Below are 62532 nucleotides of genomic sequence, written 5' to 3' on the forward strand. Positions count from 1 at the left end.
AAATACACGTACAGTTGCCGTAGCTACAATAACAATTGCTGAAACTAAACTAAAACAACAAGTGCACAGCAATAAATGAAACACGAAATTGTGGCGGAGGTATTAATTGTATAATAAAATTCCCTCTACGAACTCGAGCCGCGCGCACCGCCGCGCTGGGGGCGCTGGGGGCGCCCACGCTACGCGCAACGCGGCGCTACAACATTCTGCTACGAACGTCAGATTAAATTACGTAGACATGGGATACTCTAATTTGCTGCATCGCACCAGCGCACAGCCTGCGGAGTAACCTTCAACGAAACCTTTTTTATTTCTGACATAAACTTTAAAACCCGTTTTATAGGCAGCGTGTGAAGTTTCTTAAACTTGTTACAAGATGGCGTTGGAGATGCTATAATTTCGTTATAAAAGTTTTCATATCAAACACTGCGATCGGTTGATACACAGTGTTTTAGTCATAAGAATATTCACTAGCTTCGTCACTAAGAAGCTTTATTTATTTACAGAGCACTCCAGAAGCAGATGCTTTAAAATAATACAATTGTCATATCTATGAATCATTTGCCAGCATGTGTCTTCTTATTTAAGGTGTGTACAATATTAACAATATACACGAGTGACATTAGCAGGTAAGTGGAGAAAGCAGTTTAAGATCTAGTAATTACACATGTACATCATATATACAAAACAAAACAATCGTAATATTATTAACAATTTATCTAGCTGTTCAAATTTTATCTTAATGCGTCTTAAGGTATTTTTCATACAGTATTTAATTTTTCATTTAATATTTATTTGCTTAAGGACGTCTATCGTTGGATACAAGACATTCAATGAGCAGATATATTATTAAAATTCATATCGTGTTCCAAAATTATAGGAATCTACAACATGCAAATATTTCTGTTTTATGTTTCTTCATGTATTTAATGTATGAAATTATTTGCTTTTTATTTAATAACGTCCAAATGTTGGAATCAATGCTTTTTTTTTCATGATTTTGCGGCAATGATCACTCTTGGCCTTAAGACCACCTGTTGTGGTTATATTAAACAAAAAAGTGTCATTTTAATGTAAAATATTTTTAAAGTATAATAAACACGGCAATAAATTGCTGTAACTAATGTATTAAAAACACGGAGTTAGGAACTAATCACGCGCGATCATTGCAACGCCGTCGCCGGCAGCGGCAACTTTGTGCGAAGGCTTTGTTTTGCGTCCGCTGCGACAACTCATTTTCTATGTAATCATTATAAAAGGCTTCTCGTTTCGTTATTTCGTTAGAGATCGACGGACATAACAACCACTGTCGCGGTACTCAACCGGCACACTGTATTCCAATTTACAATAATTTCTCTAGTGTACATTCGCATTGTATAAAGTTCTCCCCGCAGACTGTACTGTCGAAAGTTATTGAACCGTCGCATCCTAATAAAAAAATAAATTAATCTCACATAATCCATACTCTCACATGATCACACTGTGTTTATTTATATTTTACTATTTTTAATTACAATACTATATCATTAAAACCTTATTATTTACAAATCAAAAGTTTAATGATTTTCAAATACTCATAAATAAAAACATTTAAAAAACTTTTAAGTTAAACGGTTTTTTGATACCCATATTGTGGTGGTTGTGGAAAAATATGTACCTAGTCCGCCATATTGGAACGGCGTCCATCTTGAATTTTAAATTTTGACATAATCATCGTGTTTTACTAGTGCAGCCCTTTCATTTCATATGACCCATATTGGAAAAATACGTTATCCGCCATTTTGTATCGGCGGCCATCTTAGCTTTATAATGTTATTGATTTTATTATATCGTATTATCATCTTAATTAAATGTGTGTATCAAATTTCAGATCAATCTGACAACGAAAAGGTGCTTAAATTTCAATTTCTAATTTTGATCCAAATAAATTCCGTACGGGTCGAACTAAATAAAACCGTTTAAAAATTATTTCATTTTGATATAACATTATAATTTTTTTGTTGCATAACTTCATATTTTATTCCAAAAAAATACCAGATTTAACAAATAAATACTATTAAAGTGGTATTAGTTAACTTGTAAATATTATATCTTAAATTTGCCCACAGAAGCCATGGACCTCCTCCAAACATATGTATGGGGGTATATACCAAACTCGCCACACTTGGGTTGACGATCGCAGTGTCGTGTTATGGTAGGCAGAGGACTCTGCTGCCAATCGTCTGGAACTTGTATGCAGTGGCAATCCTATATAATTAATGCACAGTTTGAATAACATAAGGTAATGTCCCGGGAAATGTACCTGCCGGCTTCTGTGTTTCCTGAGAGTTACAACCCAGGCCTCTTCAGGGTGAAAGTGAATACATACCTGGCATAAATGTCCAGTGTACAATTAAAAAGACCGTTTTAACTCAAGAGATTAATACATAAGAAATTATTTTTAATACGTACTTTCATAATCTTGTCCAAATTGCTGTTACGAACGGCAGCGATGGTTTCTCGATTCTTTAGGTTATGTTTCAAATATAAGTATACTTATAAGAATATAACGACAGGCTAAACCGAACTTTAAGTTGAAACTAATAAGGTTGAATACCATTTGGCGTTCAGAGTTGTTCACGAAATTAAACAGCGTATGAACCATTTTCTGTTTGCTAAACTCTTTGGCAGATAGTTCCACAAGTTCGGTATGTGTGCCGTCCGCTTACGGGTCGACTTATAGAAGTGATCAAACTTCCTGGAACTTGATTTATTGTAAAAGCGCTGCGGCAAACGCAGCTTGCAGGTATATTTGAAACGCGATACTAAACGAACGTTTTTAGTAATAGTAATAGAAAGCATACAAACAATTTGAGCGCTCCGTGAACCTCGCCTGCAGCTTCGATTCGCTGTCTGTATGTACGTAACAGCAATAAAAACTTATAATTTTAAACAATAAAATAAAAATCCAAGCGAATACGATGTAAAACAGAGATTCCCAAAGTGGTCTTCATGGAACACCAAAAGCTGTAAAGAATAAGTTAAAATGGCAATGCGTCTTATCAGCTGACGTTCAGCTTTATCTTCAGTGGCGACCGTTATGCGGCGAGCGCGCAATGTAATTAGTTCTTTTCACATTGCTGCTCCGCCGGGTAATAAGTACAGGCTCAGCGTGACGTCATCTGTCTTTATTAAAAACCACCGCCGCACTCACACATGCGTAGTGCGTCACAAGTACACACGAACGTGTGCGCCGAGACACACAGGACTCGTGTTAAAACTATCTTAAGTAAGAAAAAGACCAATATTTAGCCACTTCCGCACATGCAGTGGTAGTCGTGCAACAAAGTGCACCGCCCGCCAGCCCGCTGATAAATGTGCATGCGGCAAACAATGCGAATTACACAACTGCCACCGTCAAATCACTCAACACGTGTTTCACCCCTCCACGGGGCATCTTCAGGAGTTATGTTACACCGATTAGTGCCAAACACAGAAACTCCGTGGGCGGTGCACTTTGTTACACGACTACCACTGCATGTGCGGAAGTGGCTAAATATTAGTCCTTTTCTTTCTTAGGATGGACTTCCGCAAGGTAAACCCTGATTCCATTAAATAAAACTATCTTAGTTTTAAAATATTTAGATCTCTAATTGTTATAAACTTGTTACTTCGCTACTTCGGCGAAGGTAACAGAACAGACGCGAAATGTTTTTTCATAATACATTTAATACAAGGTTTTTATATTTACAAATAAAATTAATTATAAACCGTTCAGTAACCTTGATTGGAAAAAAAATAATAACTCGTAATTAATGAAAAAGCAATAGTTAATTTGAAAACATATATATTTAAGATATAAAATTAGAATCATTAGTCAAGTAATGATAAGTATATTAGAATCATCATAGTGATACGACAAGGGCTGAAGTTGCGTAGCAAACAGGTTGGAAAACGTTATGTAACATTACATCCTGATCATCATTGCTAAACATCAGGAGAGACCTGCTCAACACGTCAGATACAGGTATAAAATAAATTATTTTTAATATTTTTTAAAAGAACAGTCGATGGCGCCCATTTTATACAATTGTACAATTCGTAGCATATTTTGAATTTAACTTTACTGTTTATATATATGTGAAAGTGCTGACAAATACCGGTTGTGTTTTAGTGAACTACGCCTAGTTTGGGGTCTGTTAGATAATAGGGGCGTTAAAGTTAATTTTAGTCTCAGCAAAATGGAATTCTCCGGGCATTTTTTCTCCGACGCACAGCAGTGATCATTTAAACAAAACGTAAATGAACCTGAACTAAGTTTTTTTAAACAACGCGATGTCAATTTCGCCAACATCTTTAACTCGATTACGATGAACGTGAACAAACTTAAAGTGGAATCAAGAACGAGGAGATCCGTAGGCGAACGAAAGTAACCGACGTAGCTCTCCGCGCAGGCAAATTGAAATGGCACTCGGCGGCCACGTCACGCGCTGAACAAATAACCGATAAACCCTAGAGCTTGTAGCGACGTAATCACCGCTACAAAACACATCACTCCCACGCAGACATTTTGACATTTCTCGATCATACGTCATTCACACACATTAACACTTTACCTCACCTTTTCTCCGTTTTTTTTATTTTTTTTGTATTTAATATTACAACATTTTTCTCTAACATAGTCAGAGCGTATATTTCTTATTTACAATTTCTAGACGGGGGGGGGGGGGGTAATTCTCAAATGGACGCCTGGGAATGTAGGACCCAGGCAGTGTCAGACTTTAACTGACTAAAACCCTCGCCGTCGGCTCTGATACAATTAAATTTCTTAAAGTTATACATTTCCTTACTATCTAATATATCTATTGTTATTTTACGCATATATAATAGTTATTCTTATTTGCACAACACTAGTTATCTCTTATGCTATTGACAATGTATTTTGCTTAGTCTATGCTTAAATGATATTGCTTATTTCTATAGTTATGTTAATTCCTATATACATTTTCCTTACGTTTACAATGCAATGTAAATTCCTTATTCTCCGTTAGGACAACGTTCGCTTACATTCGTTATTTTATATTTTATTGACAAGGCAATCCTTTGTCCGATATTAACTAGTCAATGATGATGATCTCCAACTAAAATAATAATGATTAATAATCAAAATCTTTCATGGATTAGACTAATGCGTAACAGAGCGTTTTCAAAGACGGGTGCTTCCGGCGATACACCAGCAAGACTTGCGATAATTAGTGCACGTCACGAGAAAAGTGTTATAAAAATTAATTTCAATAGAAACGAGAATCGTTTGAATTTGTACTATGTGCCGTATGGAACAAAACACCAACTTCACACTCACCTTTGAACCACGCGAAGACCAATCACATTGGAGTCATAAAACTGTTGTTTCTCAGCAAACACAAAACTTCCCAGCGGACCAGCACATCGACGGCACGCAAAGCAAAGTTTTTAAGTGGCTCTTTGAAAGTTCAACATGACTTTAAGTATCGTACGTAAACGGTTATCAAACTTTACAACTTCGCGGGCGTCGGACTGTAGATGTCAAATAACTGATAATCAATGATGATGATTTATTTATTCATTGTGAAGCAATTTGTTACCAAAACGAATAAATTAATGGCTGTATTCTGACATTCTCTATCTAATTCTCTTTTAAATTGATATCTGTCGAGGTTGTTCCAGAATATATTGTCGTTCGGATTTATTGATTTAAAATTGTCAACTATTCAAAGGAACTCAAAATAATTGTATTCCCCAATAAATCGAGCTCTTGACACATCAATACCGTTATCATTATTACACATATAGACCTCTCCATAAATTTCTGATTGAACCTGTTATACATACCGGCTGCACCCAGCGTCTTTTGACGACTTGAACAAAGCTCTTGTCCACCTTATGGACTGAGATCCAACACTGCGCTGGCGGGCCCGAGGTCTTCACTTCAGAACTCTAAGGTCCCAGTAGCGCTTCTAGGCGCCGCGCAGCCTGCTCACCGCTACTTTAACTTATCAATCCGGTGGACCGCGCCAATTACTTCCGTTTGTCTCCTAATTCCCTCTTCTGTTTGTAATTAAAAATAACTATTATTAGTTTTTAATTAATTTCATTTTTAATTCGTGTATCTTAAAATACTTATTTAAAAAATCGAATTATATTGGAATTGTATGAGTTAATTTAGATTTCTCATTGACTTCATATTTTTTCTTGTAATTAGATTTACATTGTTATTATTAAATACGTAATTACATGATGATAATGAAGGTGGTGTGCATAGTTCTTTTATAACATTTCTGTTCCCGCCGCTGGTGGAATCAAATAAACCTTCATTATTCTCGCAGTCGTAGAACATCCACCGCCTCTCAGGCTTCCAATGCATTCGTTAAAAAATCCACACACCTTAAATAAATGAATAAAAATTATGAGTGTTATGTTCAGTGAGGAATACTCTGTTATATTTTATCACAGCTGTGTTCTTACGACCGTTCGATTTCAATTTGAGCGAAGCATCAGCGCGTGCTCAACAAGTGGAGCTTCAATAATTTCTTGTGGAATCTCGTTAGCTGATAGCGTTATTACAAAACATCTCCACTTTGAAGTTGTCCGAAGGATTGGAAGCGCGCCCCGAGCGCCGACGGAGTCATCAGTCAAGTAGAGACTGCTCAGCGGCAAACTTTCCCGCGATGCGATCCTCATTGTAATTAGTTCAGTGAACTTTACGATACTTTAGGCAGCAATTACTAACCGCGGCTCGGATAGCAACCCTTTTTCCTTTACTGGAATTTAACACAAAATGCCTGCAATATATATATATATATATATATATAATGTTTCTCCTAATTTTATTGCAACTCAAAAGAATAACTATTGCTTGTTGATATACTTGTGGGTGAATAAAACAGTCAAAAAGTTGACAGTCCGATTGTATTCAAGTTTAGCAAAGATTATGAACTGTATGCTGTATCCGTAGAAGAAAGAAAGTGATGAACATAATCCCGTTATGTGATGCATAGCGCGCACAACAGATGGCCGATAAAAACTTAAACGTGCAAAACCGACAGACGACGAAAACGTAATAGTGTAAGAATTATGGTGAAGAATGGGAGGTGATGAAATTCCCTTTTTTTGATTGGAATGTATATAAAAAATTGATCTGAAGTATGTAGGATCAAAGAGGAAAAAATTCGTTAAACATTTTATAAACAAAATACCATTAAATTATTAAAGAAATCTAATTTCCTCCTCTTAGTACGATAAGGAGAACAACATTTAATTGAACTGATACTCCTTCTTCTACTTCTTCTTTCCAGCCGATCGACGCACTGCAAGATAATAAAAAGATCATTACGATGACCGAATAGGACCTGCTCACGCCGCGTCTCGTGGTCGCCACTCGAGAACCTTTAGCCCCAAAGGCCATCGGTTGCACGAGCGATGTGCACCGCCCACTGCCTATTCAAACGAGCAATTCTTCGAGCTGTTGGTGTTATTGGTTCCTCATCAAATATCCTCATTTCTGATTCTATCTCACAGCGAAGCCCAGAGCACAGGCCCCTCCATTGTTCTCTCGTAACTAAAACTGATAACATGTTATAAATTTAAAAAAATATAACAGCGTGAAGTTACACAGAAATATATATAAGGAATAATTTTAAAAAAAGTAATTGTAATTCCGCTTCCGTACTTTCACAGGTAATGTAGAGTTCTCCGTCAACGAGCCGATTGTTTTTATGCAAATCTATTTAACGAAGTTGAAGAAAGTTTTCGCTTCGCCGTTCGTACCGCGGGTCGCGGACCAAATACATCTTATTATAATTTCATTTAATATCCCTTGTTGTGCACCGAACAAAAGGAATACTTTGGTATATAATAATTAAAAAAATGTGTTATAATCGATCTAGGTCTTATCAGTTTCTTACAAGCAACAGTTTATAGAATTAAAGCTTTGGTCATTTAGCCAATAGAAACCGACTGCAAGGGATAGCCCTCCCCAGAGATATTTATGGGGAAAACATACAATAATTACCATACGTGGACCAAAAGACCCTGCTGCCTATCTCTGGAAACTTGTTTGTGAGCAGAGGCATTTGAAATCAAATATAAGTAATGTGATAACAAAGTGTGATATATAATGTTGTATGCCAGTCGTTGCCGCTGGGCTACCACTGCTCGCTTTATTAAGTTTCATTTTCGACTATCTGATGTGATATAATTATAATTAATTTGTTAATACATTTATACGGAGGCCTATGTCTGAGCAGCGGCCGTCCTTTGGTTGAAAGGATGATGATGACATGGGAGCGCATGCTACCATCACATTTAATTAATTCATTCGGTGATAAGAACTGATTGAGTCACGGTTATACATCTTACACTAATTTCAAACAAATATCAAAGTGTAATATGTCAATCATGTTTATCCTTCAATATAATAATTAATGACCAATATAAAATACTTCGAACAGCAGTACAAAATTTGTTGATATTTATGTTAATATTTCTGTTACTTTCCTGTACCGCAATGAAATAAGATATTTTTGCATTGATGTCAATGTAAGACGTGCTAAGTTACTACCTATTTTAAAGAAAATTATTAGACCTGTTATTATTTACACTTTAATTCTCTTTTTTCCTTTCTGTTTCTTTATTCTTTTTGAGACATGTGCAATCCAAGTTAGTTTGATGTTATTATTTATTATAATATTTATAAATTGTATTATACCTTTTTCATACTATGGTCGTCAGGAATAAATTGCCTCGTATGATAAGACTGCCTATTGAATTTCTTTTTATTAATATGAAAGTTTGTATATAGTTTCTAACGTCTACAAAAAAGTATATTAAATTAAATTAACATTAAACATATCCTTGTGTGTGCAGATTTACTTCATATATATTTTTAATGTGTTTATCTTGCCAGGTTACTATTCGGACAGCTGCATCGGAGGCTATATCTATTCTTATAATTCTGGATGTAACCACAAGATGGCGACGCAGTGAAATATATTCTATTTAAATGTAATGATATTGAACCGAGTGAAGACATACGCAGGGCCGGCCGGGCGCCCGCACGCACCGCCAGACGTATTAAAAAAGTTTCGCAACTCATACAGAACAACGGGACGACACTCGCAGTGCGTATTAAGAGTTCGGCCATGAGCTTCGCCATTTGCGGCGACGACTTTAATAAGCGCGCACTCGCATAGGTTTCGTTGACTTGTTACAGTGGTTGTACTCGCACAACTTCAAGTGTACTTAGTCTGCCTATAAATGCTGTTATAATTAAATATAAAAAGAATATTACTTTTGAATTTGGAATCTATTTTCTTATTTTCGCATCAATGTATTATTTATTTTGTGATCAAAAATAGAGTAGGGTGATAAAGAGAACCGAATCGCTGCGATTGCATTATATGATAATGGAATCAGGCGTTACCTCGCGGAAGTCCATCCTAAGTAGAACCGATTAGTGCCAACTCCGTGCTTGGCACTAATCGGTGTAACATAACTCCTGAAGATGCCCCGTGGAGGGGTGAAACACGTGTTGAGTAATTTGGCGGTGGCGGTTGTGTGATTCGCATTGTTTGTCGCATACGCATTTATCAGCGGGCTGGCGGGCGGTGCACTTTATTGCACGACTACCACTGCATGTGCGGAAGTGGCTAAATATTGGTCCTTTTCTTACTTGCATTATATGAAGTAGGTATGATGCCGAATATAATTTTTATATCCTACATACGTTTGGTATTACTTTATCTGAAAAAGATCTGGCCGTCTACTAAGTGTTTGTATGAAAAAGGCGATCAAAGCAGTCAGGAAAATAATTCCAAGAAATTCTGTCCGACAGCGAAAGATTTTAGAATAGCCAGCGTTCGGGATGCTCCAAAACATCATCTCAGCCAAAAAGACCAACGCGTGTTGCCGGTGATGACATACGGATCCGAGACGCGGTCGCTTACGACGGACCTTATGAAAAGGCTCAAGGTTGCACAGAGAGCAATGGCCAAAGTTGTGCTTGGAGTTTCGCTACGAGATTGAATTACTAAAGAGAAGATCCATAGAGAAGCAAGATCGCCGATACAGACCGAAGAATAGCTAGTCTGAAGTGACTGTGGGCGAGACACATCGCTCGTGCAACCGATGCCTGATGGGGCCGAAAGGTTCTCGAGTGGCGACCACGAGCCGGTAGACGCGGCGTGTGTGGCCCCCCCACTAGGTAGACCGACGACATAGTCAAGTATTTAATGGAATCAGGCGTTACCTTGCGGAAGTCCATCCTAAGTAAGAAAAGGACCAATATTTAGCCACTTCCGCACATGCAGTAGTGGTCGTGCAACAAAGTGCACCAACCGCCAGGCCGCTGATAAATGCGTATGCGGCAAACAATGCGAATTACACAATTGCCGCCGTTAAATCACTCAACACGTGTTTCACCTCTCCACGGGGCATCTTCAGGAGTTATGTTACACAGATTAGTGCCAAACACATTTGTTAGCGGGCTTGCGAGCGGTGCACTTTGTTGCATGACTACCACTGCATGTGCAGAAGTGGCTAAATATTGGTCCTTTTCTGACATAGTCAAGATCGCGGGAAGTCGCTGCGGGCAGCGAAAGACGGCTCATCGTGGCGATCTTTAGAAGATGCCTTTGCCTTGCAGTCTATTCTTTTAAAAAAAGAAAAAAAATGCTTTATATTTATTAGATGGAAATATATACCAAGAAATTAAAGTGATTATTCTATAAATTAAAATTGTTACCCAAAAGCATGCATATCAAAAATTTATGGGAAATAAAAAGAAAAAAGTGCCATCGCCCAAAATTAGTTTCATTGAGAACTTTGCGCGGACTCAACCAGGAAATACTTTGCGAAAGTTAAAAAAACCTTTTAAAGTTATCCAGTTAAATAAACGCCGACGCGCCCGCGAGCCGGCCGCCAGCTCGCTAACGTCGCGGATCGTCCTGGAATATAGTCGATACGCTTGACTTCATCTGCGACATTACTGTGAGAAAAACGTTAAATCAACATTTATAGTCAGGTCTGATGAGATCAGGGGTTAGCAACCATTTTAATCAATAGGCTAAATTAAATATTAAAATAATTTAGCAGACCACACACAATGTAGCATTTACTTAACTATAATTTACGAAACTTAATTTTTAATAAATATTACAATAAGAAAGTATAAAATTTTTAAAGCAAAATAAAAATAAACTAGAACTGAAAAACGAACGTATCTGAAAGTTAAGATGAGAAATTTGGCAACGTTTTTTTTTATACAAGCGTATATATATGTACGCAGCTTTCTAGCCGTGCGGCAATCAGTTTTGATCGGTCGTTATTATTGATTAATCGTTTTCGGTTTATCATGTACCACTTTGTAATTATAATTAATTTTGTAACAATATATTGGCGAGAGCAAGTTGATAAAATAAATCAATTTTAGAAATAATTGGCGGCCCGCGTGAACATGTACAACAGGCCGCGTGTTTCTCGTTCCTGAATTAGACAAACAAAAAACAAAGAACGTCAACTAATAATATATTTTGATTAAAGACAATTTAAAAAACTTGTAGGATTCCTTATACAATTTAACTACATTCGAACAGTACCTGACAAGTGTAAAAGCGCCTCGTAGCTTTGAGTTGAAAGATTCTATTACAAGGAAACTTAATTTTATTTGTTTGTATCGAATTAGGGTCATCTTGCATGTTTGTCACGGCACAAATAATCTCTAAAATGTATAAGCAAGAAAAGGACCAATATTTAGCCACTTCCGCACATGTAGCTGTAGTCGTGCTAATTTAATAATAAGCGGCGACGGACTGAGCTCACTCTATGTTTGGTACTAATCGGTGTAACATAACTCCTGAAGATGACCCGTGGAGGGGTGCAATATGTGTTGAGTGATTTGACGGTGGCAGTTGTGTGATTCGCATTGTTTGCCGCATACGCATTTGTCAGCGGGCTGGCGAGCGGTGCACTTTGTTGCACGACTACCACTGCATGTGCGGAAGTGGCTAAATATTGGTCCTTTTCTTACTTAGGATGGACTTCCGCAAGGTAACGCCTGATTCCATTAAATATTTAAAATTTATCTTAAGTGTAATATGTCTTCTTATACTTCTTGCTTACCTTTTAAACGGTAAATCTTCGATCCTTAAAAATTAAACATTTTTAAAAATGGACAAACAAGAGCGGTCGTATGTTTGGCGTCTGTCAGTTAGATTGATGGTCGGCCGAGTGCTGTGCAAATCGTTGTCTCCGGGCGACGAATACCGAAATCGTTGCTCTGACATGTTTCCTATGCAATAGTCCGAATCATTGCGCTTCTTTAGGCACGACTAATAAAAAAAAATTGCATATCTGGCACGGCTAACAACAGCATTTACCTTATAGAAGTGAGCTATGTCATCTTTCTCTTACAGCCGATAACGATATAGATATTCAATAAAAATCGGAAATTTCATCATAAATTTCGTTCTCCGTGACAACGCTCCAAGTTATGCGATGCGATGCAAGCCCGCGCGCCTGCCAGACAGCTCACCTCGCAACTCGGGCCGCAAACTTGCCGCCCGTATGCCGGTCGCAACTCCGACGTTATTACAACTAACTTACCGCTTCGGTATCACGCGGTAACTTCGAACAGGCCGAGATAACTTGTCCGTCGCGCCGGCAAGTCGGCAAGTTCGCCGTCAGCTGCTCGATCAGTTCGAGAATTTGCTTATTGAAGTCATACGTTCATTTAAACTTATATACTTAAGCTTTCTTGGAAATAGTGTCTATTATAAAACCAACTCAGGATTGTGTTACAGTAATTTATTTAATAAAGTGATTACTTTTTTAATATAATGTAATAACATAGAACTCATTCATTTTACGCCTTTCCCATACATTTCCAATAAGGCCGGTTAAAAGCTATTTAAATAAATCACCTTATGGCTGGACGACCGTAAGATATACAAAGTAAGATATTGGAAGTGATCAGTAGTGTTATATACAACTGCCATATTTATCACTTATTGCACCGTGGAATATACCAAAATCAACATTCTTGGTAGGTTTGTTGGCAATCGAAATGTTATTATAGTAAGCAGAAGACGACGCTGTTTATGATCATTGGCAATCCTTTATAATCAATACACAAAGTATGAGTTATTTAAGATTGTATCTTAGAAACCGAACCCGCGACCTACCGCTCGACTACCACTGCACATTCATTAAATACCATATAATAAACACATATAGCACTAGCTACTATGTTGCAAATATACACAAGCATGTTTATATAACATAAAACATACAGAGTAATTAATAACAATATACTGCGTGTTATATATAGCAAGTGTAGTATATTTAAGTAGCATGTTATACATATACACTTATAGTACGTAAAGTTTAGTAAGTAAAATATAAGAGATAACTTAATACACGATGTAGCTGTTTATATATAGCACATGTGTTTATTTAATACATAGCATGTGATATGTAACTTATTGTCACGACTGTTAGGGTTAGGGAAACTTAGACTATCTAATGATTTTTGCAGCACCTTGAGTAGAGTCATTAAAGATTTGGTTAGGAAGAGGAGTCGAGTCGGTAAAGGTGAACGCCAACGCATTGCAATAAAGCCTACTTTAAACTAGCTACGCGGGCTTGCAGCTCCGTTCCTTACTCGGCCTCTCTATCTACAACGCGACGGATCCAGTGCTCGTACAATAAACCCAAGGAATGCTGAGAGGTTTCGTCTCTATTTGATACAGAACGTAAGAAAATTATCTCCCACAATACACAGAACGCAACTGGAGCAAGTTGTTGGAGGTAGTACATCATACTTAAAATAAAAGTCGTTAAAACCTATATCCCGCAAAAAGGATACTAGGGATATTTAAAGACTTCCGCGTAGAAAAAGTGGAAAAAGCCATCGCATAAAATTACTTACATTTATAACACTTTATGGACTTTTACTTAGGGAAAGTTTTACCCACTCGGGAATTTACAAAAAGTTTGCCGTTAAAAAACGTCGACTCGGAGTATATATCTCTGGTTGTAACTGCGGTTTTAGGAAAAACATTAAGAAATTCAATATTAATATCCGTTCTTACTAAAATTATATATATACGTAGACCATTCTATTAATAATTTACAATCAATTACTATTCTGGACGACATGAGCCTTCGTTCAGATAACATCTTAAATAATAAATGTAATCGATATATCCATTATATATGCAACACAATTTTCTTTATTGAGCCATGCTAAAAAAATGTTTTTCAAAATTGCAATTCACATTGTTTTCAATATTATTCGGCAAAAAGGCCAACAAAAACTAAATTTACTTTTTCATTACAATATATGATAAATGATCGCAGTCAAGTTTCCAGAGTATGGGCAGCAGCATCTTCTACGTACCGTAGCACCACACTGGCCAATCCGCCTGCCAAGCGTGCCGATTATTGTATATCCCACCATAGATATTTCAGAAGTAACCTTGCAGTGGGTGTCTAAGAGCAGAAACGACGACGACGACTATGCTAGATGTTCAGTAATATTGCTGGGTAGGGGAGGAAGCTGGACTGGTTGGGTTTCTACCAGAAGTTTCTACATGGGAGAACACTTTCTCTCTTTATCCACGCACTCTTTGTTAGTGAACATTTTTTTACAGAGTCACTCCAGCTGGAAGTAGTAATATTTGTATTTCTTTATAGTATATTCTTAAAGATCCTTTGTGAAAGAACTCTTTATTTACCCACCCTCCTCCTTGTGGTAGAATTCTTTGTGTATCCAACTAATAACTCCTTTTTCTATCGCGTCAGTACTACTAATTCTTACAAACATATAAAATCTACAATCTAATATCTTTATTAAGGCATCTTCTTGTCCTCGTGGGATATATTTTTTTTCTAGTTAATCATACTTTTAGAAAAATTCTTTATTTAGATACAGCTCCTCCAGGAAGCTGTGCCAATATTACACAGCCACTTAGCCTATATTAGTATTGTTCCAATATAACATAACAATACTTTAATCCCTGTACTGACAAGGCTTGAAATTTTATACGCTGTTTTATTTGTACGACTGTCTGTGTGTTACGATACAAGCAAGTTGAGCCGAGCTGATCTAAGCTGGCTGCCAATGGCAATTATTTGACAATCTCATCACAAGTTGGGTAAAGTTTCATTAGTTAAACATTAAGTAAAGTTGATAGTAAACAAAATAAGTTTGAGTGAGCCGAGTGTCGCCGAAGCCGAAAGGTTGTCGAGCCAAGCGAAACATGTCGTGGCGGCGACCTTTGCGGTCGCGTGTGACTTTCTTATGACCAAGTTTTTAGATCCTCTTGTACCTTTTCGTTCTTAGATACGCAGGAATTACTTTCAACAATAATAATTTCATCACAAACTTTACTTATTTACATTCTAGTCTTTATCCATCTTAATATCATACACTTAATTTTCTATTCGTCACAAATTCTTTCATTTCTTTTCATTCTTTATGTTTCGTCTCACTTTCATCGTTTTACTTCACCGAACAGTGCAGGTTCATTCATTCATTCCTTCTTCATTCATTCATTCATTTTAATCCTTACTCTTTTAATTTTTTTAACACTAAATCGCAATTTTGTTACAATCATATGCCTTGCAGTTGGCGTCTATTGGCGGACACGAAGATGAAGTGCGCCACACCTTTAATCACAAGCAATATTAGAACTCGAACACCAAGCCATGATAGTGAAATTTAGTCATTTTTTGCCTTTGCGGAAAATATATATTTTTTGTTAAAAACAAATGTACGTGGGTGGAGCCGGGGGAGGCAGCTAGTGGAACAGAAGCCATGAGTCGCGCGGCGCGGCACGTAGCGCGGCCTGTTGACTCAGTCGCGCCGGCAGCGCTGCGCACGCGGCGGCGTGAGCAAACACACGTCCCGCGATAACGGGCTTTGTGTTTATGGCCGCTAGAGCGAGTGTCGCGCGGGAATGCGCCCGCGCACTCGTCCGCCATGGTGTACACCATCACCAAGTCCGCGCCTCAGGCCCGGCGCCGCGGCGGCTCCGTTTGGAAGCAATATTTAATATCATTTTTGGGTACGTATTGATAATATTTTAAAGTCATTTTTAGCTACTTATTAAAATTTGTTATCATTTTTCGTTACATATTTAAATTTATTTGTATCCTCCTTACGCATTGACGTTAACTTGTCGTTACTATCAATAAACAATTGGATCTGTGATAAATTAAAATTGTCGTTTTAAAAACGCAGTGTCTGTTGTAATGGCTGTAGTGCACGGAGAAAATTATAAGCAAAAATATAATATGTAACTACATATTTTAGAAACATGTTTCATAGTTAAATGTGTTTATTATAACTTTTAATATAGCATAATTTTTATCTGTTGCGTAAATAAATAATATTTTTGCTTTTCAATTAAAGTACAATTGGATACGTGAAAAAAATGAATTTTCAAGATTAATCATGTAAAAACTAAATCACAAGCCTAGTGATTTATTTGTGGACGTTGCAAATGAAGAACTGGTTGTATATTTTCTTAAGTAAATTCTAAACTGTATAAGTAAACTTAGTCAAAAAGTTGAATGGGACGATAAAGCGATTCCCAACTTACGGCGTCGCCGAGGGGATTGGGTATTCGTTTTCGCATAATAGAATCCAGGAAACATCTTAAAATGCGAACATTAAATTTCATTTTTATTGAATAGAACATGCAAAATGACTTTTTTATATATAATAACTAACCTTATTAATTTTATTTCAATAAACAGAACGTGTGTTTTAGATAATACCCCACAACAGCATGTTTTATTCATATACGTCTCAACGTATTGAGTTAGAAAAAAAGTTCGTTCGCATTTTATATGAGAATATGTGATAAAGTTTTTCATATTTTATTCACATTTAACTATAGTAATTAGATGCATTTTTGCCACTTTGTAGCTAGATCTATCAAATAAACGCGGTAGAGACAGTACTGTCTTGGCGTTGACCTGAAACTGATTTAAAAGAAAAGAGATCGAGGTCAGGGCCATATGGCGGATCCATCATCACCTCCTCAATAAGCTCTCTTAACTCTCTTAATTTCTGCTGAGTGGCTAAAAATGTAATCAAATGGAAAGAGTAAAGATCCAATTCCATAGTTCTACCCAGCCGTACATCCTCAAATGAGCAGTTGTACACTAGGTATCTTTGAGTTGTGAATTCGTGTGCTAACAAAATATCCAGTTTTTATGTATACCCAACTTTATTTACACTAGTCCACACTGTGTTTTGGTCAATTTTACGTTCTTCGGTTACGTTGTTACCACTCACATATAGACGTTGATCAATTTCTTTTTAAAAATGGTGTCTATTTTATCAGTAAATAGTCGACCACAGCGAAGTCTGACTTTGTGTTACTTTAACTAACACTGCACGAGGTCCATAAACGTCACAAATTTTGTATTCGAGTTGCGAAACATTTTTTTTATTTTCAAAATAATACTTTAAACAAATTTACTTATAATTTTAATATGTACATATTTGTTACTTTTAATTGGGTCGTAAAATTTTTAACACTGCTATAAAATTATTTTAAAATCACGATCCGACACAGGGATAGTGCACTTTTCCCAAGGACACTTTTTTCTATATATTTAGATCCACTATGAGTCACAAAATACATCGACCATAAAATGCAACGTGAAGCTAAGTGCTGTGAGTACATTCATTATTAGAGGATAGAGATTTACAACGATTTCATCATAAAAGTCATAAACGTAAATATATGTGCTTCATAATTGTATTTATAATTCGATCATAAAGAATATATTTACTCGTATATATGCAAATATATTTCATATTAAATATCCTATACAATATTTGAAAGTAAGATTTAGTGATAAATAAATTCAAAAATAGAATCGAATAAAAATTATTAAAAATGATTTACCAATGATTTCAGCATATAAGAAACATGTAATGTTTTATTATAACAAGAAATACTAAAAAAAAATCGTTTATTGAGATTTTTTATGGAATAAAAAATAAACACATCATAAAAATAAATATATTTAAATTTAGGTCAAGAAAAATCGACAATTATTTTGGAATTAATTTTAAGGAATGTTATGTCAGTTCATCACCTTCATTCAATATTCACCGTTCTGACGATGAAGGTTACAGATAAAGTACCTGAAAAACAAATATAACGACCAAGTTAACATAGAAACAATAAATTATATAAAATGTGAATATCTGTCTAAGCTGTTTGCATATTAAATAATTACATAAAAATATAGGCAGAAGATGTGTAGTACATGTTTGTAATTTCATCGCCTGGTCGTCTTTTTGTTTTGCCAGGAATATCCAAACAGGATGTCCTACAACTGCGGAGCAAATAAATACGCCGGACTCTTGACGATTAGACACCGTCTTGTTGCGACGCCTACGCTCGAAACTACGGAAATATATTCATACAAGACCGTCACCTTCTCACATTTCTACACTTAAAGCACAATTAGTGAAACTTTAATTTGAATCGTCTACAGCATATCGAGGGTGTAGCCAAATTTGATAGAAATTAGTGTTAAATTTAAGAAAAGCGAATCGTTTAGGCGTCAATGCGTTTCACATGAGCTGAAGGCGAATGTTATTAATAACGAGAACTGCTCGCAAAACCGACCTTTCCACTATATACTAGCCAGGAAAACAGCGACAACTTAGAAACACGTTTGATCATCGGAAAAGATGAACGGTGACCACGACGCCGCGCCCCGCGCGGTGGGCCGATCAGGTCCCAACCATGGTTATTACCATACCAGCTGAAGCAATACACATAGCCAAAGTCCGGCGTGATGTACTTTATAAAAAGATGATGGTGCTCAATAAGGAAGCATAAGGCGCAACGAGGAGGAAACGTATTGAATTTATTTTTTGTATCATCTGAATTCTTCGATTTAAAATATGAGTGTTCCAAATGCGGCACGATCTTAGAGGAACCTACACAAATTTAATCGGGTTCACAAAATGTGTCAGTACTTTAAAATGTTACGAATTTTACAATGATAAACTTTTTAAATTTATTGTCAATTTTAAACACGCGATTTTTTTTTTTTGAAAAACCAATTACAGTAGCCTACATAAGTGTCACTTATATTTGAAAATGAGATGAGTGAGAATCTCTCACTGCTGCCTAAATGGCACTTGCAGATGTTAAATGGCAGAGCGCAGAGTGTGCCGAGATTAAGGCTTGTTTTAAAGTAGCGAAACTCGAGGTCTCCCGGAGAAGCCTCGACTCAGGCCGGATACTATTTTACCGAATATAATTACTCATTTTATAGAGCCTAGGAGAGCTATTACAAATTTATTTTAATTTTCAGAGAATTTTTATTATAAAGACATATATTAAATCATTAAACAAAGTTTTGACTTAATTCTTTAGAGACAGGTAGTCATTAAATATAGTTTAACTATCATTATAAGGATTAGCATTACATACAAGCATATACAGGTTTGTAGTTAACATTAGAGTATTTGTAGTGTAGTGATATTAAACATCTATAAAACTTTATATCTAATTACATGTGTACTTTGAAACAGATAAGTAGCTCGAGCGGGCGCGGCGGCAGACAATTGCGCGCAATTACAAAAACGTCGTTCGACTGCTGTACGGCGTCGCGGCCAATTGAACCAATTGAACCGGACTGGGGTTCGCTTCGTTGAGTTAAAAACGCTCGTCGTTTTGAGTACATTGCGCGGTCTAAATGCGCACAATTTGGTTGCGCTGAACTTCAAAACAAATATTTATTCACATATTCCTAACTTCGCAACTGACAAACCCCACATTTATTAATATTAAAGACAGTCGTTAGGCGTTATACAAATATATGATTAGATTTTATTGAAATTAATTAAAATAGATAACAAATTTGTCTCACAGGATAATTACAACTAATGCCGGCGCTTCCGCGATTGAAGCGACAAAGGCGCGACACTATTTTCGATATGCCGTTATTTTAAACTATTTACTCTACTTTGCAAATTGATATAGTTGTGGAGAAGAAATAGGAAGAAATTCCACACCAGCAAATTCTTTAATAAAGTTAAAAACTAATTTATACGAATACAATTTATTAAATATAGCCTAAATGAAATCAAAGTAATCAGGCGACATAATTGCCAAAGATTCTTGTCACATAAATATTCGTGCTTATTTCGTCGCGTTTAGAATTTTGTAAATGGTATTCCAATAATGTTTTGCGGAATTTCATTAAATAATCTGATTCTGTTTATTACAATTGAATAAGAGACTTTTTGCAGTCGAAATTTTAGTACAGAAAATTTTTCACGATGCCTTGTAGGTACACTATCGACGTCCTCTGTTTTCTTTAAACTTTTATAGTCATCTTATGTCGTCAACTCTTGGACAAAAGCATCTATCATATGTTTCTAAAGTCTGGTTGTAAGCGGCCCGCATCCTGTGTTTTCTTATTACATCAATAAAGTCATCCGTTCACCTTGTCGATAGCGGCCAACTGTTCTGTGCAATATGTTTTCGACCCTTCGAAATGCTCTGATGTTGCATTCACTAAGTCAAATTGTAGTGATGTAAGTGATCAAGTGCTATCCAGATCAACAATTTCCTTTACGATAAACTTATTAAATTATTGGTAAAAATGCTTCAAAATGACTTCTTTTTTTATAAAAGCATTTTGTGGTTTTCTCAAAAATTAGTACTTACCTGACTTACCTGAGTTTGATTGGTTATAGGTGTAAACACTTTCAAGAGGTAAATCACTCTTAAATAGGTTTTCAAGGAATATAAGGCATTACACTCTATGGCCTTCTACATAGATATCTATGGGAGATATACCGTAATCGCTACGCGTGGCAGGCGAGTTGGCAATCGCAGTGTGCGCAGGACGCTGCTGCCCATGCTCTAGAAGCCTGTTTGTAAGCGGTGGCAGTTCTATATAATCAATGCAACAAAGTGTGAATTATATAAGATCGTAGTCCGGGAATCAAACCCGCGACCTGCGATTGCAAGTCTCAGTCCGCTACCACTGAGCTACACCACAGCCACTGTTCTATAGAAATAGGTTACATTAACATTTTTTCTGTTGGAATTTCGTCTCAGGGCCCCCGGGAAAAACCGAATATCGGCTTTTTCGGCTGCTAATGCCTGGCTTACATGACCGAGGTGGTTAATTGTTACAGAGTTGAATATCTTTTGTCAGCAGTCACGATGAAGTTTTAAAGTTTCTGCACCTATTCCTAATCATTTTATCTAAAGTGATGACTCCCAAAAAACATAGTTAACAAAATTAAAAATGTAGTAATTCGAATTTCGAAAACGTTTTTTCTTACTGTATTATTATTAAGCTATTTGTTGTTTTCGAAACTATTGATTTTTGCACAGGGTGTACCAAACATTAATTGACAGCAAATGAGCAATAAATTCACGCATCTCAACCGCGCTGTCTCTCATTTCAGTCAACCTGCCGTTCCTCGCGCACGGCGCGCAGAATGAACTCCTCCGTGCGCACGCGCATCTGAGCCCCGTTATCGACTCGGTCGACGTGCCATGGAGCTCGGCGACGTTCATCGCATGTTCTCTGTTCACTGCTCCGCTGTACAGCGTCATTATAAACAGATGCGGTCGGAAAGCGGGCATGTACGTCGTTGTTTTGTTACAAGTGGTGAGTTCTTTTTCTTATGTTAGTCACATAGTAATTCATAGTTAATTTATACCAGTGATTCCCAAAGTAGTTTAAATCGACCCCTAGGGGTCCATGACAACCTGCAAGGGGTCTACGTCAGTGAAAAAAAATTTTGGGGGTCCATGATATGAAAATGTGATATGATATGATATGATAGTGGATCTCAACACATACACTGATAGTACCTATTAACTTACATCGTACTATCTTATAATATCAAAATATTTACATTATTTATAAAAGTACCTATGAAGGAAAAAAATTAGATTTATACGATCACGAAAGACGATGTTTATAATGACCGGCTGTTAATTTGGCACGTGTTTCCTTAAGGATTCGGTCATAAATAATCTAATTTTTAATTAACGACGATTAAACTTTTTAATCTAATTTTACATTACAGACTTTATCTATACATTGTGCTATAGAAAAATATAATATTAACATAAGAAAATATAAATAAATATAAAATTTAAAAACTTTAGTTTATTAGTTATTCCAAAAACATTATTAAAAATTACAACACACAAACAATACAATACAAACTTAAAAAATTACACATAATTCAAAATATTCTAAATAACAATTGTTTCAAAATGTTTAAAAAGCTACGAATTATAATACACTATTTCTTCCAATTTTTTTATAAAGTATAAAAAATAATGATTGTCTTGAAAACGCTCAGAAATTTATGGATTAGAATAAAATAATGATAATTACAAAATCAATAAAAAAGGAATCATCTAAATCCTGAACATTCAGGTAACATAAAATACCGTCTCATCACAGACAATAACTTTAACCTTCTAACTGCCAAGCTGTTTTGGCCATGACTTCCCCAGGTGCCAAATGGAAATATCAAGTGTAGGCTTTCCTTATGTGAAAATTTGGGATCTTTACATTCTATGACTGAATATAACACATTATGTATATCATTATGTACTGAGACTCAGGGGACCTTCATGTCACTTAAAGGCAACAGAGTACTCGGTGTGCCATGAGGTCGCCGGCGGGTCACGTTTTTGTAACACAAAAAACACGATAGGTTTTCAAAGCCAGCTTTGAAATATGAATAAATTGTGAATTCAATACAAAGAAAGGTTTCTATATACATATTCTAATGTAAATTTTATATAAAAAGTGAGGCCGCCCGCGGTCTCATTGGCACCCATGGTAACCGCTTCTAAAACATGCTGCAAATCGTATACCATCCCGTGATCCAGTTGCTAGGTGCCTAATGAAGCTAATAATTACCGGAGGGTCGGAAAAATTAATATTCCTTAGATGTACAGATGAAAAATTGTGAGGTAGCCGGCGGCCCTCACGGCACCTATTGTTGGGTATCGTGAGGTAGCCGGCGGTCCTCATGGCACTTAAAAGGTTAACGATGCAACATTTACGCGCCCGGCCGACGGTGTCCGTGCGGACCACGCCGTAACAAGCACTCGTTTAGAATCTCTCGTGTTATCATTTAATCACAGGGAGTGAAACTAAGCTGCTGAGCTGTGTATACAAACCTTGTATTTACGAACATGTGTACAGTAGGCTTCCTATACTTAACGTTTATTATCACTAGAAGTCCACAGCTGGACGTATCCGTTCCTCATAGATTTCCGCGAGGACTTGTTGGAAGTAGCATGCATCCAGTGTCTTTCAAAGGCCTTAACAAAGTGATCTGTCCACTGTGCACGGAGGTCCTATTTTACGTTTGCCGGTCCATCTGTTCCATCTGCTCATTCCTGATTCGGTCTCGTAGAGAAATCGTGCACATAGCCTATGATTTGTTGAAGGAGTGTAAACTTGTCAGCGCGGCTCGACCACGTTTCTCTTAGATTCCTAATTACCAAAATGTTCCATGTTAAACCCCTGGATTCGTTAGTATGACAAAAAATTGATGTTCACAATTTTTTGTTATACTAAAATTTATCTCATTTTCAAACCAAATATTGGCTCGGCTTAACTTTTTAAATAATGTAAGCAGATAATATTTAAATAAGCTCAACGACTGTTGATGACTTGTGTTAGAAGTCAGTTGCAATGTAGTGTCCATAGTCAGATCCAATTTTCATATTTTTTGTCTAGTTTTGATGATATGGTAGAAATGAAGCAGTCATCCTTCCGTTCATCATCAAGTGATTTATAAGAAAAAAGTCTAGGAACCTCTGTGTTAGATTATACTGGTGATAAAAAGACAGTGGTGACTTGCAGGTGGCGTGCGTGCTCCCAATGGCGGTGGAGACGACAGCTGCGGTGCTGCTGGTGCAGTCGGCGGCTGCGGGCGCGGCAGCAGGCGGGCTCGTGCTGGCGCTACCGGTGTACGTGCGAGAGATCAGCGCCGACAGCATTCGCGCCGCTACGGTTGCGCTCATGGCGCCGATGACATCAGCGGGCGCCGCTCTCCACCTGCTCCTGCCCATGGATCACATACACTACCTGATGATAGGTGTCATAGCTCTATCATTACTCGTCATCTTACTCGTTCCGGAGACTCCGAGTTACTACGTGAAGGTCAACAGAATTGAGGTACGCATGCACAGAAACTCAAGGTCAACCTTGTATATAGTGTATAGTTTCATTTTACTGATAATGCAGCTTGGCTTGATAGTCTTCGAGTGGTGACGATAATCAAGTTGCTGGAAATCGCATTTAACGAAGTGTCTAAGAAGTCACTAATGAAACGTTTTTAATTTTGAAAAGTTAAATGTTAAAGATGCAGAAACCAGCAAAATAATCCATTAAATAATAAATAAAATCCATATTGTTTATTTAACACAACACGTCTTTATTTTTATGTGGGATAGGGAACATCTACCATTACTTTTTGAGATCTCTACACCTCAATAACTAATTTCTGTCTTTCCTACAGGATGCTAAAACAAGCAAAGCTAAGCTGATGTCCTTGAAATCTGACGACGCGTCGGTGGTCGACGAGGTCGTGCGGCTGCAGGAGGAGAGCGCGCGCGCCCGCGCCAACGGCGACCTCAACATCCTGAACATATGTAAGTACAGCGCCAATGCTCGAACCACGAATAATCTTAACATCGTGTTGCAGACTTGTATCGTTCCTCTGTAAACCGCCATCTATTGTAATGTTTTGACACTAGCGTTCGAAATTAATTTAAATCACTATTTGACACACTGTTGTGTATACGCGCTTAGGGTATCATAACACACTAGGGTACAAATTCATTTACACACACACTACAATTTTGCAGTGTTACTGTAAAATTAGAAAAATATATTAATTTTTATTACAATTATTTCATACCATTTGTTCATGTAGAGTAAAATAACAATTCAACGAATCCACTCACGTGTGTTGATTAAATTTAAACAGACAATGTGTCTTCTAATCTGTATAAACAAAAACGAATCGCGTCCCGTGAATGGCTTCGATAAATATTTTTTCATAACCTCGTTAAAGTACGGTTCGTTGGCGGGAAAAAAGTTAAGAATAACAAAAAATAAATCCTGTTTCATACTGCGATTTTACAATATTATTCATTTAAAATTTAAGCGATGATAAATGCTTAGCAATTAAAAAAACACGCTTGCATATATCGATTATTGCAAAAATTTAATCATTTAATGGAATCAGGCGTTACCTCGCGAAATTCCATCCTAAGTAAGAAAAGGACCAATATTTAGCTACTTCCGCACATGCAGTGGTAGTGATGCAATAAAATGCACCGCCCGCTAGCCCGCTGATAAATGCGTATGCGGCAAACAATGCGAATCACACAACCGCCACCGCCAAATTACTCAACACGTGTTTCACCCCTCCACGGGGCATCTTAAGGAGTTATGTTACACCGATTAGGGTGTGATCATCAATCATCACTAATGGCGAGCGGTGCATTTTATTGCATGACTACCACTGCATATGCGGAAGTGGCTAAATATTGGTCCTTTTCTTAAAAAATTAATCACTTTATGTCAAAATGTCGGATCTTTTTCATTAACCACACCGCAGATTGAGCCCCTAAGAACTTTTTGGTGAATTCTGTACAGAGTCTAATATCTTTATTTTATGACCAACCGTTACTGGCCGCAAATCACAACACAAGAGCTTTAAGATAAAAATAAAAAAATAAATAGGTATGTGCGTGCGTCGACACAACGCTCGTCAATTGATCGAGATTGAACAAGTGGCGGCATTGAATAAAACTTGTAGAATGAATTTGAGTTCACACAACAATTTCATTGTTTCATTTGCTATACAATGCTTGATACCGTGCTCTTGAAACTTCGTGCTAGTAATGTCCAAGTGTTGAAAGACAAAGTTCTTTTTAAAAACCTCAATATTACAATAACTTATAGCATCGGACAGAAGTACAAAACTTTTTTAATAAGTGTCCTTTAGAGTAACATAAGCAGCGGGTGAGAAATTGAGCACGCCCAACGTACTAATAGAATACAACTTATTGCAGTAAAAAACCAAATATACAGGGACGCGGTGAAGATAGGCCTCGTGCTGAGCACGTGCACGGCGCTGTGCGGCAGCGCCATCTTCCTGGACCAGGACAAGGTGTTCGCGCAGCTGCGGGCGGACGTCGACCCGCACAAGATGATCGTCCCCCTCGGCATGCTCGTCGGCGGCCTGCTTAACGTGGTCCTCGCCAGATTTGTGGAGAGGAAGGTGAGCGTACGTTAAAAGAAGGAAATGTAGGACGAAATATTGATTTAGAATTTATTTTATTTTAACGTGTTATTGTGGAACAATCCTCGAGCGCAATATATCATCAATATAATCAAGCGATAGACGCCCATTGCAAGGCATACGCATTCCCAAAGATAGCTCCCATGACCGACCTTGCGCAGCATCACCGCCACTCGACAACCTTATTAGACAACACAAGCGTTGTAATAATTTTCTAATTCAACTTGTAGCTACACAGACTAGTACACTATACAGACTACTATATATTCGTATACTTTTTAACGTGTTTAGCCGTTTCATATATACATTAATCTCCTCTATGATATCACCCTTCAACTTAAAACTACGGGTGTTACAAACGCGACCATTCATTCCCATAGTTGTTACACGTAGCGTACATTACATAAATCCACAATAAATCGAGCAGCCCGGCATCTCCAAAGCGGGTCGTGTGTCTTCAACTAGCGCGCGTGAAGCAGTGACGTTAGGGACCTAAAATTTGTCGTTTGGGTACGTGATAATTACGAGACATTATAGAAGAGTACAATGTTAACCTGTACACCGGCATGTGTACACGGGCCTGTGGAACACCAGCACACACACACGCACACAAACACACACCTACACGGACACCATTCCGTTCAAAATAAGTAAGGAATGTTCATATAATTATTCCCATTAAAGATAGTGTATCTATTTGTTAGTAATATAGTGTCTTCTTTGATAAACTGGAGTACTATAACTGTAAAAAATACTATAAATATATTTTTTTTCTTAAATATATGGTAAAGGTGAACATGGCATACAGTTGTCTAAGGCACCAGTCCTCCGTGACCACGGGTGGTGCAAAGAACTTGTTGTTAAATAATGAAAGATTAAATTTTAACCCGCTGTTAATTCCGTTAACGATTAGTTTAAATTTATGTAAAATGATTATTGACAAAAGTGTTTTCATCTTTTCGGTCAGTACGTGCTGACAGCCGCTTTCAGCTTGCTGGTGCTGTCGCTGGGCACGTTGGCGGTCTACATGCAGGAGGAGCTGACAGTCTCGTATCTGCGATGGGTGCCCGTGGCCGTGCTGCCTGTGCTCGTAACGAGTTATGGGCTGCTGTGGAGCCTGCCCACCGTTATCATGGTTGAGATGTTCAATTTAGAGGTATCACATTCGGACTTTATGAGAAAAATTTGCATTATATCTAGTCAACTTTTGTAATACGGTCGTTCTATCAATTAACAAACATAAAAATGCAAATAAAAATCTGTGTTTTTTGGTGCGCAGTATACAAAAGTATAAGATAAAGATTACGGACGCCGATAGACTGCTGCTGCCAGGCATACACCTCGCCCGAAGATCGCCGCTGCCGGCACTGCGCTGCCCGCACCCAGCGACTTCGCGCCACCTTAACTATGCCGTCAGTCCAACTAGTGAGGGGGGGGGGGGGCGCCGAGTCTACCGGCTCGTGATCACCACTCGAGAACCTTTCGGCCCCGATGGCCATCAGTTACACGAGCGATGTGTTCCAACCACTCCCATTTCAGACGAGCAATTCTTTGAGCGATCTTGGCGCTGTTGTAGATCTCATTCTAATTTAATGGATTAGAGAATATTACATCACCTGGATCCAAGACCAGTGCCTGGATTATAGTGGAAGACGCTAGAATCAGGGCACTTTCATCCGGTTCTATTGAAAATTCGTACGAGAGTTATGTCCAGTTAATGGACATCTTACGGGTGAAATGATAATGACGATTGGTTACGGGGCGTGACCAAGATACAAGCGGACTGTAGATATTTGGGGATATATATAAATAATAAAAAATAATCGATTTCTTTTTATACAGATGGAGAAATGAATCAAAGAGTATGTTTGTCGCAGATCCGAGCTGTGGCCATGGGCGCGGTGTGCGCGTACACGCAGGCGCTCCAGCTGGTGCAGGCGCTGGCGCTGGTGGCGGGCGAGCAGGTCGCAGGTCGGCACGCGCTGCTGTACATGTTCGCGGGCGTCGGGCTGCTCGGCGCTGCGTACGGCGCCTGCGCGGTGCCGCGGCTCCGTGCGCAAACCACCCGCCGCGTGGAGCGACAGCTGCACCGGCGGCCCATTGTATGATCCCTACATGACTTTACTCTTAATATTAAATTATTTATCAAGTGAAAATAGTTTTACTTAACTTTCAATTCATTCTTTTAAATTTTATTTTGGTTCATCTACTATATACCCTGTAATTTATTATAGGTTATAGAGCTTTGAAAAAGATAATGTGTAGCTCATTTTCATAAATGTATTTATGTATTTCGGTACACCAGCAGTACACATAAATTAATAGTACACTAATAGTTTTCGTATGAATAATGGTTTTGTTATGTTCCTTCATAGATGACACAACATTAAAATTTTACTTTGTAAAACACTATGTAAATAAAAATCAGATCGCATCAAATTATTAAACGATTAAAGAGAAAAGTGATCACCCGTAAGAGGTAATACCTGGCTTACAGCTTTAGACACCAAAAGACCATTAAATTTGAAAATGTTTCCTCCGGCGCGCGATCTTCTTCAAGGCCGTGTTAAAAAAAAAAGAAATTAAAAATATGTTATGGATACAGTGAATTATTAAGATGGTTTCTATAGACAGATATCAAGGGTAATTCAAATAATAAATAAAACTTTATGAATTAATAAAAAAATGAGGTAAGAAAATTGGTCTGACTACATTTTAAAATTGTTCACCATCTGTCTCTGCAGACTTAGTACTGCAAAAGTTATTGACCTGTGGCATCCCAATAAAGTTTAAGAATGACAATTTTGTGCTAAATGATTGGAAATAGGTGTAAAAGCTTTAAAGCTTTTTAATTTAAAATAAGCTACGCATTAATTCCATTTAAAGTTTTTATACTTATAACCATTTAATGAACATGAGAGCTTTCTGCCCATGTAGTAACTCATCACAATATCTCTGTAATCATAAGATTTTAATACGTGAAATTTGATAAGATCATTTTTTTGGTAAGGAGTATTCAGCTAAGAACCAATTTTATTAAATTTTAACCATGAAGCGTGTTGAGAGGGCGCGCGATATGTTCATGAAAAGGGCGGGAGTAGCCAGTTTCCTTTGATTATATACGTACGTATTTAATGCAATCAGGTGTTACCTCGGACTGTGTTTGGCACTAATCGGTGTAACATAACTCCTGAAGATGCCCTGTGGAGGGGTGAAACACGTGTTGAATAATTTGGCGGTGGTGGTTGTGTGATTTGCATTGTTTGCCGCATACGCATTTGTCAGCGGGCTGGCGGGCGGTGCACTTTGTTGCACGACTACCACTGCATGTGCGGAAGTGGCTAAATATTGGTCCCTTTCTTGCTTATATACCTACGTGTCATTAACTCTGCTAGAAGTTCGACTGTATCATACGAATAGATTCAACCATTCTCACTGCATAGTATATAGAAATTGGAATTAGAAAACAACTATATTATATATATAATTAAATATATGTAGACACAAACAAATAATTATTGACATATGTAGACACTCGTTAACGGGTCAATTAGAAACTTCTGTTTTAATATAAGTTTCTACTTTGAATATTTTTTTACTAATCAGCTATTGACAACAAGAGAATAGTGGTAAATGAGCTTTATTTAACTTAGACACTAGAATCAGATTGATTCTATGACGGCATTGTTAAACAAGCTGCGTTCTGTAAACCTACAAAGCCCATAAAATGAAATAGATAATAAGTTAAAGATCAATAAGAGTTTCGTTGAAAGTTCCAATGTAGAATAAACACATTTTATCTAATCTCATCTTTCATTGTTAGAGCTAGCAGTGTATTTAGCGCGAGCAGTGATCTTCAGGTTGGTACTGTGAACAAAACAGCGCCGATTAATGCCGCGGACGTGTAACAAAGGCGCGGCGGGGGAGGCGTTAACATATTTCAAATTGAATGGAAAAGTCTTTAGCGTCTTGTTCCCGGCGTAATTGCTTTATGATTCAATTAAAGCGAAGTCGGTTTGAACTCAATAGGCTTTCAGCCAATGGAAAGGCTTCGCGAACAATGACGGCACACAGAGCTCCGCCATTGCCTCACGGGTTCAAAGTTAATTGCCTCTTTGAGCGGAATCGAATTTTTATAAACCACTAAACGTGAATTGCATTAAGACGCTCGCTTAGTTAGTGCTGAATTGTAACCGTGGTCGAACAGATCGGAGCACAAATATAACGTAAGCTTTTTACTTATTGTTCGTATGTGCGGATAGACGCCCGCTACAAGGCTTAGGGAGGACGGGGAGGGAACTTGGGGAGGTCCAAGTAATGCCATGACAGCGTTTTGCGTTGACTGCATCTATCGACTTTAACTACGTCGAGAACTAATATCTCTCACCTCCACGCCTTGCCTTGAGATTAATTCCTAGAATAATAAAATAAAAATCAAAAATAGAAATTTAGAACTGTTACAGTATTCTGAAGGGAAGGCGAAGGAATAGGCTATATGGTAAAGTATGAAAAGGAATGAAAGAGAATGAGAAGGACAACACGAGAAAGCAAGGACGTAAAAGTAACAAAAAAAAATGGTGAAAAATTTATTGTAAGTTATGTCCCTGCTTACACATAGCAGGGGTGCGTTTGAGGTCTTCAAAAACAGGGGTCCAAAAAAATAGGTTAATTCCTAAAGTAAACAGTGAACGACCGTCACAAAAAAGGTTCAGAGGCAAAGGCTCCAAACACGTACTTATCTAATTAAAGTTCACAAATTCAATTTCTAACATTCTTTATTAAACTTAGGATAGAGTACATCTTTCACCGGCGTCAAAATAACTTACAACCGCCTGTTCGGATGATAAATACATCTGTTCAATGATAAAGTGTTAAAAACTAATCGAGACAATGCAGTTCAATTTTATAAAATATTAAAATAGTCCCGAGGCGGACGTATGATTCCCAAAATACCTTCAATGAACTTAGTCGCAATGTTGTAATCCTTAACGCAATAGGAGCAACAGAAGCGCCATTTGAAATGCTTCATAAATCTATTTAGAGACACTTTTTGAACTTTATATAGAATTCTATGATAACAACTTTGCGTGTAATAAACTTGGAATGCTTGCTCTGTGGTAAGTTTCACAAATCATCGCTAACACGTTCATAGTTCATTACTCGGATCCGATCGTGCGTCCCGTTCATTTTGTTCTAGTAAAATGAACTCCGACGCTTTTGGCGATTCGTTATGTTTTGCGTGTTTACCCTCATAATATTGTCAACTTACAAAACATGAAAACGAGGTCTATAAGTAAGACGGCGGCAATGGTATTCAGTGTAAACTATTGTAATTAGTAATGGAGCTACGGGAGGTCATTTTCCATGTACGCATGATGTACCGGCTCGATCTAGCAGGGGACATCAACTCATACTAGACAGAAGCGTTGCTGGAGTCTCTCCTGCTACTTCTTCTCCCAGCGATAACGCTTTCCGAACTGCTGGTAGTGATATAAGCCAGGTACGGCATCCGGCCAAATCGAGCACTTCCCGGGCGTTCTTATGTCGGAATGCTAATCGAGTATTATCACCGAGTGACAACCCGTGGTCCCCTTGTGGGGGACCATGACCTTAATCACTCCTTGGAACGTTAATCGAAGCGACCTGAGGGCTCGGCGGCTTGTGAAATAGTAATATGTAGCAGCCGAGGCTCCCCCGAGAGTCCATGGCCTTCGCCACTGCACCCTGCCACCTCATACCCGCGGAATCTGCAAATGCCATTTGGGCAGCAGTCAGAATACAATCAAAACAAAAAATATCTCCAAAGTTTAAAAGAAGTTTGTTTAAGTTTGTTTAAGTTTAAAAGAAGGCTCATCAACCGTTCCAAGTTTAAAAAACTCACTCGCGGAACAAACATCTATGATATTAGTGAGTAAACCATTTCTATACTTAGCGCTCGGATCCGAACATTTTGGCACCCAAGCGTGCTGTGTGCCGAATTCATATGCACTTTAACAAATTTCATTATGAATCTTTTTGGTCCCTTTTTTATTTATTTTCAAAGCAACGCATGTGTTAATACAGTGTCTAGAAAAAATTATTGCCTATCTGTATTATCACCTAAAAATGCTTTACACAATACTAGGATTATTTTTTTGATAAATTTTGCTTATATTCCAATATAATATTATAATTCTATCAATTTTACGCCTAATATTATATTATTCATCAGCTGTAAAATTGTTTTACTAAACTGAAACTGTGCATCACATCGTTCTAGTTATGTTTAACTTTAATTATTTCCATCTCCGACGGCAGTTAGAGTCCGAAGATTCTCGAATGGCGACCAAGAGTCAGTAGTCGCGACTTGTATTGCCCCCCCCCCCCTTAGATGGAGCGGAGACATGACGAAGATGGCGATATTTGGAGGAGGCCTGTGCCTTGCAGTGCCTAACGATCTTCAAGCTTCTAACGCTTGATACGAATTGTGTTGCGAGTGTTGCGAATGTTGCGCATGCTGATAACACTTCAATGAGCTTGTTTACAAACACCGCACAGTAACAAAAAGGGCTCGGTCAGACCGCGCCGCGTTGCTAGATGGCTCGCACGTGGACGCTGGCCGGTGTGGCCGTGCTGTGCCTGAGCGTGGTGGTGCCTGGTGGTGCAGAGGTGCCTGGTGGGCACGGTGCGCTGGCGGAGATCGAGCAGTTCCCGTATTCGGCAGCCGTGCTGCGCATGAACAGCTACGTGTCCGCGGGCGCGCTGGTGGGCGACCGCTGGGTGATAACTGCAGCTGATGGACTCTATCTGTATGTTCTGATATTAACCATAACAAATTTTGGAAAAGTTACAATAATCACTGGGTCTCTTGTTGAAAATCAGCGCTGTAATAATGTTTTTATGCCCCCCCCCCCCTCTTGGGTTCTCAGTTTTCAGTTTTGCTTAATCATCTGTTAATACCACCTGTGAATTTTCTCTTTTTTTACATTCTCACTCTTCTTACGTCCTTCTCAATATCTCTCATTCGTTCTTCTTTTATCCGTCACATCATTTTCCATTGCTATCCATTTCTTTACATTTCATACCTTGCGTCTCATCCTTCACCGTTCCTCTTGGATTGCTACTTTACAATTTCAAGTCATTTATATACTTATTCTATTTCACTTTATGTAATATCAGAATTTCTTATTTGTTTGTTTTAACAAATGCTTTATCAGAGCTTATTACTTTATTTACTACCTTCTGGCAGTAATCCAAGAAGATCTGGCTGCTTTCCTCTTTAGTTATCAATGAGGCGATACCCCCTCCTCTATTTTTTCTAGTACTGCTTTTACTGCATACGTAACTAAGAACTGATAAAGACTTGAAAAAAAAATTGTTAAAGTAATTACAAAAGTGATATCTGCTTCTCTTGTGGGTCAGGCTGCCCTTTGCACAACCCAAATAAATATCTTATTAAAGTAACTGTGTAAAGCTTTTACTAAAATAATCTCCAACAAGGATATTTGTCAAGCATGTGGTTGGACATTCTTCGCTACGCCTGCTAATCCAGAACATTAAGGGCAAATGTGACCTCAAGGGCCATTGGTTTTGCGCGATGTGATCTGTCTACTGCCGCTTACTAATTCAAAATTTAAGTCATCAAACAAGAACTAGTAAAAATCGTTCTGCAGGTTAAACAATTTTACACGAGACAACGCCGCTTGGGAATGAAGTACTCCAACTACAGCATTGAGTTTTTTAAAGTTACCTCCAAAATAAACAATCGAGTGAGTTTGTTGCGGGTCCGTTACAAGCCTTGATGTTTTATTTTAATTTAAAAAAATTAGAGGTTAAAATTACAGAGGTACACAACGCTGTTCTAGTTACCATCCAATTGGTGTCTTCAGGCATTCTCCGCTTGGTACAAGTAATCATTATAAATGATCCAAGCTCGTTTACATCCTCGTAGTTTAAACAAATAATCTCTATGAAAATAATTTCCGTTCCGTCAATATTTTCCCATTTAGCTTACGCAGCTGTGAGAAATATACACGTGTCTCCCTCACCCTTCCGCAGCGCACTGAAACATAATGCGGCCGTTACTTTGTGCGCCGACAGCAATATCCTGCTTGTAAAAGGAAAATATCTCGGGTCGGGCTTTCAACGGTTTGTGAGCAAATGGTGATCTGGACAATCCAGCGACTGTCACATTTTCGACACAGCCTACGAAGCAACTGCCAGTTTCGAAATTGTCAAACTTTCTACTGAAGGTTTAATATATCATCTAGTCCTTTACTGCTCCAAACAGGGAAAAATAGTGAGTCTGTTAGCGGAAATATTAAAAATTTCAATTATTTAAAATAAAATAACAATCAGTAACAGCAGTTGATAAAGATATTTATTTTATAATTTCTTTATTTTCTTAGATGACCACAACTTAGATGATTTCGTGCGATAATTTGAATATAAATCCCTTTTCCGTCTGACAACGGTGAAATGATCATACGTAGCTTTAACAGGATGTTTGTCCAGGGTGCGCGAGTCGGTTCGCTTGCTGCGCGTTCGGTTGGGGAGCGTGAACTACAAGACGGGAGGGTCCCTCCTCCCGGTGCAGTACCTCCGCCTGCACCCGTACTTCGACGACGCTCGGCCGCAGTACGACGTGGCGCTGCTGCGACTGGCGCGCCCGGCCGCGGGACTTCCCCGCGTGCGCTCCGTACGCCTCCTGAAGCGGCCGCGGGAAATCACCGCAACTCATTTTATTGTCACCGCATGGTCACCCTACTACGCGGTATTGCTAACATTTATTTATAGCACATCTTATGGTATTATTACCTTTACAGAATAATAGGTATAAAATATGTAAAAAGGATGAATAGCTCATTAGGTGACAATTAATGTTGTGATAAGCCCTGCACAAAAATAAAAGGTTTCAGAAATAATTAATAACGTAATGATAATATAGTAGGAAAAAGCTTTTTCAAACTTTTCAACTACTAAACTATTAAGTTAATTATTATTCGTTATCTGTGCCTGCAGACTTTATATTGCCAGAAGAGTTGGCTCGTCGCATTTCAAAAGAGAAAAAATAAATTGCTGTAACATTTTTCAGGGAGTAAAAACTACAAATGAGCTTTGCATTCGGGGTGAATAAGCTTTTATACTTAAAACCAATCAGACTGTACATTAACCTCCGCCCTTTTAGCTCATAGCCGCCCATTGCGAGGCATCGGACTCCCACAAACATATGTACGGTAGGATACACCATAATAACTTTTTTTGGCAGGGGGATAGGCGCTCGCCGCGTGATGTAATGGTACGCGGTCCCCCACTTGGTGAGCGGACGACAATGTCAAGATTGTGGGAAGTCTGTGGTAGCAGGCCGCGCAAGATCGGCTGTTTTGGCGATCTTTGCAGTGGGCGTATATCAGCTAACATGATCATGATATGAAAATATTAAGTAATAAGTCGAACTAAGTACATTGCTTTGTGCAGCGGGAGATGCGTGGCGATCCGTTGCCCAGCTCGGTGGAGCTGGTGCGTCGCAGTCGATTGCTGGAGGCGCGGCAGGCGCACCCTCTGGACTCCGCAGAGTGTAGACGCCTGCAGCACCACCTGGGCCTCGGCGACGCACCTGGACTAATGTGCCTCGAACCCATGCCCGGCACGGACTCTTGCAAGGTTCTTTGCAAACTCTTTAACTATGTAAATTTTAATTCAAATTAAAAAAAAAACTCTATACAGGTGTCATTGTTTCTAACTAGGAGTCAATAGATATCTTCTAGGCAAACATGTACCATCGCAGAAGACGTCATCGCTCAACACCAGGCAATACAAAGGTCAAACGCACTCTAGAACCAAAATATCGTCACAGATGACGTTGACGCAATCTCAAAGAAGGAAATAAACTAAGCGTCGTAGAATAGAGTTACAATTTCATACGGACATGTCCAGCCGCAAGTAAGGCCACAGTGTATTACAAATGAGATCCTAGAGTGAGGCCGTTTCCTAGTGGCAGAAAGTTGCTTACGAGCCTGCCCCTGAATCGGGTGCCTGGAGAAGAGGTTTCTTCACAGATATTAAAATTATTTAACTTAAAAATAATAGAATTTTATTACAATGCTCACTAACTTTATAACTTGTACCGCGTATTCTTATAAACCTGTTAAACTGTAATCCGTTCAGAAAGGTTTCCTTTAATGAATCTCATTAAGATTGTTACTTAGCTTAATCTGTTCAATAACTGTCTAAGTTAATAAGTTTCTTGTCTTAAACTATTAAACGCACACGCAGTTGAGCAGTTAGTTTCGTGTACAGAACTTTAAGTGGATTTTTTTCTTTAAACAAATGATTGTTGCTGTTCTTGTAATTACTACACCTTGCATCGTATCCCTCAATACTGCGGATGGCAACCTTTTCTGAAAACTTTCTGTGCCGGCCTTTAACAGTATATATTGGTTCGACTGGTGCGGCATCAGGCGTGGTTTACCGGACTAGCGCATAGAATGGCAGCTCCGTGAGCGCTGTCCGTACATTTTTCGGTGATCAAAAGTTTTTTCAAGTTGCCACCGCTTTTCCAGGCTATGTCACCAAAAACCCAGTTTCAAGGTTCAGAGATATCAGCCCGAGGAGCATTTCGAAAAGTATAATATTTCATTTCACCAGACTTACGTTCCCCTGTGGAGCAACAGTTCGTATCGCGACGTACTAAAGTTTCACCGGATTAGAGAGGTACAATCAAGGATGGTGTTTGTTCGCAGCGTGACGCGGGTGCGCCGGTTGTGTTAAACGGCGTGCTGTGGGCCGTGGAGTCCTCGTGGCGCGGTGGAGCTGGTGCTGGTGGTGGAGCTGGTGACAGAAGGTGCAGCGCCGGTCTAGCCAACTTGCTTGCTGCGCCTAACGTCAGTTCGTGGATCGATGCCGTAATGCGCGACCTGCACTGGAAGCTCACAACTGAAATCGACCAGGACAATTTCATCTGATCCATCGTCTGCGTACAACTAACTAAAGGCAAAATAGTTATATGCCAACGAGCTATAACTTTAATAGTGTCTGTAAACATTATGTTTATAATTTCTCGACTAGCGCACATTCAGAGATGAGGTGTTTCTCCCCATCCTTGATCACACAGATGTCAGCTACCTAAACCTCACTGAAAACCAACTAAATAAACTTGAGCGCCTTCGAAACTTCTGTATTCATTTCATATTTGGACTCCGAAAATATGATCATATTTCGGAATTTCGCGCTAAGCTCAATTGGTTACCCATAAGGCTTCGCCGGAATACGCTCATACGTTCCGTACGAATAAATAAATAAAAATTGTGAATGTCCTCACCCGTGCGCCCACAATACAACGCGTGCCGCGGGTCGCGTGCAAAGCCCGTGTTGAAACAATCGACAACTGGCAAACAACTTGTTTTGACAAAATTGACAGAAATGCTTTTTATTAATAAATATGTGTATGTATTTTAGATATTGAAAATTTAAATCAAGATAAAAAGTTTAATCATTGATTTCACCTATTTATATTAAATTACCTCGCATCACGCCATAATTCATTGTAATCCAACAGATAACAGAATGTTACAATGCCTGACCTACTATTACTCTGTATAATACACAAATACAGCGTAATTCATCGTAAATAGTGTTTGTTTATTTATTTATCTACGGCGAGTCTACCGAATTCGATGCTGTCCTAATCTGGAAAACCATAACATCTGCCACAGTCGTTTACACACCAGTAGCACCATCTATCGGTTGTCACTAAAAACTTTAAAAAGCTAGAATGCTCTTTATATAAAACTTAATACAACGCCATCTAGCGGATATCTAATACATTACGGACATAGTACAATTCTAAGTTGCATAGTAGTGCTAAATTTACCCGCGCAGAGCGCTAGCATCATTTTTATATTCTGAATAACAAATTCATCGAAAAATAATTAATTTCAAGGTTTAATAAATGTTGTTTAAAATAAGGAACACTACATAATATATCAAATGTGATATTTGTACACAAGTTGTTGAAATAATACTGCGAAAATATTGTTAATAATTAATAGTTTTATTCAAACTTTTTTACACAATTAATTGCAGCAGAAGCCTTGATGAAGGCTAAACGCAAGAGACCACAACATTACAGAGTAAAAAACTAGCTGCGCATTAGGGATGTGAAACATAAATAGTGCTGTTCATCAATAATGATTCAACACAAGTAGTCACACCAGCTATGTCTGTAACTTTTACGTTGCGACGCCATTTTTTTTTATTTTGGATAAAATCGTCCTAATTCTCAATTTATATCGATTACCTGTTCAAACAAAACATTTATAGCGCCATTTTTTATTAAATTATATACTATAATATGCTACAAATATAATTTATTGCACAAATCTATTTCTACTTATTTATTTTTTTTTTCAAAGAAATATATAGTTTTGGAATTCGGCTTAGAACTATCACAATCCTGTACAATATAAGTTCCTGAACTATTTTGAACAAGATTCCCTTTTCCTACATTAACCAATAGCACAGACTTCCATAGTGAAATGATTTTAATAATCTATTTATAGTGTTTTTGTTACTGATATAAACTAAAAACTTTGCGATTAGATATTAAACCTCCGTAATTGGATTACAAAATGTCGAAAACTGTCGAAAACACCGGCTGTCAGATTTATCTTGATTTGGAATCAGCACAAGCACCCCACATAAAACAGTTGTCATTATTCCGCGCCGCGCAGGTTCAAAAGTTCGCACAGGTTACATTGATCAAGCGAATCTAGTGTAGTAGTATAACTGTGTTCAAAAAGCAAGCTGAAATTGTCATTTAAAACTCTCGAGTATTAGGATAGAAGGTAATTTTTTTCCTAAGTTCATAGGACTGTCTATAACATTTGCCGAGCGCCTGTTAGTCAAAAGTTGGACTATCATATTGTTCGGCCCAAACCATTTTAAAGGATGTTTTGTGTCTCAAGCGCGTAAAACTCGATTGCCAAAAACTCGAATCATATCGTTCTACAATCACCGTATTCGCCTGATTTGACTCCGAGCGATTTCTAGCTATTCATTATACACGAAGAGCCACGGGGTTTACTTTGAAGGGGATGAATTGAGATTCACATTACTGTGTGATCACAGTATTATGTTCGAATAAATTATTTTTTGTATATAAATGGTTACTGTTAGAATAAACTTTCATCAATTATTTCAAAAAAAAAAGATGACAAAACATACCTGGTGGGGTATACTAGGTAATTAAAACAATGTCTGCTTTTTCATTTTTTATTATAAAAACATAAATCTAAAAATACATCGATACACAAACACGTATCACATTGGACATCTGACATTTGCTACGCGAACGTCGCGGACTGGATATTTTGACAAAAAGAAATGATTAGCATCGCTTTAGCGTTGCACCAGATAGACGGACCGTGGGGACAGGCGCACTGACTGTACTCGATAGTGTATTAACTTGATATGGAATCACTAACAGGTAGATAACGAGCAAAAGCCTCTCGCAGTCAGGTAACAATGGGGTTCGAAATAAACATGGTTTTAATCTTACTGAAATTCTTACTTAACACAGTGCCGACTAACACATAAATTTCTTCGTATACTCAGGTAGATGGCCGTTGGCCATATGAAAGGTTCTCGAGTGGCGACCACGAGCCCATAGACACAGGCCCCCACCACGTGGACGGGCGACATAATCAAGTAGCGACTCTAGGGCAAGTAAGAGTTCCTGTAGCCGCTGCGCAGTGCGGCCGGGTGGCACAGGTAGCGGCTGCCCGCGCGCCGGCTCCGCGAGGAGGTGCGCGTGGTCAGGGTCAGAGGCTCGCGGGACGGCTTGGCCCTGCAGCAGAACGCTCGCCGGAACTCCCTGCGGTACTTGTCTGCAATTCATTTTTTCTTCATCAGTTCACGAGTCACACGTTTTTTTTACTACCTTCTTGAATGACGATATCTGCTTTGGGTATTGATAATGACTCGGATAAAGTGTTTCATTCATTTTATGACCTTGTAAAGGAAAACTTTAGATGCAAGTCGCTTTCAGCCGGACCTTTTCTTTATCCACGGGGAGGCCTATGTCTAGTAATGGACGTTCTGTGGCTGAAATAATAATATATATTCAAATTACAGCCTAACTATGTCTTCACAGATCATCGGGACAAATTATTTGTTCCGTTGTTGCTTTATTTATCTATTAACAAGTAACTTACTCTGCTCTCAGAAATTACTCAAGAATTATAATACCTTTTAACAATCTGGTGGTTGTACGGATATGTGTAATTTTGGACTTTGCATCATTGATAGTGATCACAGCAGTAGGTCAAGAGGAGAACTTCGGAACACTTATATTTGATAAAAACTAATATGATGAGTGGATGTGATTTGCAATTGGCTAACTGCTGTAGTCGCAACTCTCATCTGTCTCTCAATAAATAGATATTTTAATTTCAAAACACCTCAAATTAATAAAATCGGAATAATTAACTTACATTCATAATGTTTGATTTTCAAATAATCACAATGTAACTTGGTTCCTACTTCACTGTTTATAGTGTGTAGTGTTTACTTTGTACACTTTGTTCAGTTGTTTATGTATACCATATTTATAGGCTTTATTTTGTATAATAAATACAAAAAATGGAGATCCCCAATAATTACAAAGTTTAACTAAAAGGTACGAAAGTTCCCAACGCATCTTGTTTCGCGAAAAGTTCACTCTTCAGTGGAAATGTTTTTGTGATAATTTTCACAAATGTTTCTAACCCAACAATGTGAGACATCATTCCCATAAATAAAGCTTAATGAAATCTTTACACTGTAGCGACATTAATAGGTTTATACGCGTTTAGCGGGCGGTTTGAAACTGCCGCCGGTGCACGTATTTTCTGCTCAAGAATTATCCCAAATACAAAGAAGACGGCAGCGTGACATTAGCATTAGAGTTAGAATTTAAATTCAAACGAGAATTGAGTTATTCTAAGCATAGTATCGTGCCGGAGTGGTCAGCAATACAAAGCGTTCCTAAACGAACGCTACATCACCCCTTACAAAGTAGAGCAATCCCTTTAAAAAGTTATGTGGGAAGAACTAAAATCACACGTTTCAATTCCGTAAATTGTCATTTTTTTGTAAGTCCTTCACGTGCGATGCGTCAGATGTCTAACACAAGATGGCGCCACCCGAGTACGAATTGTAACGACTGGCGGATGAATACACTATTAATGTGACATTTTACTTAAAACTTATAATATTTTCAGTACCAAACTATTAAAACTAAACGGGTGATACTCGGTGAAGCAAAATGTCCCGGCGTTATAATTTATTGGAGCCTAGAAAAGGTAATGTTATGTAACAAACTTGTTTGTATCGATGTTGATAAAAGTAAAGATGGTTATTATTATTAGTATGGCTAGTGTTTGTTGAGTGTTAGTTTGAGCTGTCGGTGCGAGGGCGTGGTACGCACCGCTCATGAAGTTGTATATGAGCGGGTTGGCGGCCGAGTTGGCGTAGCAGAGCACGTGCGAGACGAGCGCCAGGCAGGTCACCGCGTCGCCCTGCTCCAGCTCCACGGCGTACCTGCAGCGCACGGCACGCAGTCGCGTATCAGATAAGTAACAAGTGCAGTCCTTTCCATTAAAAGAACCTTTATATTGTTTGTAAGTCCTTGACCACTATTCCTAGAGGAATTGCTAACCGGGCACAATCAACGAATTCAGATGTGAAAAATTTTCTAACAGATTATGAACCTTGAGAATGCATTGCTCTAACTAGTATATATAAGACCGTTGTGAAAGTGATCACAAATTAAAAACCCAACAGAGATTGTTATGACCTTTATCGGATTAGGAGGTTTGTGGAAACCTCGTAGCTTTATCTTAAGATGAAATATGGCGTTATAGGTGAACTCAAATTGATTTTTTTTCTATACCTAATAGATTCAGGCGTTACTTTGCGGAAATCCATCCTAAGTAAGAAAAGGATTAATAATAACTACACCGGTGTAGCATTACTCCTGAGGATGGCCCGTGGAGGGGTGAAACACGTGTTGAGTGATTTAACGGTGGTAGTTGTGTAATTCGCATTGTTTGCCGCAAGCGCATTTATAAGCGGGCTGGCGGGCGGTGCACTGCATTGCACGACTACTGCTGCATAGCGGAAGTAGCTATATATTAGTCCCTTTCTTATTTATTTTCTATCAAATGGGATTCTTCATGACGTACATAAGTATTAACTATAAATGATTCGTAATGCTAAAATTATATACAAACAATGAAGATACATAAAGATTATCTATATGTGTAACAGCTTGAAAGTAATGATAAAAGCTTACTGATTTTCAATCAATTTATAGTACGGATGGATAATGTGGTAAGACCATGTTATCTCACTACCTACTACGTAAAAGTGTTTTCAAAATTCAAATTAATTATTGTTTACCTATCTATATCTTCCGACTTGGTACTGCCACAAGTACCACAAGTAATTCACCAGTGTCATACAAATAAAATAAAAAAATATGTAAAATATTTCAGATCGATGACATTATATAGGGTGCTTGGAATTTAAAACTTTACAACGACCACTTTAAAGATTTTACTCCTATCATCCTGTGTATCCTTTTCATACTCTTGCATCTAGTGCACCATCTCTAACCCTTTTAGCCTAATTAAACATAGTATAACGACTTTCAGATCGCCGACATCTCACAATGTGCAGGATTCATAAAGCAAGCATTCAGTTCCTTTGAACATCTGTAGCGTAAATACTGACAGACCATCATGTCCGTATTCTCCGGATTCTCAGTCTCGGATTGCATTGCACGTTGAATAGTGACATAGAAATAACTGCCGTCGTCACGTCGGGTCGCGGCGTCGTTTGTTTGGCGACCGACAGTGGCAGGCAATGGTTACGAATAAATAATCGTCTCTGCGTTTAAATTGTCTAGACGCGCTGCAAAAACTTGTTTGTTAATAATCACACCATAGTGTTTACACGGAATGGATGACATAGTGTCTAATATCAACACTTTTGTCTCGCAGACGTGTCTGTGCGATCCTGCTGTAATTTGTTCCCAGCAACCCCGTAACTGTAAATTTAAGTGTTTCGAGTTTAAGCGCAAAGTACACCGTAAGCGTTAATATATATATTACAGCCTTAATTCGCTGATCAAATGATAATGAAATTAAAATAAATTAGTGCAGATGTGCGCAAGCGCAGCGTAGAACGACAACTTAAGAGTTCTTTTTTACTTGTCATGGCGCTGTTTTTTGGGGCCTCTCTTTTTTTATTTTTTGAGCCTTTTTATTTTAGATATATTTTTTTCAGTTGGTACCTTCTCATCAGTCACTCTCCTTCTTCTATTTTTACTAATTTCTTTTGTTCCCTCACCATTTCTTTACATTCCATACACATCACGCCTCTCTTCCTTCGCCACACTCTTTTGATATTTCACAGTACTTTTTTAACTTTGAATTTTATTTCATTCCTCTTACACTTGTTATGTTATTTCTATATTTTCTTTATTTTAATAAACAATTTTTATTTTGTCCTTATGCTTAACTGACCTAAGGTGCGTTTTTACTTGTCACTTCCTTTATAATTTTTCATCAGTTCTCTCTTTGTCTCCCATTAGGAAACAACTGCCCAAAAAGTAGTTAAATATTAATCTCCTATAAAAAGTTTCAACTACTGTACATTCATGTCAAGCTTTTGGAGCACTGTCCGATAAAACAACGCTCTTCAAAATCTAACAAATGTTGCTGGAGGTCCTATTCTTCTGTCCGATGTGTCAAATCAAATGCCAGGAACAATGTATGACACATCGTTATTTTAGCCATAAAACGTCTACAATTGGACATGTGTTAGGTCCCTCTCTAGATTTCTTCTAGGACCGGTTGAAAGCGGCCTGCATACGACGAAAGAAATCATTTCATACAAAATAAATATTTTCTCCTCTTAGATCACATAAATGCGGTGATTTCATGCAATTGTTTTAGTTCAATCTTAACGCGAGCCGACAGTTTGTTTGCGCTTTTGCAAACAAACGAATGTTTAGCCGCCGCGCGCGGCAAGCAGACTGACGTGTTGTAATTTACCGCGCCGCTGCCGCTGCCGCTGCCGCTCGTCGCGATTATTTTTATTCTTGCGGGCGAGCAAAACAACTATCTCTCTCTAGAATTCGCGTCAGCCACACCAGAAGATATCGTACAACTGCTGAACCGCGAGGTCTGAGTGACGGCACGCTTCGAGTGAAGTGAACTGCCTTTAAGCGAAAGTCTAATTTGACATGCGACTAGCCTTCAAGAGCCTGCGGCAACAGGACGCAGGAATTGTTTGAAAAATCACAAAGGCCCCGTCCGCCCACGACAGCGGTTAAACGACGGCTCCGGCAGATGGCGCGCCAGGCGATACGTTGCGCGATTGTTGAAACCCTTTATTAAATTAGTCTCGCGGGTGTATAAACACTCATCTCATTTTTTCAATAGAAACATAACATACTCAATAACCACGCGGTTTACTTTATATATTTATTTATTATTCACGTGCGATCATTTACAGTAACAACTTGTGTATTTCATAAGAAAAATGCCAGAAGGACTCAATTGCAAACAATCGAATTAGGGTCGCCATAATATCATCCTTCAAGTTAAAGCTACGTTGGTTCCAAACGCGCCCTGAGAAGAGCTTGCTAGAAACTCAGACAAGTTTTTTTTGTGGTTACTTTATCAACATCCTTATTACGATAGAATAGAAATTCACACGGACACGCTATTCAATACTTCGTACAAGTTGGAATGGAAGTTTAATGACGTTTATCAGTACAGACCATATAGAAAAATGAATAAATATTATTGTGTCAAACAACATACATACATTTTTACATCGTTAATGGGAAAAGTCTATGCCATGCTATTGGCGTCTGTCTGCTGATGATAATTGTATCAAAAGGAACCCACCTTAGCACAGAGAGCAGGTGAACCGGGAAGTAGCAGACGGCAAACATGACCACCACCGCCACCAGCATCTTGGCCGCCTTGCGCCGCGAGCGCAGCTGACCTGCAACCGAACCGTTCCAATTTACAAAGAGATCACACACCACCTCAGATGACCTCTCCTTCCCATCTGTTCCTTGTGTTGACTGCGGGTGATCATTTTCTTCGTCCGATCGCACTCTTTTCCCGGGAGCGACGCAGAACACAAGCGTTCATGCGTAACGATTTAAATGTTTCCAAGTAAAACTTATCCCAACTTGCAAAGGGTTCATTATTGAGTATTTAAATAATAAAAAATTGCAGAAGACATTGAGTGTCGTAAACAATATATCGAAAGTTTCACTCGTCATACACGCTTGCCTCTGAATAACTCGATGTTATTACTCAAAGTTATTACGAGATTAGGGAAGGTAAGGTAAATCACTTGCTTTGATCGAACAGTGAGGCGTTGATCTCCAAAAGTTCACTTAGCAAATCCGATTACAGTTTTGTGACTGACTGCAGATGATAATAAAAAAACTACGTATTAATAAAAATATCGGTGACGTCATCAGATTTAAAATAGACTTGTCGTCGACTACGTCTTAAAATAAACTTACTAGACAAAGCGGCCTCCGCACCGAACCTTCCGCTTTCCGGGGGGCAATGTGAAGCCAGATGAACATACGTATTTTAGGCTTCATTGTAAGTTAATATATAATTTTATTCTAGTTTCTATCAAATTGGGCTCTTCTGGTATTCTCTTCTTATCATTCACAACTCAGCGAATAGAGTTGGCTTAGAAAACTACTCTCCCGCAGTTGTCCGTTGCAACAACTTTATTTATTTATTGTTCACATTTATCCTATACATCCTATTCCGTTCGTATTTTGTTTTAATATATTTATTTCCGCGTACGATTTTGATGGTTTATTTAGTACGTTAACTTTGACAAAAACGTTCTTGACAGCCGTCCCCGCCGTTTACCCTTTTCCCAGCTGCCGTCACATCAGCCGCGATACCATCGCAGGCCATTATTCCGGCCGAAAATGTTTTCGGACAATTGACGTCACTCACGGCCGCGGTAATTGGGAGCCGAAAGTAATTGCAAAGTTCTCACAACGAAGCGTCCGCAGCTATTGTGTGAAAAGGTCACATTTTCCCTGACATCGCAAAGGGCAGAGGCTGCCAGTCGTTTGGAGTGCTTTTTCTTGCTTGTATTTTCTTCGTTGCTCACAGCTGCTCAGCGAGCCATAAAGGGGCTATGTTCTTAGACAATCTAAATTAACCCATGCAGCTCAGTGAATTGGCAAATAGAAATGTCTGTTGGTCACATGACGCGCAGAACAGACGGCCGCTGGGGCCACGGGCGAGGAGGGCAGCGCAGCTGTGGAGGCCTGGGACTCGGGATCGCAGGTCGCGGGTTCGATTACCGCAATACAGTCGTATTATACAAACTTCGTGCATTAATTACATAGCATTGCCACTGTTCACAGACAAGTTTCATAGTAGATGGCATAGCGATTATGGTTTATCGCCCTAGATATCTTTTGCTGAAATGAGGATAGGATAGGATCTAATTTATTAGCATGAGGAATGCAGTTGCCAACGTGATGCAGACTCGGACTTATAATGTCCGGCTACTGCGCAAACTTGATCTATACTGTTTGTAAATTCAATTTAATTTTGTAATTTCAAATGGTCATTGTTCTTTCGCTGGATGCAGCCCGCTCTTAAGCATTCCTGTTGTTAATATATGGGGGAGGCCTACATGTCCTGTTCTTTATGGCAATATGACCAAAGTAATCTAAGATTTTCCGTGGTCGGATAGTTGAAAATCTTTCCTGGAACTTGTTCTCCTGTCTGCCTGATCCACATTGACGACAATAACTGTTGATCGACGATAACATTAAGGGCACCTAGTGTTTTGTGCGCACAAAACGTTGTTCGACTCTTTCAACGCACATAGACGGGCCGCGTCTCGCCGCCCGACGCTTCCGTCTATCGCTTTGTTGCGCCACAAGCCTCGACTACGTGACGTCACGTGTCTCCATTTGTTAAGCTCATCGCGATATTTTTTCTGACGGTTTAAATATTTTAATCAATCGAAGAGTGTTTTCCCAGCCAGCTAATATGAAATGTTCTACAGGTGATACAACATTTACAAAGGCATTCTTCACATGTGTTCTTTAACATTTTTTAATAAAAAAAAAATAAATACTGTTCATTTAATTGTAAAATAAAATCTGTGTGTAAAACAAAGTTTATGTCAACAGATCAATGAAGTATACATCTAGATAAAACAATGTTTAAACAAAACATAGAAATTAGTGTTTTCCTAGTGATCGAAATTAACCTGAATCATGAATTTTGGCCGAAATGTCGCGAAAAATACCCCCTGCACATATGTACACTTATATACATACTGGCGCATTCAAGCCTTATCGCGCATCGTGTGAATATCTGTCTAATATTATTCTTTTGTTATATTTTCACCCCAGATCAGTCAGAGGAATCACTTCCGTACAGACAATGAGCGTCGAAAGCAACAATTTCAATGGAACTGGAATGGAATGGCACCCAGCTCTTACGCAGAAGCCCGCATCGAACTCAATCGGGGTTTTTTGGACGCTTTCTTAAATGTCTTTAGTGGAGTAATTAAAACAATTCGTTCGCAAGCTTTATTTCCACTTAAAAATCTTTTATCTGAAAAAAGCCTACAAAAAACTCTGTCGATATTTTTCTGTGATTATGTTTTCAATTCTCACCGCGCCGTCTTCTGAGAGAATACCCGACACAAATACAAGCGCACCTCGCGCGCGAAACCAAATCAAATGTTTGTGTATTTAAATATTGGTTATATTGGTTATATTGGTGGTCACGTGACGCCACTAAACTGTGCTTTTTTACGTCGGCGATGATGCGTCCGCCGCTTTGCTTGACGCGGCTCGCCGGACGCACAAATACGTGCCCGTGTTCTTATTATCAGCACAGCTTGCGCGCGGTCCAAGTCACACGAATTTTAGCCAACATCATTTTTTTTTCGAAAGTCATGAAAATTACGGACGTGTTTCAGTAACGACTAATATAAATATTCTACGTCAGTACGCTTATAAATCACGCGATCAATTTTCAAAAGACAATCTAAGATAACCGTTTAAACGCGACGCGGCACGAAAGCGCCTCGAACACCACGACGCAGCGCTTCTGCGCTGTAAGTTTCAATGTATCTTTTTTGCTCCGTGGAAGTAAGATGATTTAATTTTGAAGAAAAAAAGCAATTTATGGTTATTGTTTCTTTATATTACGAAAAGAATTATTAAAATTGCTTAATGTTCATTTAAATACAAGTCGTTTATTTGACAAAATCGAGTCAAAACATGCCCCGCACTTTGTGCATTAATTGCAAAGAATTGCCACCGCTCACAAACAGCTCTCCGAACGATGGGCAGCAGCGACCTCAACTCGATAAAGTCGTTTCCAAATTATAATGTAAGCAAGGGAAACGTGAATTAATCAATATATAAATTAAAAAAAATTAAGTAGTCATGTAGCGACTTTTGTTTTTGATAAAATTACATTCCAATGTTTAAATACTTACAATGTCACAACCCCTCGAACTCCGGGATTGAATTTATAAAATCGCGCGCGCGTGCCTCTCGTGGCGGACGTTCCGCGCGTGTTTACCGGCGGCTGTCTCGGCCGCGTCGGCGCGCGCTGACGAACGGCACCGTTACACTTCTGACGAAACTTTTTTGTTTGCTTGTTTAAGCGAGTGATCCCGTAACGCGAAGGAATCTGCGTCGATCTCCGGCTGCCCTTAACTATTGTTTTTACTCTTGTTTATAAACAGAAGACACGAAACCGAAACTACCACATCTATTTTCCTCTATTATCATAAGTTGTATATAACTTAAGAATAGCATAACATTAAGCTGTATGATATATTACTCTTGTCATTTTATTTGCTCATTTATCTTTGAGTTATATATTCTAACTCTTTTTTTAATCGAAACTCACTGCTGCCCAGATGCCATTTGCAGATTCTGCAGGTGTAGAGCGGCGGGCGCAGAATTCGTCGCTTAAGACCTTTTTAAAGCGGCATAGCTCGACGGCTCCCGGCGGAGCCATCGACTCTGGAACTTTCACCTGATCTCTTAATAATCGTCAACTTTTCCTTTGTAATCTATTTCACTTTTCACTCTGCTCCGCAGGGTATTATAGTTATGGAGAAGAAGCAAGAAGAAACTCCACAACAACACATCTTTTAATAAAGATTTATACATAAACACATTATCAGATGTAGCCTGAATGAAATCAAAATAATCAAAAGACATCATTGCCAAAACTAGAAGGTATTTGTATCATTGAAAAACGATACCAAATACAATACATATATTAATTCCAACGCAATCTTCGCGGGCCACAAAGTTAGAAATTAGAAAAAAGGTCACTTACATTGTTCGGCCGAGGCGAGCTTGGTGGTGTCTTGTCCAGGAATCTTGTCGGAGCTCCACAGCACGCGCACTATCTGGTGGTACGCCACTGTCATCACCAGCAGGGGTATGCTGCAGGAATGTCAGACGACATCATCATCACCATAATACATGCCATAGGACCTCCGTCGCTGGACCCAGGCCTTCCACATAGATTTCTAATAGAACCGGTAGGAAGCGTCCTGCACACAGGGTCTACACGCGCCAGCACTCACACACATACAAACGTTGCTAACAAAAGCCAGAATACTTTAACATATCTTGCATAAATACACGTTACGACTAACACATATCAACTTTTGCGACAGAGCACATTGACATATTCTGTAAATGGTGGTCGCACATCGTGTCCGGAGGAGAGACATAAACAATGATTTCAATAAATAGCCGCGTGTGTAAACAAAATAATAAATGAACGAATCAACAAATGAATAAAAACATTTGTCGCCGAGAGCGCATCACGAGTGCGCAGACTCAGAAACGCACAAAAGTAAGTAACGTATCTCGCCGATTCAATCTGCATAAACTGTCAGCATTATTGTCCCTGCAGAAGCTAATGTCGGCTCGGGAGGCAGTTCTGCTGAGAGCCGGCGAGAAACTCAACATTTGCTCTTTACAAATATAGTTTTATAGATGCGCGACAATAATTAGCTTCCTTAGTGAACATCAACATCATTTAATTTCACGCATTAACGTATAATGTTCTTCGATAGAATAATATACTTTTTTATATTGGTTTTAATTTTATAGTGGCAGATATGAATTTGATCGTGGAATCTTTTTGGATTAATCAAGTCGAAGTGGCAGAGCAGTGGGCAGGCCTTGAAGTCTTACCGTTCTAGAATAGAAACCACGGGTCAGCAGACGCAGCCAAGTAAGTCCACAAGTCTTATTATAAATCTATGGACGAGGGCCTTATTCAGCAATACGTATGTCTGTTTCGCTCGGGATGAACATGTCTAAATAACCAGGAGATTTTCGTTCGTCTGCTATTCTGGATAAATATTATTTTAAGTTAACTTGCGACATTCAATACATTAGTCCAGCGGTAGGCGTCTTACGGCTGAAATGATGATGACATGTTTGTACATCAACTACTAAATCAACTCAGGTAGCCTCTTCAAGAAGACATAAGAATGAAACATGGTGTTCACATTATCGCGTTCGCTTGTGGTGTGGTGTGGGAGTGACTCACGTGTAGATGAGCAGCAGCTTGACGACGTGCCACACCAGGTCGCTGGTGGCGGACCACGTGGCCACGCACTGCACCAGGTACTGCAGCCCGAAGCGCAGCGGCACCGCGCGCACCGTCGTCAGCACCACCAGCTCGGGGCTGTCTGCGCCACAGACCAGCACGCGTCACAACACTTTACTACAAAGGCTGACAAGAGTTTTTTGAGACTTTATCCCACATACTTCAGGGTCCGTGGCTTTTTTAAAATTAACAATTATTATTTAAATGTCACAGTGATTACTTGTACTAAGTTACCACAGTCCTTTCTTAAACTATTTTTAATTTAAACTAAAAATACTATTCTTTACAAATTGTTCTTTTTTTATTTAGCGGTCTTGATTTTTTTTTCGGACTCCGTATTATGACGTCTCGGTCATTATTATTCAGCTTCTCTTATAAACTGGTGCCGTGATCACGCGGACAATGCGCTGTAGTGTCTACTTCGTACGATTTATGTGATCACTTCCTCGTCCCTGCTCCACATTACCATCTAGCTGACAACAGTTGGTGCAGTTTCAAACATGATCTCCTCCCGTACTAGCTTACATTTAAATAATACATTCATTTATTTCAGGCGCGCCAGCAGCAATGCTTAATATTAGTTTTAATTAATCAATAAATATTTAACTAAAGAATAATTATTACTTTGTAACTTACTAGATTAAGATGTGTAGGAAATATATTTGTGGACGATCTGACTTTTATTTTTAAAAATCCTTTTTTGTTTGTTAACCCAGCTAATGTTGAGGTCCCATGTCATTAATATTGCAGTTGGTCTTGTATTTCTTAATATCTATGTATTTACGTGTAATTTTGTAAATTTTATTGGCAATCATTAATAAATAAATATAAGCGAATAAAATTTAACAAAGTACGAAATTAATTATTTTCGCCTTTTGCATACGCACACACCGCTGCCGTAATTATGTTAGCTCATGTCTAAACGTTACTAAATGAAACAGAAAGCAATACAAAACTACTCTCTAGGCCATAGACGCCCCCGCCAGGGCATAGACTTGCCCCAATGATATCCATAGGGGATGTACTTTACTCTCCACGCCATGGTACGCGGCGGACGCTGGTGCTCATCGTCTAGAAACTTGTTTATAAGCAGTGGCAATTCTATATAATTATTGCATAAAGTGTACGTTATACAGCATTGCAACCCAGGAACCAAACCCGCGACCTACGATCGCAAGCGTCGGTCCCCCGCCGCTGGGCCGCCATGAAAAGGGAACTAACCCACTGTATAATCAATTAAATAAGTACTTTCCTTATAGAGCTGTAAAATATAAAGTAAATATTTAACTAGAAAGAATTACATCTGTGCATCTTTTATTGTTTAACGAACATTCGCCGTGTTCAGTCCGCGGGCGGTGAAGCGCGCGCCCTGCGACACGAGAGCGACGATCGAACCAACTACTGGTCAATTGTAAAGGATGATTTAGACATTCGCCGCTAATGCGCCGCAGGATCTTGTCCGGAAACTCGATACCGTCAATTAGAGGGCGGGCGGATTGGCCATTACTCCGTAAAGCGACACCGGCCGCCCCCCCGCCCCCCTGCCGCGCCGTAACCCACTTCCCCGCGAGCTCGCTGTCGGTAATTTTAACTGGGCCACGTCAAAGATGAAAAATAATTCCCCGCCTGCCCCAATAAACAGTCAAATCTTTCCTCAAGGTCCTCGAAGACGAAATCAGTTGACAATATCTAGCATCCTTGAAACGCTTCGTTACATTTATTTATTTCGCAAGGTCAGTTCGTCCGCTTTACTTACTTTCGTAGAAATCATTTAACGCAATAAAGAAATTTATTACTCGTGTATTTATTTATAAATTTAATTCACTCACTGATTGTATTGTGACTCTGAAATAAATACGTCACAATGTGCGTTATAAATATTGATCGTATTTCAAACAGGCAACATATATATGCCTATTTGAAATACCTTATATTTTGAACTACAATTTCCGATATTTGTATTTTATCTACAGGTTGACTGGTATTAATTAGGAAAGCTTCAAACCTTGTGTGAAGTGAGTCACTCTGACATGCGGCTACATTCATTGGCTATTTCTTCTATTGCACTGCGACAGGCCAATTACTTCAGGCAGCACAAAATAAATGTAGTAATACGAATTTTGAAAACGCTTTTTCTCACCGTATTATGAATACGCTGTTACTAATGAAACCATTGAGTAATTGACAGTAATTGTTACATCTGCACCTCGTTGAAGCTATTGCACCTGTGACCGATCGACCCGTATAACTCATTACATTAGATTGATATTTACATGATAGTAAATACTCTATACCCTACCTAATTTATTATATAATATAATGTATTCTCAACTATGACATATGATCAAAATTGTAAGTAAAATCATGTCTCTACTTTCATAGCCCAAATAAGAAAATTGTAAAAACACACTATTCTTTTTCCAAACAAAGCACAGAGCAATTTTAAACCCGCGTCTCTATCCGCCCACCGTTTGAAGACAGTTCAAATGTAAAAGGTGAGTTGGTCATTAGCGCAATGAGAAAGAACATTACATCGTGACAAAAGTCTTAAAACTTTTTTTAGTCCACATTCGACACACATCAGCATCCGTGCCTTTGTTTTTACATTTACGGTTATTCTAATCTTTTCTTAAATTAAATTAACTAAACTATTTTTTTTTCAAAACGCCCTAAATATGTCTAGTATTTAGCATGTAAACATAGTTGTCGACCTCTGTTATCCGCTGCCTTATGTTGTTACTAAAATTATTCACATATATATGTTAGAACATATCAAGTTTGACATTTTAATGTACGTTTAGTTAAATGCCTAAAATTATGAGGTATCGTATACAAGTGGCGACCATCACGCGGCGTGTTTTTGAAATTGATCATGACTACACAAATACATATATATTGACGTATCACAAACAACAGGTAAAGTTCCTTTTTGATATCGAAATTGAATTTAAGATACATACTTATAGTCGGATACGTATTGTTATCTGAAACGTCGCCACACCGAAGGATCCTGCATCGTTTTAATGTATTGAAGTTTTTTGTTTGCTGATTCATTCGTTTTCGAGAGCTTCTTGTGAGTTTTTGTGTAATAATTTCGTGCAAAGCAAACATAACACTGGCCTGTGTGTTTGTATATAATTCTATTTGCATCTTGTCATGTTATAAATGAAATACATTATGTTGTATTTCTGCGTTCCATGTTTACAAAATTCTTTTATTCATGCCGTGAAATCAATTAGACCATACAAAGTAATTGATTATAATTGTGAAAGCTTTAAAGAGTGAATGTATAGCACTTGCTGTAGACTAGTATACGGTGTAACATCCAACACAAAAATCTATGGTTTCGGCAATAATAAATAACTTATTGGTTACATAGTAAAGAAGTATTTTCGAAATTTGGATTACTGAAATTAATAATCGTTTACAATCTGTCTATACAAAATTTGTATCTGCTAGAAGTTATTATCCTGTAGCATTCCAATAGAAAAAATATATACTTTACTATATTTCAGGGCGATGACTTTATTCATGTTGAATGGAAAGAGGTTTGAAAGTTTTATAGTCCTGCGCTGACAGATTACCTATACATTCACCCATTTAAAGCCTTTTTTTTCTTGTATCCAGTCACCCTGTATAGGATAACCAGGTGTGTTGTGTGGTGGTGGGTGGATTGCGGAGACGAATGCTTACTGAAGAGCAGCGACACGAGCCAGATGAGCAGGATTGCGGTGTGCGCGCGCCCGGTGGTCGACTTGAACTCGATGGGGAAGCAGATGGCGTACCAGCGGTCCAGCGAGATAGAAGTCAGCGTCAACACCGACACCGTCACCGACACCGACTGCAACCAGAACGCGCGCTAAGTCACGTAGCGTACGTCGCGTCGGGCATGTCGTGTCGGGCACGTCACGTAATATCGAAATTGTACGCAGAAGTCTATTGCGACAAAACAATTGAAATGTAAATCGAGAGAAAGAAAAAAGAAAAATCGAGGTTGCTACAGACCCTCTGCCGAGAACCCGTCGGTGGTGACGACGCCTCGTTCAACTTACTCGCTCTTATGCGTCGATGTTCATACTCGTATGTTGATTACCTCTCTAACACTGACTCGATTAACAAGCACTTCAGCATATTAAACAAAATATTTTACAAAAGCTACCGTTAACTTTTGATTTATGTTAATATAACATTACTTTGTATGTAAAGTCATAACAGCTCTGTATTTTCTCATTGTACTTCTATTTTGTGGATAATGGTGGTGTTTGTATAATTGTTAAGTTTTTACACCATTGTTTATCGCTAAATTCTTGGTACGCAATCACGTTTTTGATTATGATTATTAATTCATTCGTCCTGTTATAAATCTATGGGGAGGCCTATGTTCGAACATGGAGGTCCTACAGCTGAAATGAGAATGTTTGTCCAGCTCAGGGTGTACATTTCTAAATAAGCAGCGAGTTTTCTCATGATGTCTGCTACACTTTAAAGTTGTTTTAAGCTAACTCTTGAGGGTGGATACATTGCTGTGAATCTGCCTCAAGCATTAGACTTAAGACAGCCGCACTGATACCGTCCACACGCTGGCGGCCGCCCGCGGCCCGCGGCCGCGCCGACCCCGTCCGACGTCTAAATTATGATTCGTTTACCGCGCCCCCCCCCCCTCCCCCCGGCTGCTCCTAAACAAGTCACGGACGAGCCCGTAAGCGTGTTTTATGGCTACGCGGTTTATTTCGGCGAGTGTAAATCTCTGCTCGGACATAATCTCATAAACTATAATGATCTCATTCAGATTATCGGCGTTCTTTTACTGTTCTCCGCCGGCGTGTAGCAGCCCGGCGTTTGATTTGGCACGTCGGGAATAATAAAACTGATTATCTGGCTGGAATAGGTTTTATAAAACGTTATCTTTGTTTAACGCTATTGTCGAACTATCCCAGCACTGTACGGTAAAGGCAACTGTCAACAACACAGAACCCGGTTCTCCTTACCTGTCCGCCGCGCCAAACGAAATGTTAATAATTATGTCAATTAAAAGGAACATTGTTTTCGATTGCATTTACAAAAAATTAAATAATAAAATAATTTAAAAAATTTAAAAGAAGAATGATTACATCGTACACCAACTGCACAAAATATACCAACAAGGTATAATATCTGAGATCTATCTAGAAGAGTATGTAGCAAAAGTCAACAATCGCGAATTAAAGGTTGATCAACAGATCCCGTTTTGATCTTTGTCTTCTGAAGAATGAACACATGAGTGCGCCGCTCGACTGAGCGTAGCATTCCAATGTGTTTCCGCTCACCTGGAAATACAGAAGGATTTTGCAGAGCGCCTCGCCCAGGAACCAAGTCTCGGTGACGTCCCAGAGCACGGTGGGCGGCAGGCAGAAGAGCAGCACCAGGAAGTCGGCCACGGCCAGGTTGACGATGAAGTAGTTGGTGACGGTGCGCATGGCGCGGTTGCGGTACACGGCGACGCACACGAGCGCGTTGCCGGCCAGCCCCGCCGCCAGCACCGCGCCGTGCGTCGCGATCAGCGCCCACTCGTACGGCTGCGGCCGCACGTACGCCTCCAGCATGCGCACGTACTCCTCGCGCGTCAGGTTGCAGAACTCCGGCGCGCCCACGCACCCCTCCTCCTCCTCGGTGTCCGCGCTCACGTTCCCTTTCCCACTCCCCCTCACCTCCTCCACGGAGACATCTCTGTCATTTACAACAGCTCTTCTTAACCTAATCTCCTTATATCCCTTGACTTCAAATTCATTCCCATCAAGTCCATTTGTTCCATAACAAAATCCTACATTTGTTACAACCGCCACAATAACAATCAATTTCTCTAAATGTGGATTCATTTTGGATTCTTTGTATGTAACAGGTTAGACTGCGAATCTGAAACAAACGAACATCAAGTTATCAGCAAATAAACACGACTAACAGTGGGGCAGTGGGCGGAGCACGTCGCTCGTCGCCGGGTGCGCGCGCGCAGCGCTGGGCCGGTCATTTGGGCGATCTTTGCGGGAGGCCTATGCCTTACAGCGGCCGTCTGTCGGCTGATATGTATACTAATTCATATAGTACAATTTTTTTTCAATCGGCAGTTCAAAACCATTCAATTCGATTGTTATATAATAAAACAAAAAAGAACATTTATCATGTTAAAAAGGGTTTGCTAAGCACCTTCGTAACGCCAAGCCGTTGAGACAAGACAATGTTATTCAAATATATATTAATACATAGTTATATTGGAAGCAATTTTCTCTATGCACTACCGCCAAATTCGAGTAAAAAGGTTACAACAGTTCTGTTTTGCGTTCTTCCTGCGTATACAGTTTACATATTTTCAAATATGAAATAGTTTTTTTTTAATTGTTGGTCGAAATTAATGTTTCTACATCGCAATCGAAAGTTGCGATTTCAACCGCCGATTGTACACTTTGATTGAGTTGTATAATTATAAACGCGCTATACAGGGTGAATGATTATAAATGTGATAGCTTTAAAAGAAAGTATGTGCGACTCATTTACTACAAAAAAATCTTTAAAGTATTTGCGCCTATTTCCAATCACTCTGTATAAAGTATTTACTCTGAAATATGTAACATTAATTTATTATTTGCAGAGGAATACGTCAGGCCGATGACGGGACGGATAGTAAACAATAATTAATTTCAAGCAAAATTTACAATCGCACCGACGTCGAGTTGAACAGCGCCCGCGACGATCCGAATTGTTCACAATTCTTCGCGCGAATACATTTCTATTAACATAAGTTAAATACTGTGTACCAAATCAAACATTTAAATGCGTATATCAAATCTGAATAATATATAAAATAAACAAATATAATCAGGTGATGAACATCAAATTAATTGGGTTTGTCTTATTTGTTCCATCAAATTAAATGTGTGCATTAAATAAGCACCGGTGGTCCAGCGGTAAGGAGACTTGCGATCGCAGGTCGCGGGTTCAATTCCCGGGCTACAATCTTATATAATTCACACTTTGTTGCATTGATTATATAGAACTGCCACTGCTCACAAACAAGCTTCCACAGGACGGATAGGAGCGCCCTCTACGCACCGTTATACCACACTGCGATCGCCAACCGGCCCACCAGGCGTGGCGGTTACGGTATAACCCCCATAAACATCTTTAGAGGTGGACCACGTGTGCGGGTGCTCAGGGGCTGAATCAACAATTGTTGTCAATATGTTATCATTACCGCACATTAATCAAGTAAACGCACCGCGCGCATTCATCCATTCGAATCTTTCGCGCCTATAACTAATCACCTTCTACATTTTCTGATCAAATCTTCATTTTACATTTCGTTTAAAAATTACACCGCAGTGAAGAAATATTTATAAATGAATAAATGCGAGTGCGCGGCTCGGAATTTATTTAGGAACATAAACAAAGGTGGACCGCTCCACCGATCAAACACTAAAACTTCTCGCGAGGGCGGGCTGCCGTGTCGGAGCTAATATTTTGTGCAAAACACGCCAGAAGCGGTTTATTGATGTACACTTTGGATTTAATCGATATCAATTTAATTTGTCTTTTGATGTTTGAGATGCGTTTTGCAGTTTAACGGAAAGTTTGTGAGAGGGCAGTGAAGATGTATTTAGCTTGTGTGACGTTGCACCGGGTTGGAAAATTTTACAATCGGGCACTAATAATTTTCCAAAATTAAAGTTTATTGAACAAAAAATGTATGTAACGTCAAGAAAGCTGTCAAAGATACAGATCGTAAGGCGCCTTGTTCTGAAAAAAATTCACACTGCACGTAGCAAACTCAGCCGAGTTTTTCTAGAGATTTTCACAAATGCCTTAATAATAAAAAATATTTTTCACTGTAAAAAACTTTAAATTTATTTTAGTTTAATGACCTTCAAAATCAATTTCATGACGATTCGAGTCGTTAGGTAGTCCATTGCAGCAGCATCAACAGTTGTCCACAACAAACTTTGCTAACTTTTGAAGCTGACGCGGGACTATAACAAGCTTGTCTCTCTTTTAAAACTCTTCACTTGTCGTATATAAGCGATCGTTCTACAGGATCAAAAGGAGCGTCATGTCTAAATGATTAATATATTGTTATTTAAAGCGTACATTAATTTGTTCGTGAAGCAGAAGTCTAACGACCTGAAGATGGATCAAAATTCCCGAAAAACGTTTAGTTTAATATTAAAAAAGTTTGCCGCCAAACTTCGTATCGAACAACTAGTTGTTGGCGAAAAGAACGAATTGTAATTTTTTCCGAGCAACGCCCCCCGCAGAAGCAACGACCCGCGTCGGTGTTGCACTCTTAATTATTAACGACGTTTCAGTGTAAGAAAATTAATTAGCAGAGTACCAAGCCTTTTAAAGCAATCAACTCTACTGCGGATTGCTTCGATGCCTCTTTACACAACTAGTCTTTAGATATTCGCGTCATCAGCAGCCGATGGAATATCCGCTAACTGATACAGGACTCGAAGAAAACGTTTTCTGTTGCCGCCAACTGGTCGAATTAAATAGATTGAAATTTAGTAAGCAAGCCCTTCATGTCTGTATTTATGATCGTTTATATTTTAAAATGTTATCTCTGTCGTCTCTTCAATAACTCCCAAATTCATTAACTGTAGCCAGTTGGCAGCGACGAGAGCTGGTCGCTCTGGTAGGAACAGTTCCAAATGCACACGCTAGACCGCCGCGTACCACACTAATTATCTCTAACCATCAATAGAAGCGCTGTTGAAGATGCGCTCTTGAAGTTTCTTCCGTAACATCTCCCAGTGCTAGCAACTTTCCAAATCTGTAGCAATGCTATCCTGCCAACAGTCACCAACGAAGTTATAAAACGATTTAGCTCACCCGGACTAGTTTCAATTACATTGTTAAATGGCATTAAGGGTTAGCCCAAAGATGGTCTTCCATCTTAAAAGGTTCATTGCTCCTGGTCTCTTCACGGAACTTTCTTAAGCAACATAAAGTCGATCGAGTAAAACAACTATGTAACAACCAGACCTGAGGCTCCCGGTGGAGTCCTCGAGTTGATTTAATAACAAACAAGGTTTAGTCTAGACATTTTACACCGTCCAATCAGAAGAACATTGTTAAATAAAAAGAAATTGTATAAATTTGAACAGCAGCATCAAATTCTAATCTAAACATTCTTTATTCATCATTTGATGGATTACATCTTTTGTTTACGTTGAGTTGAGCATGACTCTTGATCGCATGACAAATACCTCGGACCTGAAAAGAGCGAGCGAAACGCTCAGCGTAACGTGTATTGTTTTCAATAATATACGTTACAGATTGTTCCATCATCTATGAAATCATTAACAATGTAATAACACTCAGCAAACAAACATTAGTTGACATTTTTTTTAATCCAGCTATGGAAGTTTTCTGAATATTGTAGAAAGTTGTAACATTGTAGAAGCATATACAGACCGAATGATTTTTGTGATTCGGTCGAGTCTTATATGCACATTGTGTATACCGCACTTGATAATGTTTTTGTAGACACAACAGTTTTTCTTCCACCCGTGCCAAGCGCAGTATACCCGGGCGCGCAGGACGGCTGTCCGGAGCGGGGCGGGCGCGGCGGCACGGCGGAGTACTCGGGCATCTAAATTTAGACTTTAATTATTGCCGTCTGTAATACTAGAATCCACTATTGAGAAGCAATATTCCGTATTTTTGCTTCCTTAATTTTTTCTCTTAAAGACGCTTTACGAATCAAATTATACATAGCGCCAAGAAATATTTTCCGCAGTACAAAGATCGTGTTTATTGCGACAGCATGACCCCGCAGTGCTATGTCATAAGACATAACACTGTGACAGTGGCTGAAATAAACTGCGCGAACTGTTGTTATTCATCAAGTGATTAAATGCTCACTATTCTTTATCAGACTCAATGGTTAAGTTTTCAACGAGGCGTCGACATGTTTATATCTTTAGACAAATAAACCCGATGTTCCCGCAGTAGAGCAGCGCGGTGAGGCTGAGTGAATAGGCCGGCACAACGCCGGAGCACTTAGTTGACGGCGGCACGGGGGGCGGGCGGGCGGCGCGGCGGGCGGGCGGGCCGGTGCCGCGCGTGGGCGGCGAATGAATCACAAAAGCAGGAATCACCTTATACACTGAACGCCTCGGAGAGTGAAAACAGTCGTAAAGAACATTTGAAATTTTGAAACTTTACAGTTTTGAAGGAAAAAGTGGCAGCCGATGTCGACGTTTATGAATATACGGTCGACGGCTGCGGACAGAAATAGAACCGAAGAATTCTGTTTTCACTTTCCGCTTGACTAACACTACACATATACACAAGCATTTTAGTATGCTCTTCGGTCTTTGTAAGTTCATCCATTACTTCTCTCAATAGGAACCTTCCTCATGCCCCAGTAGCATTAGAAATATTTTAAAAAATTGATCAAGTCGTTTCTAAGTTTCGTTAGATCGTTCACTGCTGGACGTAAGTCTCCCAGAAAGATTTCTAAAGGACTAGTTGGAAGTGGCCCGTGTTCCGCTGGATATTCTTTTTCTGGGATTCTTCTAAAGACCTGAACATGGTCGTATGCAGAACTGGGTGGACATTCTACGCTGCGCCGAGGTCCGTGCTCTACTAAGGAAATTTAAGACTCCTGTCTGTGACTCGTGTCTATTCGCTGGGCTATGTCGGTTAGTTCTGTTCGTCCACGACTCCCCACACTCTTGATTCAATCCCGAGCATAAATACCGAACATAGACCTGTTCGCGGATCGTTTAATGACTGTGATTCACTTCATATAATTTATGCAAATAAAAACAATTACCGAAGATTTTACATGATATGTCATTTCAAAACAATTTACAAATAATCTAGTTATAGTGATAACATTGTCTCGGACATTGCGCCGATTATCCTAAACAACCTGTCGCTTTGACGCTATGTTTCGGACACTCGGTGCACTCGTGTTACTTACGATTTTGTAAATAAATTTGTTGTCCCGTGTGTTATGAAATTACGTGCCAAAATAAATATTTCCTTTGAACACAGCTTCACGGTCACACGCGGTCTTGACCGGCGACGCGGCTCGCCGCCCACGCGCCCCGGGTCGTTTATCTCTACGAACAAAAGAAGTTCCGCCTCCCTAATGGAATCCATTCGCCATACAACAACTGGGTGTTACGTTACAGATCATCGGAGCCGCCGGCGTAGCGGTTACGACGGTCCATAGGCACAGGCACGTCCATAGCTCAAAGCTAGCTCTACGAATGTCTACGTCGTAGAGCGGCAACGGTTCGTCAAGCTGATCTGGTTATAATTGACTCTGATTTAACAATTGAGCATTTTCGGACCGTTGCGGAGATTACAGACGGACTCTAACTACAAGCGTTGACTCGGATGAGAACTTTACAGTAAACACTTGCATATCGACAAATCCTATTGAACTTTATTTTGATATTTTAATGCGTCATATGT

General features: G+C 38.9%; 3 protein-coding genes across 3 annotated transcripts; 2 read left to right on the top strand and 1 right to left on the bottom strand.

The window, feature by feature from the left end:
* The first annotated feature begins 15886 nt into the window (after positions 1–15886).
* LOC137925540 (facilitated trehalose transporter Tret1-like) lies at positions 15887–28476 on the top strand. The gene is made up of 7 exons (XM_068768999.1): positions 15887–16082; positions 21482–21687; positions 23917–24231; positions 24575–24707; positions 26139–26347; positions 27336–27524; positions 28246–28476. Exons 1-7 carry the CDS (start codon positions 15998–16000, stop codon positions 28474–28476), a joined length of 1368 nt encoding a protein of 455 aa, XP_068625100.1. The 5' UTR covers positions 15887–15997.
* Positions 28477–32944: 4468 nt separating this feature from the next.
* Positions 32945–37311, top strand: LOC137925779 (hypodermin-B-like). The gene is made up of 4 exons (XM_068769249.1): positions 32945–33156; positions 34862–35120; positions 35825–36010; positions 37090–37311. The coding sequence occupies exons 1-4, from the start codon at positions 32945–32947 to the stop codon at positions 37309–37311; spliced, it is 879 nt and encodes a 292-aa protein (XP_068625350.1).
* A 2752-nt stretch (positions 37312–40063) lies between these two features.
* LOC137925780 (orexin receptor type 2-like) lies at positions 40064–56854 on the bottom strand. Its single transcript, XM_068769250.1, has 8 exons — positions 56829–56854; positions 56379–56778; positions 54766–54913; positions 51013–51154; positions 49780–49889; positions 45307–45406; positions 41814–41926; positions 40064–40233 (listed from the first exon to the last, which is right to left on the bottom strand). The coding sequence occupies exons 1-8, from the start codon at positions 56852–56854 to the stop codon at positions 40064–40066; spliced, it is 1209 nt and encodes a 402-aa protein (XP_068625351.1).
* Positions 56855–62532: the final 5678 nt, after the last annotated feature.

The sequence above is a fragment of the Battus philenor genome, unplaced genomic scaffold (genome assembly GCF_028537555.1).
Source record: "Battus philenor isolate CCGP_79_NKW_IND1 unplaced genomic scaffold, ilBatPhil1.0.hap1 SCAF_27, whole genome shotgun sequence".
Classification (NCBI taxonomy): Eukaryota; Metazoa; Arthropoda; class Insecta; order Lepidoptera; family Papilionidae; genus Battus; species Battus philenor.

Bases quoted from the DNA above. Each gene is read 5' to 3' on its own strand.
- LOC137925780 (XM_068769250.1), bottom strand. From the start codon at position 56,854: ATGGACTTGATGGGAATGAATTTGAA. The intron at 49,890-51,012 runs GTGAGTCACTCC...ACATTCCTGCAG, and splicing joins AAGCTGCTGCTCATCTACAC to CATACCCCTGCTGGTGATGA. The intron at 40,234-41,813 runs GTGCGTACCACG...AATGAATTGCAG, and splicing joins CATATACAACTTCATGAGCG to ACAAGTACCGCAGGGAGTTC.
- LOC137925540 (XM_068768999.1), top strand. From the start codon at position 15,998: ATGGTGTACACCATCACCAAGTCCGCGCCTCAGGCCCGGCGCCGCGGC. The intron at 24,232-24,574 runs GTACGCATGCAC...TCTTTCCTACAG, and splicing joins TGAAGGTCAACAGAATTGAG to GATGCTAAAACAAGCAAAGC. The intron at 26,348-27,335 runs GTGAGCGTACGT...CTTTTCGGTCAG, and splicing joins CCAGATTTGTGGAGAGGAAG to TACGTGCTGACAGCCGCTTT.
- LOC137925779 (XM_068769249.1), top strand. From the start codon at position 32,945: ATGGCTCGCACGTGGACGCTGGCCGGTGTGGCCGTGCTGTGCCTGAGC. The intron at 33,157-34,861 runs GTATGTTCTGAT...ATGTTTGTCCAG, and splicing joins GCAGCTGATGGACTCTATCT to GGTGCGCGAGTCGGTTCGCT. The intron at 35,121-35,824 runs GTATTGCTAACA...TGCTTTGTGCAG, and splicing joins CATGGTCACCCTACTACGCG to CGGGAGATGCGTGGCGATCC.